The 72,089-nt window shown below is 39.2% G+C and overlaps 1 protein-coding gene, 2 non-coding genes and 1 pseudogene across 3 annotated transcripts; 1 reads left to right on the forward strand and 3 right to left on the reverse strand.

The window, feature by feature from the left end:
• Positions 1-8,657: 8,657 nt before the first annotated feature.
• On the reverse strand, positions 8,658-9,146 carry LOC148565297 (uncharacterized). The gene has a single exon (XM_088487145.1). The coding sequence runs from the start codon at positions 9,144-9,146 to the stop codon at positions 8,658-8,660; it is 489 nt and encodes a 162-aa protein (XP_088343271.1).
• Positions 9,147-24,561: 15,415 nt separating this feature from the next.
• LOC107641960 (uncharacterized) lies at positions 24,562-56,398 on the reverse strand (annotated as a pseudogene).
• LOC148565298 (small nucleolar RNA R71) lies at positions 28,123-28,226 on the reverse strand. Its single transcript, XR_015885328.1, has one exon. It is a non-coding gene; the product is annotated as a small nucleolar RNA R71 (small nucleolar RNA).
• Positions 52,545-52,651, forward strand: LOC148565299 (small nucleolar RNA R71). The gene has a single exon (XR_015884302.1). It is a non-coding gene; the product is annotated as a small nucleolar RNA R71 (small nucleolar RNA).
• Positions 56,399-72,089: the final 15,691 nt, after the last annotated feature.

Raw genomic sequence — 72,089 nt, forward strand, 5'->3', positions numbered from 1 at the left:
AGCGCTTCAGCAGTGCCTCTACTTTCCTGTTACAAAAGTGGGATCCTTGGTCGCTCACAATTGCTCGTGGCGACCCATAACGGCATACAATGTGATTTCTAATAAAAGAAATGATGGTATTGGCGTCGTCAAGGCAGGTAGGTATTGCTTCTACCCACTTTGACACGTAGTCCACCACTAACAGAATATACATATACCCACTTGAGTTGGGAAACAGTCCCATAAAGTCAATGCCCCATACATCAAATATCTCACAGAATAACATAGGTTGCTGAGGTATCTCATCCCTTTGGGACATGTTTCCCAACTTTTGACACTGATGGCAAGACACACAGAACCGGTTAGCATCCTTGAATAAGGCTGGCCACCAGAATCCACAATCCAACACCTTTTTAGCTGTCCTCTGTGGGCCAAAATAGCCACCACATTCGGATGAATGGCAAGCTTCAAGAATGGGTTAAATTTCAGATTCCGGGACACATCTACGAATTACTTGGTCCACTCCCCTCTTTCACAAGTGAGGGTCATCTCAAATGTAATATTTGGAATCACTCCTCAACTTGTTTCTTTGGTGTTTAGAAAAGTTAGGAGGGAAGATTTTTGTAACCAAGTAGTTCGCCATTGGAGCAAACCAAGGAAAGCTATCCGACACAGCATGCAAACTATCCAATGGAAATGAGTCATCGATCGGAAATGGGTCAAATTTTAAATTCTCAAGCCGGCTTAAATGATCCGCAACCAAGTTTTGAGACCCACTCCAGTCCCTAATCTCAATGTCAAATTCTTGCAAAAGCAAGATCCAACAGATGAGTCTAGGTTTTGACTCATTCTTTGCCAATAAGTACTTCAAAGCTGCATGATCTGTGTATACCACTATCTTGGACCCTAGCAAATAAGATCTGAATTTATCTAAAGCATGAACAATAGCTAGGAGTTCCTTTTCTGTAGTGGTATAGTTGGACTGTGCTGCATCCAATGTTTTAGAAGAGTAAGCAATGACATAAGGAAGTTTACCATCACGCTGTGGAAGCACGACACCTACAGCATGGTTTGACGCATCGCACATTATCTCGAAGGGCAGCGTCCAGTTGGGGCCTCGCACAATCGGTGTTGTGGTAAGAACTCTCCTTAACTCTTCAAATGCACTCACACATGTGCTGTCAAACTCAAAGTCCACATCTTTTTGGAGGAGGCGCGACAATGGCAAAGCAATCTTGCTGGAATCCTTAATAAAACGCCTGTAAAATTCTGCTTGTCCCAAAAAGGAGTGGACCTCCCTCACAGATGAGGGGTGAGGTAAAGTGGTAATAACATTGACCTTGGCCGGGTCTACAGAAATGCCTTCATGAGATACTATATGTCCTAACACTATGCCTTATCTTACCATAAAGTGGCATTTTTCAAAATTCAAGACAAGGTTAGTGTCAACACATCTAGCTAAGACCTTGACCAAGTTCTCTAAGCAACAATCAAATGAAGTTCCATAAATGCTGAAGTCATCCATAAAGACTTCCAGAAAATTCTCTATCAGATCGAAAAAGACACTGGTCATACACCGCTGAAAAGTAGCAAGTGCATTACATAGTCCAAATGGAATCCTTTTGTAAGCAAAGGTGCCAAAAGGACAAGTGAATGTGGTCTTTTCCTGATCTTCAGGGGTAATGTGAATCTGGAAGTAACCAGTGAATCCATCAAGAAAGCAATAATGGGATTTACCCGCCAAATGGTCCAACATCTGGTGGATAAAGGGCAAAAGGGTAGTGGTCCTTCCTTGTAGCGGCGTTCAATCTTCTATAATCGATGCACACTCGCTACGCATTTTGTACTCTCTTGGTGACCACTTCACCATCATCCTTTTCAACCACAGTGATGCCCGATTTCTTGGGAACAACCTAAACCGGGCTCACCCACTCACTGTCAGAAATTGGGTAAATGATACCTGCATCAAGTAGCCTAGTGACCTCCTTCTTTACCACATCAAGGATGGTTGGGTTGAGCCTCCTTTGCGGTTGCCTGACCGGCCGAGCTCCCTCTTGGAGAAATATATGATACATGCACTTGCAGGGGTCAATCCCCACAATATCGCCTAGGCTCCAACCAATTGCCTTCTTGTGCTCTCTTAGAAAATCTAGGAGCTTCCCTTCTTCTTCACTAGAAAGCTCACTAGCAATAATGACCGGAAACTTTTGGTTTTCCTCTAGGAAAGCATACTTCAAATGAGATGGAGGAGGCTTCAGTTCATTCTTTGCCTCAAGCTGAGGTTCCTTTTCGTCAAGCTCACGGAGTTCATTCTCAACAACTTTCTCTTGTTCATCCTCTTGATTACCCGTCTCCTCAACAATAGGGTAGCATAAATTGTTGTGGTCATCTTCTCGCACTTCCGCTACCACTTCATCAATTACGTCACATCGGAGAATAGAATGCTCTTTAGGAGGATGCTTCATGGCTTCTTCCAAATTGAACTTGATAGTCTTGTCTCCGACCTCAAAGGAATATGTGCCGGTGAAGGCATCTAACTTGAATTTAGAGGTCTTAAGGAAGGGTCTACCAAGTAGAATGGAGGATGAGCTTCTATTTTCTGTTGGAGGCATTTCAAGGATGTAAAAGTCAACTGAAAAGACCAAGTCCTTGATCGCCACAAGTACATCTTCTGCTATTCCCATCACAGTGATCACACTTTTATCGGCTAAGGCAAACTTCGCCGCCGACTTCTTCAATGGAGCTAAATTCAACCGCACAAAGATAGAAAGCGGCAAGATGCTTACGCAAGCTCCAGGGTCACTATATTTTTTTGGAATTAGCTCCATCAAAGAAAAAATTGAACTACCCAAGGATAATGTCTCCAACTCTCCTATCCTATCCTTGTGTGTACACAAATCTTTCAAAAATTTTGCATACTTCGGAATTTGTTGGATAGCATCAAGAAGTGGTATAGTTACCTCAACTTTCTTGAACACTTGAAGCATGTTTAAATCGAATTCCGGAGTCTTCTTTGCTTTCTTCACCATGGAAGGGAATGGGATAGGAATGGACTCATCCACTATAGCTTTCCTCTTGGGTTCCTTAAGGCTTACTCCTTCTTCCTCATGTCTTTTGTCTACCTCCTCTTCTTCATGCGGAGCTTCAATAACCACTTCTTCCTCATGAATGTCTTCTATGACCCTAGGAGGTATCTCCTCCAATGTAGTCCCCGACCGTAGAGTGATGGCGTTGAGACCGCCCTTGGGATTTGGAAAGGGTTGGGATGGAATGTTGGAAGAGCTTGAGGGTTGGTTAGTGTTGTTGTTGGAGGAGGACATGGACATCTTTGAAATCATGTTGGTGAGGTTGTCCAATTGAGTGCCCAAGTCATCGAATTGAGCCTTGTTGCTCTCGTCCCATTTCTCCATAGTGGCTCTAAGCTCATCAACTTGATTGGTGGAAGATGAAGAGGTTTGGTTGGATTGTTATCTATGGTGTAGTGCTTGGTATTTGGTGTAGTTGTTTTGGTTTTGGTTGTGGTGATTTTGGTTGGCTTGGTGGTTGTTGTTATGGTGGTATTGAGATGAAGAATGGTTGTTGTTGTAATGAGAAGAAGAGTTGTTCCATCTTTGGTTTTGATTGCTCCCTTGTACATTATCTCTCCACCCTTGATTTTGATTACTACCATGAGAGTAGTTGTTTTGGTTTTGAGCATGATAGGGCGTACGGTTGTTGTAATTCAAATTGGCCACGACAAGGGCATGCTCCTCTTGAATTTGATGACATTGATCAGTGTAATGTGTGGTGCTAGAGCACAAACCACAAATTCTAGGAGGGCCTTCAAGTTGAGCAACTTGAGGTGGGGCTTGGATGGAGTAGTATTCCTTTTGATCTTTTTGTATTTGTGTAAGGATAGTGGTCATATCCCCAAGTGCCTTGGTTAAGCTTGCTTCGGAGGGGGATGGCTCTACCACACCCTTGAGAGGATTACTTCTTACTCTTACGTGTTGCGTAGCCTCGGCAACATCATTTATGAATTTCCAAGCTTCTCCCTCCGTCTTGTTTTTTGAAAAGGAACCACCACTAAAAGCGGTGAGCAATCTTCTATCTTCCGCACAGACCTCTGGTGAAGTAACTAATGAGCAAGTGAGTGTTCAATCCATGGTATGGACAAGATTCCAATAGCCTCTTGAACCAAGTCCAATACTCATACAAACTCTCTTGGTCCTTTTGCATTATACCCGAGATCTCCTTTCGGATGTAGTCGGTCTTTTCCAGCGGAAAGAATTTGTCTAGAAGTTCTCTTCTCAAGAAATCCCAATTGGTCACAATCTCATCCGGTTACGAATAAAACCATGTCTTTGCTTGCTCTTTAAGAGAGAAAGGGAAGATAAAAACCATAATAGCCAACTCATCGGCTCCATGCCTGCGAGCCGTAGAACAAGCAACTTGAAAATCTCTCAGATGTCGGATGGGGTCTTGACCCGGCAACCCATGATACTTAGGAAGTAGATGTATCAAGCTACTCTTCAACTCAAAGTTTGGATCAAGGTTGGGATACCTTGCTTGCAAGGGTTGAAGTATGATATCCGGAGCCCCTTGCTCATGCAAAGTGATCCGTCGTGGCTCCGCCATGTATGGCTCACCTGTAGGATGCAAAGATGTATTAGTAGTACCAACAGAAGAATAGGAAGTAGCGGACTCCAAGTCACTCTCGGTACCATCTAGTGATTCAGTATGTTCCTCAAGAGAGGCCGAAGTACTAGCCATATAGTCCAACCGCCGTCTAGCTTGCCGAGTGTGTAACAAGGTCCTTTCAATCTCAAGGTCAAACTAAGGCTAAGCTAGAATTCGGTTGAGACCGAGTCATCAAACTTGGGAGTCATAGCACACATGCAAAAGAAATCTAAACTATAGCTAAGTATTGAAAGCAAGTAAACTATCTACAATATTCACATATTCACATAACCAATATCAAGGCATATGTTACAACCATTCCCTGGCAACGGCGCCAAAAATTTGATGGGCGCGTAATACCGTCGGTAAGGAATTTCACAAGATTTTCGCGTTGCAAGTATAGCCCTCAACCGACAAATAATCCGCGAATCAAATTTAGAAGGAATTGGTTGTCACAAGTTCAACCCCATTAAAAGTAACCAAAGTATTCAAACCTCAGGTTGTCTCACAAGGAATGGGCAAACATGTACTTCAATATTGGTTAGAATTCTGGGGTTGCAAGTTATGAGCAAGAAATTAAACTAAAAGACTCAATCAAACAAGAATTCTTAAAATGCAGGAAATTAACTCAAGTAGCTAAAGCAAGGTATGAGCAATTCAAACTAATAAGAGGACAAGTAATACAATTCTATTCTAAAACTAACAAGCAACTATGACTAGAATTAAACAATTGAAGTTTTGGTTTTCAAGTATGAATAATAAAAGGAACTCTTGGCTAAGCATGGGAATTGAGATCGCCATCCTTGTCTACATACCAAATATTGATAATTATGAGGTACCAACCCATTAAGTCTACTTTTTAAAAGCCTTAAGTACGTAGTGTCTACTTCTAGGCTTGAAGTATGTCAAATAAGTTTGATCACCCCATAAGTCCCAACCTATCTACTAATTAAATTAGTAGTGGATTAGTGTCAATAGGTATTAAATTGATCACCAAGGGTTCTCAAATCACCAATTCAATGAGACCCAATGACTCAAGGTCACTCAATTCCATTAGCTTAGGCCAAGAGTAAAGAGGACTACTCCATAATCAAAGGAAACATTTCATCAAACACATGGTAAGCATTACTAAAAGACATATCCAAAATGCAATTAAATTGAATTTAACAAGTACCCACTAACAATTATCAACATACAATCATTCAAACAACAAAATTAACCATGGAAATCGTTAATGTAGCATTAAAAACTAAAGATCCACAAGATTCATGAAATGGGTATAAAATGACAATTGACAAGAAAACATAAAACTAACACAAGTTCTAAACAAAATTATGCTAAGGAATTCAAATTAAGCAATCGAAACTAGTAATTCAATAAGATCTAATTCAGAATTCACAAGGGAAGATCAAATTAAACTAAGTCTAGAGAAGAACAAGGGTTTCTCTCTCTAAAAGAACAAGAACCAAAAACTAGCTAAAAAATTATGTCTAAGTGTGAATGAATGATCCCCCCCTTTCCCCTAGCATCCTTGGGTCTTTTCCATGCAGAACCAGCTTGAATTTGGGCCTCCTCAGCCTCAGAAATCGCCAGGCATGATTTCCTTTAATGAGGTCACGTACAGCTTGTCGCGTGTACGCGCCATGCGTGCGTACGCGCCGATTGATTTTTTTCGATCCACGCGTGCGTGCCATGTACGCATATGCGCCGGTGGGGATTTCTTCAATCTGTGTGGATGCGCCAATCTTTGCGCACCGCTTCCAGCTATCCACACCCACGCGTGAGCGCCCATGCTGAAATTTCCAAATTCTAAATCTTCATGTTCCTTCCTCTTGCGCATGCTTTCTTTCTCTCTTCTAGGCTATTATTGCCCTATAAATTCTGAAATTACTCAACAAACACGTCACGGCATCGAATGGAAATAAAAGAGGATCAAAATATAGCAATTCTAAGGCAAAAGAAGCATGTTTTTCATTATGGAGCAATATTAGGAAGAGAACACAAAACCATGCGATTCTTGTGAATAGGTGTGAAAAATATTGACAAAACCCCCCAAATTCTACACAATATAAACCACAAAATTGGGGTTTATCAAATCTCCCCACACTTAAACCAAGCATGTCCTCATGCTTAAAAAAAAGACTAAAGATCATGGTAAGAAAGGGTTTATGAAGTGCAAATTACCTAAATGAATGCATGCAACTAATGTAAAATCATCTATTTACTTGGTCAAGGGTAAATCTATCCTTCAAGAACACATATGAGCATACGGGGCGAAATGATATGTAGTTCATGAATCCTACCGATTTGAATATCACTATGAAGTGCATATAACTTGCTAGATGAACGCTTGTGAAAGCCGGGAACAAGGAGTTGAGCATCGAACCCTCACCGAAAGTGTATCAGCTCTATTCACTCGAGTGTATAGGGTTCGTCACTCAATCCACTCCTAATCATGCTTTCCAAGATTTGTCTTTCATCTAACAATCAACAATTACTTAATGCATGTATACAAGTTTCATGAGGTCTTATTCATGGGTTGTAGCGGGGCTAGGGTGAAGGTAAGGATGCATATGGTCAAGTGAGCTTGAAATTTGAATCCTTGATTAACCTAAGATCCCACTAGACACATAGAGCAACCTATACAACTATAATACAATACCTAGCTACCCATGGGTTTCACTTTTTTGCATACTCATGCATTTTTTTCAATTCACATCCCATATGCATTGTTATTATTACTTTGTCTTGGGGCATTTTTGTCCCCTTTCATTGCTTTTTTTTCATATTTTGTTTCCTCTATTTTTTTTCTATTTCTTTTTCTTACATTCTCATATATACACATAAAATTTTTCTTTTTGGTCCCCTTTTTCTTGGGGTTTCATGTACAAAAGTTTCAACGCATATGGTTCAATCATTCAATACATGAGTATGTTCCCAATTCCCAAAATTTCCGATTACAACTACAAATATACGCCTTTACATCTACCCAAGTTCCCAAGTACACCCTCCCATTTGAATGATACACACCCTCACCTTCCTAAGCTAATCAAGGATCCAAATCTAGGGACATTCATTGTTTTTCACTTAGGGTTGTTGATGCACGAAACCGGTGCGTGCGCACCATGCACGCGTGCGCGTGCATGGGCAAAAATTAGCAGGGGCGCGGACGGGCACAGTGCACATACGCATGAAGTGGGCGAAGTGCAGGGGTGCACGCGAGCGCCAGGTGCGCTTGCGCGTGCTTGTGGGTTGTGCCCTCAGCACAAGTTGGGCACAACATTGGCTCAACTCTTGGGAAGAAGTACCAGAAAATGAATTTTTATAATCGGCGTGGACGCGCACGGTGCGCTCGCGCATCGATGTGTATTTTCTCCGAGGTGCGCGTGCACGCCAGGTGCGTGTATGCGCGAGTGAAGTCAGGCGACTTGCATGATATTGGCCCAACATGGGCATAACTCTCGGGAATAATGGCTCATGATTGCATTTGGCGACATCGGCGCGGACGCGCCAAGTGCGCATACGCACCAAGTGCACGTACGCATGAGTGGCGTTATGCCTGGGGCTCAGAATTGGCACAACATTGGCACAACTCTCTGGAAAATGACCCAGGAGCTGCGAGTGCCTATGGACGCATACGCGCATAGTGCGCTCACGCGTCCCCCCCCCCCTTTTTTTTTCAGAAACATGAAGAATGCCTAATTATCATGAATTCAGTGGAAAAATAAGCCACAGGGGTCAAAAACACCCGAAACTCAGTGCAATACCCAAAGATGGGGTGTCTTTCTACCACACAATCAATCCATCCATTGAAAAATCAATGCAAATCTTCATGAACAAGTTATCTAAGGTATTCACAATCAAATCTAATCAAATAATATTATTGCTAAGCAATCACAAAACAGTAAAGAATTTAAGACTATATACAAAAGTGTAAAAAGGATAGATCTCACTATGGTGGGGTGTCTCCCACCTAGCACTTTTTTTTAATGTCCTTAAGTTGGACTTTCACTAGCTCATTACTCTTTGCCAAGAGCTGCATATTCCAAAAGGAATACCTCAATCTCCTTGTTGCTCTTCATTTGCTCACCATGATACAACTTGAGACGGTGCCCAATGACCTTGACGATATCCAGACTTGAGGGATGGCGCAAATGGTAAACCCCATAGGGTTCCGCTTTCTCAACTTGATATGGGCCTTCCCATTTTGACCTTAGTTTTACGGGCAACAATCTCAATCTAGAATTGTAAAGGAGGACTAGATCACCGGCTTTAAATTCTTTACCTCTTATGTTCTTATCATGAACGGCTTTCATTTTCTCCTTGTAAAGTCTAGAATTCTCATAAGCTTCAAGCCTCAGACATTCCAACTCCACTAGTTGTAGCTTCCTCTCAACTCCGGCTTCACCCAAACTTGGATTGCACTCCTTGACGGCCCAATATGCTTTGTGCTCTATCTCTACCGGTAAGTGGCAAGCTTTGCCATACATCAACCGAAAGGGGCTCATGCCAATTGGCGTTTTATATGCCGTTCGGTAGGCCCATAATGCATCGGTGAGCATAGCACTCCAATCTTTCCTATTGGGCTTCACAATTCTTTCTAAGATGCGTTTAATCTCCCGATTGGAAACTTCGGCTTGGCCGTTTGTTTGTGGGTGGTAGGCCGTAGCCACTTTATGCAAGATGCCATATTTCTTCATTAGCCCTTCCATTCTCTTATTGCAAAAATCTGAACCTTGGTCGCTCACGATTGCTCGTGGCGACCCAAATCTACAAATGATGTTATCTATCACAAAGGAAAGGACCACATTAGCATCGTCCGTCTGGGTGGGTATCGCTTCCACCCATTTGGACACATAATCAACGACAAGTAGAATGTAGAGAAAACCATTAGAATTTGGGAATGGCCCCATGAAGTCTATTCCCCATACATCAAAAATCTCACAAAATAGCATAGTTTGTTGGGGGATTTCATCCTTCTTGGAGATATTACCAAATCTAATACATTGAGAACAAGATTTAAAAAAATGAGAAGAGTCCTTGAAAAGAGTTGGCCACCAAAATCCACAATCTAGGATTTTCCTTGCCGTCCTTTGAGGTCCAAAATGTCCTCCTCCTTCGGAGGAGTGGCAAGCTTCCAAGATTGAGTGAGATTCGGTTTGTGGTATGCACCTCCGAATTACTTGATCTGCCCCACATCTCCAAAGGTATGGGTCATCCCACACATAGTATTTGGATTCGCTTTTTAGCTTATCCCTTTGATGCTTGGAGAGATTAGGAGGGAAGGAGCGAGATACTAAGTAATTGGAAATTGATGCATACCAAGGAATGTTTTCCGAGATTGCATGCAAGCCCTTAAAGGAAAAAGAATCATTAATAGGAGTGGTATCACCTTTGGTGTGGTCAAGGTGGCTTAGGTGATCCGCCACTAGGTTTTGTGTACCACTTCTATCCTTAATTTCCAAGTCAAATTCTTGCAACAATAAAACCCATCTAATCAATCTCGGTTTGGATTCCTTCTTAGCCAACAAATACTTTAACGCCGCATGATCTGAGTACACTACCACCTTTGAACCAAGTAGATATGCTCGGAACTTGTCGAAAGCGAAAACTATGGCCAATAGTTCTTTTTCGGTGGTAGTGTAGTTGGATTGGGCTCCATCTAGTGTTTTTGATGCATAGGCTATGACATATGGATTCTTACCCTCGCGTTGTGCTAACGCGGCTCCCACGGCAAAATTTGAAGCATCACACATTATTTCGAATGGCCGACTCCAATCCGGCCCTCGCACGATGGGAGCTTGGGTCAATGCTACCTTGAGCTTGTCAAAAGCCTCCATACATTCCTTGCTTAGATCAAACTCAATGTCTTTTTGCAACAATATTGATAGAGGCAACGCTACCATACTAAAGTCCTTTATAAACCTTTGATAAAATCTTGCATGTCCAAGAAAAGAACGGACTTCCCTCTCGGAAGAAGGGTAAGGCAAGCTAGATATAACATTAATCTTTGCCGGATCCACGAAAATACCATCTTTGGAAACAATATGTCCTAAAACAATGCCTTGCCTAACCATGAAATGGCACTTCTCAAAATTCAAGACAAGGTTAGTTTTAGTACATCTTTCCAAAACTTTTTCAAGGTTATCCAAGCAATGCTCAAAAGAATCACCATACACCATGAAGTCATCCATGAATACCTCCATACATTGCTCTAGAAAATCTGCAAATATGCTCATCATGCACCTTTGGAAAGTTACCGATGCATTGCATAAGCCGAATGGCATACGCTTATAGGCATAAGTTCCAAATGGGCAAATAAATGTTATTTTTTCTTGGTCCTCTAGAGCAATGTGTATTTGGAAGTACCCCGAATAACCATCTAGAAAGTAATAATAAGGTTTACCGGATAATCGATCGAGCATTTGATCAATAAACGGAAGTAGAAAATGATCTTTTCTAGTGGCCGAGTTCAACTTTCGGTAGTTTATGCATACTCGCCAAAAGTTTTACACCCGTGTTGCTATGAGCTTCCCGCTTTCATTCTTGATTGTGGTTACCCCGGACTTCTTTGGCACAACTTGAACGGGACTCACCCATTCACTATCCGAAATGGGGTAGATGATGTCCGCTTCGAGTAACCATGTTACCTCCTTCTTGACAACCTCCAAAATGGTAGGATTCAATCGTCTTTGAGGTTGTCTTATGAGTCTAGCTTCTTCTTCTAAAAATATCCGGGCTCACACACTTGGGGGTTTATCCCCACTAGATCCGCCAAGCTCCATCCTATTGCCCTTTTGTTCTTCCTCAAAACATGTAGCAACTTCTCTTCTTGTTGAGGATTTAGTTCCCTTGCTATAATAACCAGGAACTCGTGGGCTTTATCAAGGTATGAGTACTTTAGGTGGGGCGATAGTGGCTTCAATTCTAGCTTTTGCTCTTGGCATGTCACTTGAACTTCTTCACTTGGGTCTTCACTATTTTCTTCAATCATATGTTTCTCATCTAGCTTTGCATAATGTACTTCGGCCACAATGTTGTCAGTTAGGTCACACCGGAATATGGAATGGTTCTCCGGTGGTGCCTAATTGCTTCTTCTAAGCTAAAACTTACAACTCTCCCATCTATCTCAAATGAGTAAGTTCCCAAATGGGCATCCAACTTGAATCTAGAGGTCCTCAAAAATGGACTTTTGCAGAAATCGTAGAAAACGCTGGGGGTGATTTTTGGCCGAGTTTGGACCCAGTTTTCGGCCTAGAAACACAGACTAGAGCCAGGGGACAAGCAGAGACTCAACAGATATTCTCATTCGCATAGTTTTTAATTTTAGATTGGAATCTTAGAGAGAAATCACTCTTCCTCTAGGTTTTTTACACACTCATAGTTTTTATAGTTTATGCTTTTGCTTTGGATATTGAGAAGAGTCACTACCTCCGTTGAAGTTGCTATTATTCTAGTTTGCTTTCTTATTCCTTTACTCTTTTGAATACTTATTAACCCTGTTCAGATAAGAATGTTATATTTTGGGATTTATTAATGCAAAGAATTATTTTTACTTTTAATTAATTTTTAATTCCTATTTTATTTAATTTATCATGTCTTCTTCTTATATTTCTATGAAAGTTACATTCATGTCAATGGAGTAGACTCCCAACTTGACTTGGGGGTTGATTAAAAGGAGACCCTTAAGTTTGGAATGCTCAAGTGATTAGTTAAATTGGAAGTTGTTGGCTAACTCTCTAGGCACTAACGCTAATCCTTCCTAAGGGAGAAGATTAGGACTTGTGAATAAGAGTTAGCTCAATCACTTGACTTTCCTTTATTAAGTAATGGTTAACTATGTGAAAACAACAACCTCTTGATACTACACTTGAGAGAATTCCAACAAGGATAGAACTTCCAATTAATCATTCTCCTGGTCAAGGCTTTTTATTTAATTACATAAATCTCTTTAAATTTACATTGCTTTAATTCATAATCCTTTATTTTTCTATTCTCCAACTCTTAAAAATTTCTTGGAAAACTCCTGTTTAATAAAATAGCACCCTTTTGTCAACTCGTTGGGAGATAACCTGGATTTTTACACCCAATATTTTTCATTATAATTTTATGACAACCCTTCTAAATTGATAAGCGGATTTTCGTCGGTTAAGAACTGTATTTACAACGCTGTTCTTACTATAATTTCTTAATTGGCTGATTTCCGCCTCCATCAATTTTTCACGCCGTTGCCGGAGAGTTGCAATAGCGTGCTAAATTATTAGTTGGTGTAAATATTTTTAATTTTCTAATTTTTGCATATTTTATTCTATTTTATTACCATGATCTGTATGTTTCTTTCATTGAATGATGCGTTCGCTGCCTGATCCGAGCTTAGCCGCGTTTGATCCCGAAATTGAAAGAACTATTTCACGTATTAGGCGAGCTTGGCGTTGGTTAGCCTCTGAGGGTGGTGAAGTGGTTACTACCAATTCACCAGTCTCCTCTGAAGGCGAATCTGAAGCGCCATCCGATGAAGAAACAAGCTCCTTTTCTACTAATTCTGTTGATTTACGTACAGATAATATGGCGGAGCCCAGAAGGATTACTCTCCAAGAAGCAGGTGCTCCAGACTTTACACTGCAACCGTATCAAGCGCGTCACCCAAATCTAGCTCCAGATTTTGAATTGAAGACTGCGCTAATCAACCTAATAACCAAGTTTCATGGCTTACCTGCTCAGGAGCCTATCAAGCACCTCAGGGATTTTCAGACAGCCTGCTCAACTGTTAGGCGTTATGGTGCAGATGAAACTACTATTTTGCTATCTGCCTTCCCGTTTTCTCTCGAGGGAAAGGCAAGGGATTGATTCTACACTCAACCTGAATCTATCGTTACCAACTGGGATCTGCTCAAAAGGGAGTTCCTGGAAAAATACTTTCCAGTTGAAGTTACAGATAGACTGAGGAAGGAGATTTCCTGCATTTTCCAAGGCGAGTCAGAGACCCTTTACAAAAATTGAGAACGCTTTAGGAATCTTCTAGACTCATGCCCCACCACAAGATTGACCAGATAGTATTGATCAGCTACTTTACACAAGGCTTGAAGCCTCAGGATAAGACTACATTAGATGCTGCAAGTAATGGCTCTAGAAGAAGTACAAGACGGCGACAGAGGCGTGACAACTGATCACCGATCTAGAAGAATCTACTCGAAATGTCAGGCACAGGAACAACCATCCCAAGGCTGTTGTGGAGGTTTCCTCTAGCAGTGAGACTACTGCTCTCACTCAGACTCTGGGAGAGATGACCAACTTATTGAAGTAGCTACAGCTGAATTAACAATAACCTCAGCCTCCCCCATCGCAACACAGTCAACAGTTGGTTCCACAAAGAGTATGCGGAATATGTGCTGATTATACCCATTACACTGATGAGTGTCCGCAGCTCCAGCAAGAAGACAACACCTTGGTAGCTACTCATAACTTCTATGATCGCCCAAATCAAGGATATTATCAACAAGGCGGCAATTATAGCCAAGGTGGAAACCATAACCAAGGTTGGCAAGACAACTCCAACCAGGGGTGGAGGGATAACTCCAACCAAGGATGGAGGGACAACTATAATAGAGGAGGCAAAGACAACCAGAGAAATCAGAGGTGGAATAATAATAACAATCAACAAAACCAGTATCAGCAGAATCCTCCCTATCAACAGCAGAACTAGAACCAGCTTTACAGAGCACCTCACCAAAGGCAGTCCCAAGCGCCTCAGAACAACCAACAGCAGGCCCCTAAAATCACTTACCCCCCTTCTTCTTCTAATGATGAGATGCTTCGCACTATGACGCAAGGACACAAAGACATTCAGAATACACTTACCTCTACCATGAATGCTCTGAATGCTACTTTACAAGCTCTCGTCTCCAGGATAGATTCATTAATTGCCTCCAACAATCAACCTTCAAGCTCTGGTACAATTCCTTCTCAACCTTTACCCAACCCCAAAGGTGGCATCAATGCCATCACTTTGAGGTTCAGAACCACACTGCAAGAGAGGAATCATGAGGAGCCAAGCTTAAAGGAGAACATTCATGTTGAAGATGTTGTTGAGGTAGAAGATACTGAAGAGGAAGATGAAGTACAAGACATGACTGAAGAAGAAGCAGCTCAACCAGAGAATAGCGCACCAAAGGAAGCTGAAGCTGCAAGAGACACCATCCCTATCTTCTTTTCACACCTTGCTAGGAAGTCCAGAAAGCAGATGGAGCTCGACCCAAAGATGGTAGAGATCTTCAAAAAGGATGAGGTAACCATTCCACTTTTTGATGCCATTAGCCAGGTACCTAAATATGCGAAATTTTTAAAGGATTTATGCATGCATAAGAATAGAATCCAGGATTTAGAAACCATTCCTATAGGTAGCTCGATATCTGCTTTAATGGGTTATATACCTGAAAAATGTAGTGATCCAAGGCCATGTATGGTTACATGTACCATTGGGGGTGTAACATTTTCTGACTGCATGTGTGACTTAGGTGCATGTGTTAGCATTATGCCATTGTCTGTATATGATGCTTTGAGGCTCCCTCCCTTAAAAAGGTTGGCAGCTCATTTTGTTTTGGCAGATAAAAGCATAATCACAGTGGTTGGAATTGCTGAAGACGTGCTGGTGAGTATTAAGGGGCTCATATTTCCTATTGACTTCTATATTTTGGAGATGCCCCCTAATGACTCAGGAAGACCATCATCCATCCTGCTTGGAAGGCCATTCCTAAAGACTTCAAAGTTCAAATTAGATGCCTTCTCAGGAACTTACCCTTTTGAGATAAATGGCAAAGCAGTGAGCTTCAACCTGGATGAAGCTATGAAGCACCCTCCGGAAGATCATTCCATCTTCCAGTGCGACATCATTGATGAGGCTGTAGCTACAGTTCACCAAGAAGAAGTAGAAGAGCTACACATGGAGCAAGGTACAAGTGTGGAGAAACCCTCTGAACACAATGAGGACACTTTGCCATTATCACAAGCTCCAGATGATCAAGTGCCTAACCATGAGCAGAAAATAGAGTTAAAGTCCCTTCCACCCCACCTCAAGTATGCTTATCTTGAGGATAATCAGAAGCTCCCAGTTATCATTGCAAGGGAACTCACTTCCTAATAGGAGGAGCAGTTGCTTAGTGTGCTGAGAAGACACAAGAAAGCAATTGGGTGGAGCTTGGCGAATATAGTAGGCATCAGCCCTCAAGTTTGTGAGCACAGGATATTTTTAGAAGAGGGAGCAAGCCCTATCCGTCAACCTCAAAGAAGACTGAATCCCACCATCTTTGAAGTTGTCAAAAAAGAAGTGACATGGCTGCTTAAAGCTGATATTATCTACCCCATCTCAGATAGTGAATGGGTCAGCCCAGTACAAGTGGTGCCCAAGATGTCTGGAGTCACAACAGTGAAGAATGAGCATGGAGAGCTCATAGCAACTAGAGTGCAGAATTCATGGAGAGTTTGCATTGATTATAGGCGTCTCAACCAAGCTACTCGCACGGATCATTACCCCTTGCCATTTATTGATCAGATGCTTGATCGCTTGTCAGGTAAATCACATTACTACTTTTTAGATGGTTATACAGGCTATTTTCAAATTCATATAGCTCCTGGTGATCAGGAGAAGACTACTTTTACATGTCCCTTTGGAACGTATGCATACAAAAGGATGCCTTTTGGCTTGTGTAATGCACCGGCTACTTTCCAAAGGTGCATGATGAGTATTTTCTCAGATCTTATTGAGAGCTGTATGGAAGTTTTCAATGATGATTTTAGCATTTATGGTGATTCATTTGACCTTTTCTTGGATAGTTTAGCTAGAGTTTTAGACAGGTGTGTTAGTTCAAACTTTGTATTAAATTTTGAAAAATATCACTTTATGGTAAAACAAGGTATTGTTCTATGACACGTTGTTTCTAATACTGGTATTTCTGTAGATCCAGCAAAGGTAGATGTGATTTCTAGTTTGCCTTACCCTTCCTCCGTGAGGGAAGTCCGTTCATTCCTTGGTCATGCATGTTTCTACCGGAGATTTATCAAGGACTTCAGTAAGGTAGCATTGCCTTTATCCAGACTGCTGCAGAAGGATGTTGAGTTCGAGCTGAGTGAGGACTGCATGAATGCGTTTGATAAGCTGAAGATCGCCTTGACTCAAGCTCCGATTGTAAGAAGACCAGACTGGAGCCAGCCTTTTGAGATTATGTGTGATGCCTCCAACCATACAGTGGGAGCGGTACTGGCTCAGTGCGAAGGTAAGGATCCTTTCGTAATTGCTTATGCATCTAAGACCTTAGATGCTGCCCAGTCTAATTATACTACCACTAAAAAAGAGCTTCTGGCTATTGTTTTTGCTCTGCATAAATTCCGAGCCTATTTACTTAGTACTAAGGTGGTAGTGTACTCAGACCATGCAGCTCTAAAATAGTAATTAGCTAAAAAAGAGTCCAAACCGAGGTTAATACGTTGGATACTGTTGCTACAAGAATTTGATTTAGAAATTAAAGATAGGAGTGGTTCCCAGAATTTAGTGGCAGACCACTTGAGTCGCCTTGAGCACATCAAGGATGACTCCACTCCTATCAATGATGCTTTTCCATTTGATAGCTTGTACGCAGTATCTAAAGTAGTTCCTTGGTATGCACTTATAGCTAATTATATAGTTAGCCATACTTTCCCTCCTAATTTTACTAAGCATCAAAGGGACAAGCTAAAAAGTGAGTCCAAATATTATATATGGGATGACCCATATTTATGGAGGTATGGTGCTGACCAGATAATTAGGAGGTGTGTACCTCAATCAGAATTCCAGTCTATTTTAGAGGTCTACTACTCTTCTGAGAGTGGTGGACATTTTGGCCCTCAAAGAACGGCTAGAAAAATTTTAGACTGTGGATTCTAGTGGTCTACTCTTTTTAAAGATGCTACTACCTTCTGTAAATCTTGTTCCCCATGCCAAAGGTTTGGTAATATATCCAAGAAGGATGAGATGCCCCAACAGCTTATGCTATTTTGTGAAATTTTTTATGTCTGGGGCATTGACTTCATGGGTCCATTCCTAAACTCTAGTGGTTTCTTATATATATTGTTAGCTGTAGATTATGTTTCTAAATGGGTGGAAGTAATTCCTACCCATACTAATGATGCTAACACTGTTGTCTCCTTTGTTAGAAACCATATTATCTGTCACTTTGGATCACCACGAGCAATCGTGAGTGATCAAGGCACTCACTTTTGTAACAGGAGATTAGCAGGTCTACTGAAGAAGTATGGGATTGTTCACAAAGTAGCAACAGCCTACCATCCTCAGACCAATGGGCAAGCTGAGGTGTCTAACAGAGAGATCAAGCGCATTCTGGAGAAGATAGTCAAGCCTCATAGGAAGGATTGGAGCACCAGACTTGTTGATGCGCTTTGGGCTTATCGGACTGTGTACAAGACACCCATTGGGATGAGTCCCTTCCGCTTAGTATACAAAAAGGCTTGTCACCTCCCAGTGGAGGTGAAACACAAGGCTTTTTGGGCTGTAAGGGAATGTAACATGGGATTTGAGAAAGCTGGTGCTGAAAGGAAGCTGCAACTAGCAGAATTGGAGACCCTTCGACTCGAAGCTTATGACAACTCCAGATTATACAAAGAGAAGGTGAAGGCTGTGCATGACAAGCATATCAAGAGAAGAGAGTTCAGACCTGGGGAGCTAGTTCTCCTTTACAACTCCAGGCTGAGGCTCATGCCAGGAAAGCTGGGATCCAGATGGGAAGGCCCCTACAGAGTAGAGAAGGTAGAGCCTTAAGGAGTCTTCCACCTAAGTTATCCTTCAAGTTACAAATTCATCAAGGTCAATGGACATCACTTAAAGCTGTATCATGGTGAGAAGATGAAGGACAATAAAGAGCTAAAGGTCTTCCTCTTGGAAGATCTACCAACATAAGCAGATTGAGCTTGTGGACCATCCAACTTAAGGACGTAAAAGCAAAGTGTTGGGTGGGAGACAACCCACCATGGTATGATCGTTCCATTTTCATTCCCAGTTTTATTTTCTTTTGTTTTTCCATATTGTTCATTCATAATTTCTGCATATTCATCTACATTTTGCATTTTGCATTCTGCATAAAAATAAAAAAAAGAGCACACGACGCGCAAGCGTCGCTGACACATACGCGTCATATGTGTGTGCGTGAAAATTTAAATTTAACAGAGAGTTGGGCAGGAGTAGTGCTGATGCTGTGCCTGGCGCACATGCAAGTCCACGCGTATGCGTCCCTCACGCGTATGCATCACTTGCATTTTCACCAGTCCACGCGTACGCGTCCCTCACGCGTATGCGTGACCCTGTAAATCGGCGTAAATAGGTGTATGGCGAGAGAGTTATGATGGTGTGGGGCTGGAACTGTGCTGGGAGCACAAGCCCTATCACGCGTATGCGTCCCTGATGCGTACGCGTCGTTTTTCCACCAAGGCCATCCACGCATACGCGTCCCTAACGCGCACGCGTCGTATACAATTTTGGCACATGTGCGTATCAAACAGAGAGCTGTGCACGCGCGAGGCTGCCTTCGCACCAATCGCACAACCCATATCACGCGTACGCGTCCCTGACGCATACCCGTCGCCTAAAAATAGCGCGATCCACGCGTACGCGTGATGCACGCGTACGCGTTGCATGCGACGCACAATTTCTCCTCCTCAGCACCTGATTTCAAATCTCCTCTCCCCCAATCCTAATTCTTTTCAATCCTAATTATTCCTTCCCTCTTTCTTTCTTCTTCCTTATTCTTTCTTACTTTCTGCTACTTTTTTCTTTCCTTCTTCATCATCTTCATCAAGGTTCTTTTCCTCCTCCCATCTACTCTTTCGTTATTGCATTTATTTTTGTTTCTTTCTTCTCTATCTTTCTTTTAGTATAATTATCTATGTTTTCTTTTTTTTTCTTTTTCTTGCATCCTTATGTTGGTGTTAGATTTTAATTGGGTGTTACCTTATTATCCTGAAGCTTGTGGTTCTTATATGTAGTGATTTTACAATTGATACTTTAATTTAGATCTCATATACATTTGGATTATATTATTTTCATTCCTATTCTATCTTGCTCACCAAGTGTTTGTGAAAAAGCCCTTATGGCATCCTGAACTCTATTTTGTTTCACTCTTTTAGTTGAATGCCTCTTTTTCACAACCCTTGCACTCCACATGTATTCGGGATTATCATTCACAATTGTCATCATACAAATACTCTCTATATTGGCACATTTAATTTTTGATGCTTGAGTTATGCTTTTCATGCCTATTCCTTGCATGCTTTTACCTCTTGCATTTATTTAATTATGAATTACCTTCTTGCTCTTAATTGATGTCTTACATACATGTTGTAGCTACCATGTATTTGAGATTACATCTTTCCTTTGGCATTCATTATCACTGGGAATTTTCTCCCTTCCGTTTTTGGTTATCTATATTTCACATTCCTCTTTTTTCTTCTTCCTTAGGCATGGGTACCAAGAAAGGAAAAGAAAAGGCGACTAACAAGCCACTGGCTAGGAGAGAAACCAAGAGAACACTGGCAAAGACACTTCAATCTACCAGTGCTAAGCCGCCAATAAAGTGGGTGAAGAGGATCATTAAAGTTGATGAATCAGAGAAAGCCTTTCCCGCCCGCGACTCCACACGGTTTGCTAACCGTTATTGCGAACAGATGTTCCCCATCATGGCTGAGAGGAACTACAACAATGAGCATCTCCTTATTGTCCCAACACACTTTGTTGATTTTGTAGGAGCCCCGAATTGAGAAGATACAGTGGGGATTTTTGAGGAGGCAGCCGCGAGAGGCCAACTTATCATAGGTAGTTGAATTCTACTTAAACTTCTACTCGCCTACTCTGCAGACTGTCTTCGTCCATCAGCAGCAGGTCCCTGTCTCCGAGAGTTCTATATAAAGAGCATTGGACCTTCCACCTGGTCCTGAGGGATGGGATGCATATCAAGAAGCATATCGTAAGTGTCAGATGTATCAGCTCGACTGGGATAACGTACTTGGAGTTATAGCCCAACCTGGCAACAAGTGGATCTACGGGCAGCATCGGTCCAAACCCAAGAGCATCTCAGCCCAGTCAATCACCCTGGAGGCTCGCGTGTGGGCACAGATTACGTCCCACTATGTCTTTCCGAGCACTCATGAGTCGACCTTCACAACAGACATGGCTCTTCTCATCTGGTGCATCCCGACGGAGCAACCCCTCAACCTACCACGATACATCCGGCAAGCAATGGGATATGTACAGATTGCGGGTAACCTGCCTTTCCTCGCCTTGGTTTCAGACTTAGTCTCTGCAGCAGGAGTGTCCTATCGGGCAGGAGACACGAAGGTCATGATCCCTAGGGCCAACCAGTATGTCCTGAATTGGAAGTACATTAGGCCGCTAGTTCCCTCTGCAAGCCAGCCTGCAGGTCCATCCCTAGATACCCCTCCCTCTTCCACTCCACCACCATCCACACCACAAGAACCTTTCATCCATCAGATGTTCCTACAGATCCTTGAGAGGTTCGACCAGCAAGACAGGCGAATGGAGCAAATGGAGCGCTGTAACAAGCGCAGATACAACTATCTGAAGGAACTAATAGCTGGTACTCACCCACCTCCTGAACAGAAAGACACCCCAGACTCCCCTTCATCCAGTAGTACAGGCAGCCAAGGCAAACCAGACACTGGAGGCAACGCTTCCAGCTCTCCCTTGCTCCTTACTGACGGTATGGAGGACCGTGCCAAGCCTTAAGTGTGGGAGGTCAGTCCTTGACTTCCAGAGGTAACTTTTCTCTCTTAACACCAACATTTCACTTTCTCTTTTGTTAGATAGGATAGATTGCATGATAATAATTATTTGCATGTATGTTTTGCTTGGTTAAAGTAACGAGTTTCTTTTCGAGACCCTTTTCATACCATTTCGCTAATTTAAATTAAAACTTTTGTGTTAAACTTGTTTGAAGACTGTAATTTGGAACATGAATTATAGCTAAGAATACACAACCTGTGAGATTTGAGCTTAATTACATGGTTAAATTATTTAACCATGCTATTTTATTCTTGCATGTTTCCTTCCCTGTGATTGCAATCTATATTTTGTTTCATTCTATATGTCCATTGTTTAGTGTATTTACATGCTTGCATATGATTGAGGCCATCATTTGTTATTACCTCACTTATCCCAAATAGCATACCCTTCAATTACCTTTATTTGCCACTTTGAGTCTTTTAATCCCCTTTTGTTCTATATTTTACCACATCACTAGCCTTAAGAGGAAAAACAATTAATTACCCAAGTGAATCTTTGGTTAGTTTAAGTTAGAGATTGTGTATCAATTAAGTATGGAGAACTATGGGAACTTGGGTAGATAAAAGTGTACAGCGTTTCATTGACAAAATATCAAGAATTTGGGTACCTACTCATGTAAGACCAAAAAAATTAAAAATCCATGTGCATTGATATGTTATGTTTACTTTTATACTCTTAATAAAAAAAAATCAAACCAAAAAATATTCAAATAAATAAATAAATAAGTAATTGAATAAGGGGACAAAATTACCCCAATGCTAAGTTTAATAATCAATTCATATGTGGTGAAGTTAAGGAAATATTTGGTACATGAGTATGTGATGTAAAAGTGGGAATTATGGGTAGTTAGGCATGATTTTAGAATTACATAGAATGTGTGTGTGTTTTAAGTGAAAGCTTAGGTTAGTCAAAGATTCATATTATAGCTCACTTGGCCATACATATATCCTCAACCTTACCTTAGCCCCATTACAACCTTGAAAAGACCTCATGATGTTTGCATTGGTATACTAAATTTTTGTTGATTGGTTAGATGAAGAACAAAGCTTAGAAAGCATGACTAGAAAAGAGTAGAGTGATTAACCCTAGACACTTGAGAGATTGGAGTGATATACACTACCAGTAAGGGTTCAATGCTTGATTCTATGTTTCCTGCTTCCATGAGCTATCTTCTTACAAGTTTACTTGTCTTTTATTGTGTGATTTAAATTAGTGGAATCTGATTTATTTTTGTCTTGAAGAATTTATTTACTTTTAACCAAGTAGACAGAATCATCTCAGCATATAGTTGCATTCATAGGTTGCATCTCATGAGTCTTACTTTCCCCTATTCATCCTTTTGTCTCCTTGAGATTAGCATGAGGACATGCTAATGTTTAAGTGTGGGGAGATTGATAAGCCACTATTTTATGGTTTATCTTGTGCTCAATTGGGTGGTTTTTATCAAGCCTTTGCATACTTATTCATACAATTTGCATGATTTTACAATTCCTTTCCAATTTTGTTCTATAATTGAAAACTTACTTCCCAAGCCTTTAAATTGTATATTTTTAATTCCCCTTTATACCATTCGATGCCATGATCTGTGCGTTAAGTGTTTTCAAGCTTTATAGGGCAGGAATGGCTTAGAGGATGGAGAGGAAGCTTGCAAAAATGGAAGGAGCACAAGAAATAAAGGAGATAACCAGGGAGGAGCGACGCACACGCATGGATCATGCGTGCGCGTGAATCGGAGTTCACACGATGACGCGTGCGCATGCCTGACGTGTACGCATAACAAGGAAAATTGCCAAATGACGTGCACGCGCGACTAACACGTACGCATGGCAAGCACTACCTGCAGAAATCACAAAAAATGCTGGGGGCGATTTTGGGCCGAGTTTGAACCCAATTTTCGGCCCAGAAACACAGACTAGAGCCAGGGGACAAGCAAAGACTCAACAGACATTCTTATTTGCATAGTTTTTAGTTTTAGATTGGAATCTTAGAGAGAAATCACTCTTCCTCTAGGTTTTCTACAGACTCATAGATTTTATAGTTTATGCTTTTGCTTTGGATATTGAGAAGAGTCACTACCTCCGTTGAAGTCGCTATTATTCTAGTTTGCTTTCTTATTCCTGTACTCTTTTGATTACTTATTAACCCTGTTCAGATAAGAATGTTACATTTTGGGATTTATTAATGTAAAGAACTATTTTTATTTTTAATTAATTTTCAATTCCTATTTTATTTAATTTATCATGTCTTCTTCTTATATTTCTACGAAAGTTACATTCATGTCAATGGAGTAGACTCCCAACTTGACTTGGGGGTTGATTAAAAGGAGACCCTTGAGTTGGAATGCTCAAGTAATTAGTTAAATTGGAAGTTGTTGGCTAACTCTCTAGGCACTAACGCTAATCCTTCCCAAGGGAGAGGATTAGGACTTATGAATAAGAGTTAGCTCAATCACTTGACACTACAAGAAAATAAGCTTTCTGCCATGCTTTCAAAGCGTGTCAAAAAGTGCTAAAAAGGGTGCCGATAGCTTTTCACCATGCTTTTTGAGCTATCGGCACGCTTTTAAAAGGGTCACATCCGCCAGCGTGCCAATTGCTCTATCGACACACTTTTATGGATCTATCGCCACGCTTTCTTTTTTGCCACGCTTTCAACTCTTGCCACGCTTAAAAGCGTGGCCATATGTATTAACCTATCGGCACGCTTTAAAAGCGTACCGAAAAGTGAAAGATATTGGCACGCTTCGAAGAAACATGGATCTATTGCCACGCTTTTAAAGCGTGGTTATATCCCTATCATTAGAAAAAAAATTTGGCATGTTCTTTTACGCATTCTAATGCACTCCAAAAACAATGAAAAACATTGACAAAAATCATTGAATATCATTTAAAATAAAAGTCTCAGCAAGGATGCATAAATTGCATATAAATAAAACAAAACAATGCTTGATCTATTTATGCTCTTGAGAAAAACAAAGTTTCTCTTTGAAGTCAAATAATTGCCTAGCGTATAGCATTACAAGTTCCAAAATTTCATATAGATTAGATACTACAAATCACCTATAAACAATTTGTAAAACAAGATCAATTTATCATTCTAGGTGACAGAAACAAGATGAATGCCAATATTGAGCCAAAGAACATCTTGACCAAGTATCTAAGTGGGTCATGCTCTTCTTCAGAAGTGCTGGTAGATGCATACATTGCTTTTGCAAATGGAAGAGCTTCTATCACTGCATCTGCCAGGTCTGTAATGAAGGAAGGGTTGAGACCAAGAGCAGGAACACGTGCAGAGGAAAGAGATATGCACACCAGATTTGAATGAGAGGCTTGAGGATAGTCGGCCATAGCTTGAGATACCAAATACCTAGTTGTCATTGATGCCAAGGCATCATGGACTAGTTTCACTAGCAATTTTCTGTTAGTTTTAGTTGTTTTATGCATTTTCTTGAGCTTAAAGTAACCAAAAATGGTTAAATGAAGAACAAAGCAATAAATCATTCAACATGTAGATTTTTATGCAAATTCCATGAGTTTTTAGTTATATTATTTGAATGCTATGAATGGAAGATTTCTCATGAAACTTTGCAAGACTTTGATGCAATTGTTTGGATGATTTCAGGGAAGAAGAGGCTAAGCAAGGAAGCAAGAAAATCAATAAAGGAAGCTTGAATATCACATGTGGAGTTTAAGTTCCAGTTTAAGCTTAAACTGGAGCTTAAACGCCAAAATCATGAAGAATAAGAAATGCTGGGATTGAAGTTTAACCTCCAGTTTGACCTCAAACTGGAGGTTAAACGCCAGAATGATAGGCCTCACTTAAGGAGCATTCCACGTTTAACCTCCAGTTTGAGTCAAACTGGAGGTTAAACGCCAGAATGAGTATGACACCAGGGAGGAGTTCCACGTTTAACCTCCAGTTTGACCTCAAACTGGAGGTTAAACGCCAGAACCAGGAAGAGTACCAGGGGCCATTCCACGTTTAAGCTCCAGTTTGACTCAAACTGGAGCTTAAACGTGTTCGACGTTTTCTTTCACTCCAGGGTTGCTCTCTCCACCTCCACGTTTAACCTCCAGTTTGACCCCAAACTGGAGGTTAAACGTGTTCGACACCTCCAGGGCCACCATTCCAAGCTTCCACGTTTAACCTCCAGTTTGACCTCAAACTGGAGGTTAAACGTGTTCGACCTCCAGTAAGCTTCCACCCTTTTCCACGTTTAACCTCCAGTTTGACCTCAAACTGGAGGTTAAACGTGTTCGACCTCCAGGATGCCTCATTCCTTTTCCACGTTTAACCTCCAGTTTAACCTTAAACTGGAGGTTAAACGTGTTCGACTACATTACTCTCCAGGGCTACCATTCTTCCATTTCCACGTTTAAGCTTCAGTTTAACCTTAAACTGAAGCTTAAACGTGCTTCTACAAAAGGCCTCACTGGAAGTGTCTGGCGTTTAAGCTGCAGTTTAAGCTTAAACTGCAACTTAAACGCCACTCTTGGAAAAGGTTTCTGGGCCAAAAATATTGTGGTTTAAGTTAGTCTTTGAGCACAAATATTAACTTAAACTCACTTTGGTATGAAACCCAATTAAATATCATGGTTTATGGGATTGGGCCTGAAGGATTGATGAGTTTGAAATCTCAATTTATTGAGTCATGTGTCATTATTTGATTATCACTAAATTGGCTCAATGAAATGTACAGAATTTGGATCAACAACCTCATCAACATTATGGATCATAAACCCAAGGCAAAAGGAAAGCAAGGAGAGGCCTCAAAGCCCAAGAAGCACAACTGAAGCTCAATATAGAAAGTGTATAAATAGGATAGAATTGAAGTTAGAAAGGACTTTTACTTTCACTTTTAGCCAGTTTTCCTTTTCTTTGTAATTGAATTCAGAGCTATGATTCACTAAACCCCCTTTCATTGGGTTAGGGAGCTCTATTGTAATTCAATGAATCAATAATAGTTTATCTTCTTCTTCAATCTTTTCTCTTGAATTTTGTTAGAAAGCTTCTCGATCTAATTCCATTGAGTAGTTGTCTTGGGAAAGAAGCTACTCATACTTGGAATCCTTCGGAGCCTTGGGAAAGGAATGGAGGATTCATGCTAGAGAAGCTTTCTCACAGTGGATTGGATTGGGGTTTGGATGGATATTGTGACATGTAATCCTACCAAATTGTGGTTCATGAAATTGTGTGGTATAATCAGTGACCAAGCATCATCTCTTCTTATGAACATTTAAACCAAGGGATTGGGAATTTGTTTGTTTTTAGAGAGCATTGGTGAGCCAAGGAATTGGGATCCAATCATATAAGATTGCCAAGCAAAATTCAATGAATGCATTGGTTGAGGAAGAGATTTACATGTTTTGATTCGGAGATTTCAATATCTCCTAAACCCAATGAATTCCCCATTTCTGATTTCCACTTTCTCTTTACATTCTGCAATTCAATTCTTGCAATCATCCCCATTCCCTTTTAATTTCAGCAATTTACATTCTGCTCTTGAATTCATGCAATTTAAGATTCAGCCATTTAATTTTCTTGTCATTTACTTTTCCCGCCAATTTTACATTCCGCAATTCTCATCTCAAATATTGATTCCGCTCAACTAGAACACACTTCTAATCCGAATTGCTCACTCAACCAATCCTTGTGGGATTCGACCTCACTCTATTGTGAGTTTTTACTTGACGATGATAACCGGTGCACTTGCCGGAAGGAATTTTGCCGATCGTGCAATTTCCTAAATCGTAGCATAACACGTTTATGCGCATCAAGTTTATGGCGCCGTTGCCGGGGATTGGTTTTCGATTGACAATTCTCAAATTGGAAGCTAACTAGATTGAGCAATTTTCTCTTGCTTTGTTAATTCTGTTCTAGATACTTGTTGAATTTTAATTTCTGCACTTGGTTACATGCTTTCTTTCTTTACGCCTTTAGATTCATGCAACTAACTCACTGACTCACTAACTGTTTGATTTAATTCCTCAATTGATCTAACCATACTCTTTCATTAACCAAGAGTATTTCACTTGTTTGTGTTTGAGCTGTGTTCTTGTATGACAGGTAGGAGAGGAGAGACATCAACTCCTCCGTATACCGAACCAGAGAGGACCCTTCATAGACTTAGAAGGGAAGCAAGAGGGAAGAGAGTAGTGGGAGAAGAGGAATCTGAAGGAGAATCTGAGGACAATTTTGAGGAAGCTTTAGATCTCAACATGGATAGAGAAGTTCACAACCATGAGAGAGCTGATGGAAACAATGCCATCCCTGAGAGGAGGGTTTTGAGTTCATACATAAACCCAACCTCAGGGAATTGTGGTAGTAGCATCCAGAAACCACCCATTCAGGCCAACAATTTTGAGCTCAAGCCACAGCTAATATCATTGGTGGAAAATCATTGTTCCTTTGGAGGAAGTGCTAATGAAGACCCAAACCAACATCTCACAAAATTCTTGAGAATTTGTGACACTGTGAAGTCCAATGGAGTCCAGGAAGATGCCTATAAACTGCTCTTGTTCCCATTTTCACTTAGGGACAAAGCAGCTAAGTGGCTGGAATCATTCCCAAGGGGGAGTCTAACAACATGGGATGAGGTGGAAAGCAAGTTTCTGGCACGTTTCTACCCTCCACAAAAGGTCAATAGGCTTCGATCTGAGGTCCAGACTTTTAGACAACAAGATGGTGAAACTCTCTACGAGGCATGGGAGAGATTCAAGGACTTGACAAGGAAATGCCCACCAAACATGTTCCATGATTGGGTGCAACTGCACATCTTCTATGATGGGCTCTCTTATGAATCAAGGAAGGCTGTAGACCATTCATCAGGAGGTTCATTGAACAGGAAAAAGACTGTGGAAGAAGCCATTGAAGTGATTGAGACAGTGGCTGAGAATGAGTACTACTATGCATCAGAAAGGCACAACACTAAGGGAGTCATGGAACTGAACCAGGTTGATACAATTCTAGCCCAAAACAAGGTGTTTGCCAAGCAACTAGCAGAACTTACCAGGCAATTAGAAACAAAGCAAGTGGCTGCAATCCACACACAAGATCAAGAGGAAGTAGGCATTGAAGGAAGTGATTGGGAAGAGGCCAATTATGTGGGAAACCAACAAAGGCAATCATATGATCCACATTCCAATACTTACAACCCAGGCTGGAGAAACCACCCAAACTTTGGGTGGGGAAACCAACAAACCCAACCACAAAACCACAAACCTTACAACCACAACCAACATAACAATTCCACATACCAAAACTCCAACCAAAGATCATACCAAGCCACACAAAACACTTACCCCCAATCATCATACCATGACCAAAGTAATCAACCTACCCAACCCAATCCGAACCAACAATTTCAAGATCAATTAAACCGGATTGAAGGAATGATGGCAACCATGAGTCAAGACATAATTGAATTGAAGGCTTTTAAGGAAGAAGTAAATTCTAACTTGCAAAACCAAGGAGCTGCCATCCAGAAGCTAGAAAATCAAATTTTGTATTTGATTAAGCAAGACCCGGGGACAAGCAGTTCTCATACCGTTAAGGCTATTGCAAGGGAGGAATGTAAGGCCATAACCCTCAGAAGTGGAAAGAATCTAAAGGAGATTTCAAGGGAAACCACAGAGGATGAAGCAAAGGAAAATGTGAAAGATAAAGAACAAGGACAATCTGTTACACCGTTTGCAACAAAAGAAAAAGAAAAAGAGGTCTTGAAGCCTTACACACCTAAAGCACCTTATCCTCAACGTTTGATGAAAAGTGAAAAGGATGGCCAATTCTCCAGGTTCTTGGAGATTTTCAAGAAGCTTCAAATCAACATTCCCTTTGCTGAAGCAATAGAGCAAATGCCACTCTATGCAAAATTCTTAAAAGAATTGATGACCAAGAAGAGAAGCTGGAGAAATGAGGAAACTGTGTTGTTAACTGAAGAATGCAGTGCCATCATTCAGCACAAATTGCCTCAGAAATTGAAGGACCCAGGCAGTTTCCAAATCCCCTGTATTATAGGAGAAGTCATGGTGGAGAAGGCCTTGTGTGATTTAGGGGCCAGCATCAATTTGATGTCGCTAACAATGATGAAAAGAATGAAGATTGAAGAAGCCAAACCAACAAGAATGGCCCTCCAATTGGCAGATCGATCTTTTAAATTCCCTCATGGGATAGTTGAGGATTTGTTGGTGAAGGTGGGAGAATTTATATTTCCTGCTGATTTTGTGGTGTTAGATATGGAGGAAGAAGCCAAGGCTTCAATAATTCTGGGGAGACCCTTCCTAGCTACTGCTGGAGCCATCATAGATGTACAAAAGGGTGAACTCACTCTTAGACTCCATGATGAGAAATTGGTGTTTAATGTATTCAAGGCAATGAGCTATCCATCAGAATCACTAAGGGAATGCATGAGGGTTGATGTAGTGGACATTGCAGTACAAGAAACTTTTGAGGAAACAATAAAGGAAGTGGCAGAGGAGGAGTGCACCAAGGATATTGAAGTTAGTGATATCAAGGATGCTGACACAACTATGCTAAGCAGGCCAGAGAAAGTGAAAGAAGAAAAGGAAGCCCCAAAACCTGAGCTCAAAGCATTGCCCCCTAATCTCAAGTATGCATACTTGGGTAGTGATGAGAGTCACCCTGTTATCATTAGCTCGGCCTTGAGCCAAGAACAAGAAGAAGAATTGATCAAGGTGCTGCAAACTCATCAAGATGCCATTGGATGGACCCTAGCTGATTTGAAGGGGATAAGTTCATCCATATGCATGCATAAAATCTTGTTGGAAGAAGATGCTAGACCCTCCATTCAAGCTCAAAGAAGATTGAATCCCGTCATGAAAGAAGTAGTACAAAAGGAAGTGAGGAAGTTATGGCAGGCAGGGGTAATCTACCCCATCTCTGATAGCCCATGGGTTAGTCCCATCCATATAGTTCCCAAGAAAGGTGGCATAACGGTAGTGCCAAATGAGAAGAACGAACTCATACCCACAAGAACCGTTACTGGGTGGAGGATGTGCATAGACTACAGGAAGCTCAATGAAGCCACCAGAAAGGATCATTTCCCACTCCCATTCATGGATCAGATGCTTGAAAGGCTTGCCGGACATGCTTACTATTGTTTCTTGGATGGATATTCAGGATACAACCAAATAGTAGTTGATCCTAGTGATCAAGAGAAAACATCATTTGTTTGTCCATATGGAGTTTTTGCTTATAGACGCATGCCCTTTGGATTGTGCAATGCACCTGCCACTTTCCAAAGATGCATGCTGTCCATCTTTTCGGACATGATTGAAAAATTTATTGAGGTCTTCATGGACGATTTTTCTGTGTTTGGGGATTCTTTTCCCAGCTGCCTACACCACCTTGCCTTGGTGCTTAAGAGGTGCAAAGAGACTAACCTAGTATTAAACTGGGAAAAGTGTCATTTCATGGTCACAGAAGGAATAGTCCTTGGCCACAAAATCTCTAATAGAGGCATGGAGGTGGACAGAGCTAAGGTGGAGATCATTGAAAAACTACCTCCACCAAGTAATGTCAAGGCAGTTAGGAGCTTTTTGGGCCACGCTGGTTTTTACAGAAGGTTTATTAGAGACTTTTCTAAAATAGCCAAACCTTTGAGTAACTTGCTTGTCTCTGATACACCCTTTGTATTTGATGGAAATTGCATGCTAGCCTTTGAACTTTTGAAGCAAAAACTTTCCTCTGCACCTATCATTGCCCCACCTGATTGGAACTTACCGTTTGAACTGATGTGTGATGCATCAGACCTTGCTATTGGGGCAGTGTTAGGACAAAGGAAAGACAATTTGGTACATGTGATTTATTATGCCAGTAAAGTCTTGAATGCTAACCAAAGGAATTACACAACCACTGAAAAAGAACTCTTGGCAATAGTCTTTGCATTTGAAAAATTTAGATCTTATCTCATTGGATCTAAAGTCATTGTTTTCACTGATCATTCAGCTTTAAAATATTTACTTGCCAAACAAGAATCTAAACCGAGACTTATTAGATGGGTTCTTTTGTTGCAGGAATTTGACATTGAAATCAAAGACAAGAAGGGTGTAGAGAACAAGGTGGCAGATCATTTATCAAGGATACCATGTGAAGAAGGAAGCACACAAAGCACACATGTAAATGAGTGCTTCCCTGATGAGCAACTCATGCTGATTCACAAGGCACCCTGGTTTGCAGACATAGCAAACTTCAAGGCCACTGGGAGTTTACCTTTGGAATTTAACAAACATCAAAGGAAGAAATTGGTAAATGATGCCAAATACTTCATCTGGGACGAACCATACTTGTTCAAAAAATGTTCCGATGGCATACTCAGAAGATGCATATCCGAGGAAGAAGGAAGGGAAGTTTTATGGGACTGCCATGGCTCCACTTATGGAGGGCACTTTGCAGGGGAAAGAACTGCAGCTAAGGTGTTGCAGTGTGGTTTTTATTGGCCTACTATCTTCAAAGATGCAAAAGAATTAGTGAAACACTGCACTGAATGCCAGAAAGCTGGGAACCTGCCAAGAAGAAATGAAATGCCACAACAATTCATTCTGGAACTTGAATTGTTTGATGTATGGGGGATAGATTTCATGGGACCATTTCCCTCCTCATACTCAAATAATTACATTCTTGTGGCAGTAGATTATGTCTCCAAATGGGTTGAAGCAATAGCAACTCCAACTAATGATAATAAGGTAGTCATAAACTTCCTCAGAAAACACATTTTTTGCCGTTTTGGGGTTCCAAGAGCAATCATCAGTGATGGAGGAAGCCACTTTTGCAACAAACCATTAGAAGCATTGCTCCTAAAATATGGAGTCAAACACAGGGTAGCCACACCATACCATCCACAGACAAGTGGGCAAGCCGAAATATCTAACAGAGAACTCAAAAGAATCCTGGAAAAAACTGTGGGAAATTCAAGAAAGGACTGGTCGATTAAGCTAGATGATGCTCTTTGGGCATATAGAACAGCTTTCAAAACACCAATTGGAATGTCTCCTTACCAACTAGTATATGGAAAAGCTTGCCATCTGCCACTGGAGTTGGAGCACAAGGCATACTGGGCCTTGAAACTTCTGAACTTGGACAACAAAGCCGCTGGAGAAAGAAGGATGTTGCAAATTCAAGAATTGGAAGAATTCAGAGCGGAAGCTTATGAGAATGCCAAAATTTACAAAGAAAGAGCAAAGAAGAAGCATGACAGCAACATAACCCCAAGGAAATTTGAAGAAGGGCAAAAAGTATTGCTCTACAATTCTAGGCTGAAGCTATTTCCAGGGAAGCTAAAATCAAGGTGGTCTGGACCATTCCTTGTCACCAAGGTCTCCAACTATGGACAAGTAGAAATCATGGAAGAAAAGTCGCAACGAACCTTCATTGTTAACGGTCAAAGACTCAAACATTACTTGGGGGATGTGGAGGAGAAGGACAAAGTTAAATATCACCTCAACTGAAGAAGCTGACCGTCAAGCTAATGACGTTAAACAAGCGCTTGTTGGGAGGCAACCCAACCTGAGGTAATACCTTTTTGCTGTTTCTTTTATTTGTTTCAATAAAAGGGATAAAGTAGTTTCTGTGCATTGCAAAGAATTAAGTTTGGTGTTTCACACCAAACAATGAATTCATGGACCCATAAGTCAAAGGGGAATGTGTTACTCTAAGTTTGGTGTTCCACCATAAAGATCAACTGAACACAACAACCTTTGAATTATGAGAAAGGAACAATTATTCTAAGCAGTCACAGAAATGCTTAAAACCCTTAGTAGCAACCTCATTCCAAGATAACTCAAGGATTCAAAGAACACAGAGAAGTAAGTGGGAGACTAAGTTTGGTGTTCACACACCAACTTAAGAATCCGATACTTACCCACACATAGTTGAGCTAACCACTTAAGTGCTTGAGGAGCAAGCAACTTCATTACTCTTTGCAGGAAAGGAAACAAGAACCTTAAAGCATGAAGCAACATTTAGGAAGAAGAAGGAGAAATCAAAGTGTTTCCTGACAACAAAGAGAAAACAAGGAATTTCACAAGGTGGTATTATTCCTTGATAATTCTTTAAAAAGGGTAAACAAAAGGCATGCGTGTTCTGGTCTAAACTGTAAATGTTGAATCTTTCTGGAATGTGTATTTTTTTTAGTTAATTGCTTTGAATAAAGTGAGTGCCTAGATGTTTGGATATAACTTCACCTTCTTAAACAAGTGCGTGCCATGCTTGTTCTGTTTCCAAAAATAAAAGAAAAGTTTGAACAAAAGTAATTTGGCTAAATTAGTGACAAATCAAGTAGAATTAAGTGGTGGTATGCATGCTTGATTGTTAGTCACATCACTAAAATTAGAGTGTAGAATTATCATTTTTTATGTAGAAATTGAAAATTGTCTATGGATCTTGATGAATAAATGTCTTTGGCCATAAAAAAGAAAGAAAAAGAAGAAGAAAAAGCCACTGAAAAAGGGCAACCAAAAAGCAAAAAAAAAAAAAAAAATTGAGAAAATAAGCTAGGCACCAATGGTTTGAACTTCTGAGACAAATGCCTGTGGTGTTTATGTATTAAGGATATGCTTGGATGAATAGGTTCTGAGGAGTGTTTCAACACTTGGTAACTTGGGTTAACTAACCCGGGATTATCAACCAAAAGTCCATTATCAAGAGCAACCTAAATACAAAACATTTAGTCACACAAAGAGGTGCTGGGCACCAATGTCTCAAGAAGAAATGTGAACTAAAATGCCTAAAGTGGATATGTGTAGTGCACTGATAAGAAAAAGAAAATGCCAAAGGCTTGTGCAACACATGACACTAAGCAAACAAGGAGCAAAAGAAGCTCTAAGAAAAAGAAAAGAAAAACAAAAGAAAGGTACCAAAGACATAAGAATAACAAGAGGCCATAGCAATTTTTGATGGATGCAATGAAAAAGTGATAATCCTACCTGATAAGTATGAAAAAGTGATGCTGCAACTTTCTGCATAAAACCCTTCTGATGAACTTCAAATGCTTTCTAATATAGCCAATGTAATTGCTTTCTGTTTCATACTTTCTTCTCAAATAACTCAGGACTTGCTTAGGGACAAGCAAGTATTAAGTTTGGTGTTGTGATGCCAAGGCATCATGGACTAGTTTCACTAGCAATTTTCTGTTAGTTTTAGTTGTTTTATGCATTTTCTTGAGCTTAAAGTAACCAAAAATGGTTAAATGAAGAACAAAGCAATAAATCATTCAACATGTAGATTTTTATGCAAATTCCATGAGTTTTTAGTTATATTATTTGAATGCTATGAATGGAAGATTTCTCATGAAACTTTGCAAGACTTTGATGCAATTGTTTGGATGATTTCAGGGAAGAAGAGGCTAAGCAAGGAAGCAAGAAAATCAATAAAGGAAGCTTGAATATCACATGTGGAGTTTAAGTTCCAGTTTAAGCTTAAACTGGAGCTTAAACGCCAAAATCATGAAGAATAAGAAATGCTGGGATTGAAGTTTAACCTCCAGTTTGACCTCAAACTGGAGGTTAAACGCCAGAATGATAGGCCTCACTTAAGGAGCATTCCACGTTTAACCTCCAGTTTGAGTCAAACTGGAGGTTAAACGCCAGAATGAGTATGACACCAGGGAGGAGTTCCACGTTTAACCTCCAGTTTGACCTCAAACTGGAGGTTAAACGCCAGAACCAGGAAGAGTACCAGGGGCAATTCCACGTTTAAGCTCCAGTTTGACTCAAACTGGAGCTTAAACGTGTTCGACGTTTTCTTTCACTCCAGGGTTGCTCTCTCCACCTCCACGTTTAACCTCCAGTTTGACCCCAAACTGGAGGTTAAACGTGTTCGACACCTCCAGGGCCACCATTCCAAGCTTCCACGTTTAACCTCCAGTTTGACCTCAAACTGGAGGTTAAACGTGTTCGACCTCCAGTAAGCTTCCACCCTTTTCCACGTTTAACCTCCAGTTTGACCTCAAACTGGAGGTTAAACGTGTTCGACCTCCAGGATGCCTCATTCCTTTTCCACGTTTAACCTCCAGTTTAACCTTAAACTGGAGGTTAAACGTGTTCGACTACATTACTCTCCAGGGCTACCATTCTTCCATTTCCACGTTTAAGCTTCAGTTTAACCTTAAACTGAAGCTTAAACGTGCTTCTACAAAAGGCCTCACTGGAAGTGTCTGGCGTTTAAGCTGCAGTTTAAGCTTAAACTGCAACTTAAACGCCACTCTTGGAAAAGGTTTCTGGGCCAAAAATATTGTGGTTTAAGTTAGTCTTTGAGCACAAATATTAACTTAAACTCACTTTGGTATGAAACCCAATTGAATATCATGGTTTATGGGATTGGGCCTGAAGGATTGATGAGTTTGAAATCTCAATTTATTGAGTCATGTGTCATTATTTGATTATCACTAAATTGGCTCAATGAAATGTACAGAATTTGGATCAACAACCTCATCAACATTATGGATCATAAACCCAAGGCAAAAGGAAAGCAAGGAGAGGCCTCAAAGCCCAAGAAGCACAACTGAAGCTCAATATAGAAAGTGTATAAATAGGATAGAATTGAAGTTAGAAAGGACTTTTACTTTCACTTTTAGCCAGTTTTCCTTTTCTTTGTAATTGAATTCAGAGCTATGATTCACTAAACCCCCTTTCATTGGGTTAGGGAGCTCTATTGTAATTCAATGAATCAATAATAGTTTATCTTCTTCTTCAATCTTTTCTCTTGAATTTTGTTAGAAAGCTTCTCGATCTAATTCCATTGAGTAGTTGTCTTGGGAAAGAAGCTACTCATACTTGGAATCCTTCGGAGCCTTGGGAAAGGAATGGAGGATTCATGCTAGAGAAGCTTTCTCACAGTGGATTGGATTGGGGTTTGGATGGATATTGTGACATGTAATCCTACCAAATTGTGGTTCATGAAATTGTGTGGTATAATCAGTGACCAAGCATCATCTCTTCTTATGAACATTTAAACCAAGGGATTGGGAATTTGTTTGTTTTTAGAGAGCATTGGTGAGCCAAGGAATTGGGATCCAATCATATAAGATTGCCAAGCAAAATTCAATGAATGCATTGGTTGAGGAAGAGATTTACATGTTTTGATTCGGAGATTTCAATATCTCCTAAACCCAATGAATTCCCCATTTCTGATTTCCACTTTCTCTTTACATTCTGCAATTCAATTCTTGCAATCATCCCCATTCCCTTTTAATTTCAGCAATTTACATTCTGCTCTTGAATTCATGCAATTTAAGATTCAGCCATTTAATTTTCTTGTCATTTACTTTTCCCGCCAATTTTACATTCCGCAATTCTCATCTCAAATATTGATTCCGCTCAACTAGAACACACTTCTAATCCGAATTGCTCACTCAACCAATCCTTGTGGGATTCGACCTCACTCTATTGTGAGTTTTTACTTGACGATGATAACCGGTGCACTTGCCGGAAGGAATTTTGCCGATCGTGCAATTTCCTAAATCGTAGCATAACACGTTTATGCGCATCAGTCATCTGTGAGAGTGTCCCTTTAACAGAGTCAGCATGATCCAGAATCTCTTCTTCTAAATCCTCTGCATCTAGACCTGAAGGATCTAATAACTCAGGAAACCTGGCATTGTGTTGTTTGTTGATCCTCCTAGCTATGTCTACAGCTTCCAATAAATTTCCACCATTATGAACTGCAAGGCTAAATGTAGCAACCGCCGAGGCTTCCCTTGTTTGATCACTCAATGTTTTATGAAATGCTAGGATGCAAACCCTGAAAGCTTAGATTCCTAGTGAGACTTGCTTATTTTGTGAACCCTTGCATATATCACTAACGAATTAAACATGAAAGTAACAAATAGCATTATTCTCAGATTATTAGATAAGCTGTATCCAAATTGGAATGAATATTTGTTACCAAAAGCATATTAGTTCTTTTGTCCCATCTTCGAAATCCATGACGAACAAAGTAAGCAGCCTGTAACGTCAATATCAATTTGAGCTAACATTCGGCAACTAAAATTTAGAAATTAACATGCATAATCATCATGTACGGTGTACCTGAAAGGGGAGTAGTATATCTAAAAGGCCAAACTTCCATAATAATCTCAAAGAAGCTTCACCGGATCCATAAGCAAGCATATAATTCATTTCCATCAGGAGCCTACCCTAAAACAATTAAGGAAGGCAACTCACGTAGGATATTCTCATGGATGCCTAATAATCTTTTAGTATAATAGACAAAGGAGGAGGGGAGATTTTTAAAACCTTATCAAGCCGTAATACTGATGAAGAAAGATTTTTAAATACTACCCATTAATTGTAAAGTCGCATTTCAAACAATTCCTCCAACGAAGATAGTCCTCCTTATCACAGCTACTGGGTGCCTCGATGTCATGATGAAAGTGATTTGACTTCCTTGTAGCAATATTGAAACTCGAAACCTAATTGAAAATTATGACGATGTTATCTTTAAAAGTAGACATAAAGTGAAGGCATGCTTGATAGAGAAGAATTAAGCAATCACTACATTAAAGATAGTTATGCCAAACAAACCTCGACAATGGTACCATCCATACGAACATGACATATGGAAAACTTTTTACCAACTATCTCACACCATGGAAATGTTCTCAACACCTACAAATTAAACAATGATGAATACAAAAAGTTAAGATTCAAATATGCAAATACAAGCCCAAACTAAACAGAGGGCATTACAAGTTTTCTTCGTTTCCTATTTTCATTATATTTTGATATGGTTCATTTGATAATTACAAAGATGTTCAAAATTCTTCAATTTTTCTTTTCCTTTCTAAGTTTTATAAGGAAAGTTGTGATAACTACTAAGTCTTGTTTTCACAATTTCCTTTACAATATATTGATAACAGGAAATAAAATCAAAACCTGCGAAATAAAAGTGCAAGAGAAAGGTTATAACCTCTTTAAGATCAGCTGAAGTAATAATATCAAAGTCCTTACTTATTTGCTTTAGTATAAGATCCTGGACACAACCTCCAACAAGATATATATCATACCCTACATGGTGAAGAAAAGGGTCAACAACTATGCAATTCCCTATCTAAACTTGGAAAATAAACCTAGAAACCTCAGAATCTTGTGCCGATGTGATGTTCAAATAACCATAATTCTCTCACTTCTACTGCATTTGCTTTTGGAAGAAGCAAGTCCTTACCTGCTTTTTCAAAATAAATAAACAGAAAAAATAACTTATTTTTGTTTCTGTCTTTCTTTAAAAAAGCACAAGCAAAACAAATCCAATATTTTTATTTAGAGAAAGGGGGAAAGTACCTTGTTTGGTAATGAATTTAACTGCATATAAGTTTCTACTGTAATTAAGCATAGTCTGAAGAGAACTTACATGGAAACAACACGTGAGTTCTTGCATGTGATTCCTTGCCAAGAACCACTACAAGGATCTGAACCAACCCAACTGAGAATATTGATTTGCAAAAAATCCTTTAGAGAATTTAAGGCCTCAACTGCAATGAAAAGTTAAATTTGTTTCATTGATTCATTCATTGAAATAAATACCTTAGATGTTAATATATAAAAAGATAATCAAACTTAAGAATAGACTTGAATCATATATATATGGATCAAAAGAACTTACCATTATCATTGGAAGCTGTTTGTGAAAGTGCCACAAACAAGAAGCAATTGAGCAAAAAGCACCAATAATGGTAACTTCAATTTGTTATCCATCTTTCATTGCAATTTGCAATAATCCACTCACCACCTCAACCAGTTATATAGCAAAGTTGATGATAAATATCAAATAATAACTTGGACTAGTTTTTTTGGTCTTTTTATAATTTTTTCTAAACAAAGTCAACATGTAAATTTGGTAAAGAAACCCATTTCCCTTCTAGAAAAAAACTGATCTAAAACAGAAAATACAAGTGGATAAAATGGCAAAAAAAAAATTTACATTAAACATGAACTCAGATATGAAGTTCATAAGAGAATGAAAACCCCATTTCATCAATTATTTCAAATGACAGTGGCACAGATCATAGAGGGAAACAATAAAATATTTTTTAAAAGAAATGTATTCTTATTTACAAAATTGAATTGTGTCTATAAAAACTTTACTCAATTTAAGCATTGAAAAAAAAAAAGTTGGACTGTGATAACAAAACCACATCAAAATCAAAATCAAATATAATAGAGAAGTAGGTGTTATTAGTTATTACCATACACAAGTATATATCCAAATACAAAAATCAGCCTCTTCCATATATTTATATGTTTAACTTGTTTTTAACATATATTTTTTTATTCAAATTTTCTATGAATAATTGATCCAAATAACATTACTCAAGAATTTTCAAAAGAAAATGAAAAGAAAAAACAACCACCCTCATCAAGCATGGTTAAGAGCCTTGACTTGTTGGGACTCTGAACCGCAGCAGCAACATGCTGATCTGCAAGCAATAAAGGATTTTCATGATGAGAATGATTCAAGCACTCCAATGAGAAATCAATGCGTTCACAAAGAATAGCATCAAATATACCCTGTTCATTTTCTTCATACAAAATACAAGAATAACATGTGAGAAAGATTAGAAAGCATAACTAGTCTCCAATTAATACAAATTATAAAATATCTAATAATGAGCAAGAAAACAAGCTTCCAAAACCAAGCTCACATATCTGAAATGAAGTGAAGCTCAAGAATCAAACAAACTAGGGAACAGCGAAATAGATTTTTACAATAAAAATCAGATCTTAACATTTTCCAAAATTTAATGTGTCAATATTTAAACTTTCATTTTCACATCACTGCAACATAGGAACAGCGAAACAGCCAGGGAACCAAACTAATGGCCCTTATCACAGGGTCAGAGAAATAGAAGGAAGAAATACTTACCTTGTAGTGTTTACGGTGAGGGTTGAGCACCGATTGAGGGAGAGGAAGCGGCGATTGAGGGAGGAGCGAGAGAGAGGCAGCGTCTTTAGTGTTTAGGGTTTACGAGAGTGAGATCGCTGAGGGAGGGCACGCCGATGCAGACAGAGCAGTGCTGATAGAGGGTTGCGAGAGAGGGTGCGAGGGTTGCGAATCCAAGGAGTAGGATTGCATTGAGGGTTCGAGGGTTGCGAAAGAGCGGGTGCGAGAGAAGGTGCGATAGAGGGCTGCGAGAGAGGGCTCAGAGAGAAGGCTGGGTGTGAGGGTTCACAGCGGCGATGAAGATGAAGGGCTGGGGTAGAGGGCGTGCATGGGTTCTCATCAGCAGTGATGAAGATGAAGGGGGATGGCAGCGAGTGTTCGGAGGCTTGAGTAGTGAAAGGATTGTCACTTCTTTAGGGTTAAAGTGTTTAATTGGGAAAAAATTTTAGCGTGAAAAAAAATTGGTGAAAACTATGTCGCTACGCTTTTTCTAGAGTGCCTATAGGAAGATAAATCAGCCACGCTTCAAAAGCGTACTTATTTCTCTCTATGGCCACGCTTTTAAAGCGTGGTAAAAAAACGTAGCCTAATTAAAAATCAGTCGCCACCCTCATAAAAGCATGTTGATTTCCCTCTATGGCCACGCTTTTAAAGCGTGACAAAAAAAGCGTGGCCAAATCACAAATCAGTGGCCACCCTCACAAAAGCGTGGACATAGACCACTTTTGGGCACACTTTAAAAGCGTGGCAAAAAAAAGTGGCCGACAGGCCTTTTTTCTTGTAGTGTGACTTTCCTTTATTTAGTAAGGGTTAATGATGAGGTACGGAAGTTGGTGAATTAAAAAAATTAGAAATATGTCACAGAGAGTTTAAATTAAAAATTACTGGGAGTTTTAAGTCCTAGGTCATCTACCAACGAGTTGCAGAAAGTGTGCTATTTTATTAATCAGATGTTCCAAGAAGTTGAGTTATGTAAATTGGAAATTAAATTGAGGAAATTTAATTAATATGAATAAAAGCCTTGACTGGGAGTTTATTAGTTGGAATTTCTACTGTTGATGGAGTGATTTTAAGATTAATTTATAATTAATGGTTGTTCTGTTTGGTTATCCTTTACTAGGTAAAGAAAAGTCAAACAAGTTGGAATGCTAGATCTGTTCACAAGTTACAACCCACTTAGTTCAAAGGGATTGGTGTTAGTGATTAGATAACAATCCAATAGTTAACCCAATTACAATTTTTCTTTCAATCCTTCCAACCCAAGAGTTCCTTTCAATCAACTCCCCATCAAGTGAGGGAATTACTCACTCATTGTAAATAATAAATCTATAACACATGAAAGGGAATTAAAAGAAGACATGATTATTGGAATGGAAAATAAATTTAAATGGAAGAAATAACCCTTGTATTAAATAATCATGAAAGTATTCAAATGACAAAATTGAACAAAGCAAAGAACATGGAAGAATAAAACCAAGTTAAGAGAACGAACTAGAATGACGAGGTCTTGATGAGGAAATAACTCTTCTCAATGTTCCAATGCTAAGATCAATTGAAAATTAAATTTCTAAAAACCTAGAGAGAAAAACCTAGAGGAGGAAAAACTAGATCTAAAACCATAAACTGTCTAGAATGAATGTTGTTCTTTGTCTCTGCATATTCTCTGGCTCTAGTCTGCTGTTCGGGGCCAAAAACTGGGTCGAAATAAGGTCCAAAATCGCCCCAAGCGAAGTCTGCAGATTATGCAGATCGCACATGTCACGCGATCGCGTCATCCATGCGGACGCGTCATTCGCGCTTTTCTTTGCCACGCGTTCGCGTCGGCCACGCTACCGCGTCGCCTAAGCTTTTCCAATCCGCGTGGCCGCGTGAGCCATGCGGCCGCGTCATTGCGATTCGCTCTCCTTCGCGCGGTCGCGTGAGCCATGCGACCGCGTCACTTCTCGCTGGTTATCTCCTCAAATTCTTGTGTTCCTTCTATTTTTGCTAGCTTCCTTTCCAATCTCCAACTCATTCATGCCCTATGAAGTCTGAAACACTCAACACACAGATCACGACATCGAATGGAATAAAGGGGAATTAAAAATACATAATTAAAGTCTCTAGGAAGCAGTTTTCAAACATGTTATAAATTCAAGAAGGGATTATAATTTCATGCTAATTTAATGAATAAGTGGGTAAGGATCATGATAAAACCACACAATTAAACACAATATAAACCATAAAATAGTGGTTTATCAACCTCCCCACACTTAAACATTAGCATGTCCTCATGCTTAATTGAAGGAGATAGGGAAATAAGTATGAACATGTAGAAACTCATGAAATGCAATGCAAGCCTATATATAAATAAATGCAACTATATGATTCTTGCTCACTTGATCAAAAGTAAATAAGCTCTTCAAAATAATTACAAATCAAATTCCACTAATTCTATCATTATACAATAAAACAGATAAAAGTGCAAGAAGATAGCTCATGAAAGCAAGGAACATGGAAATTCAAGCATTGAACCCTCACTGATAATGTATGTACGCTCTAATCTCTAGTGTATAGGGTAATCACTCTATCCTTCTCTAATCATGCTTTCTAACTTTTGTTCTTCTCCTAACCAATCAACAACAGTCGATATACCAATGCAAACATCATGAGGTCTTTTCAAGGTTGTAATGGGGCTAAGGTACAGGTAGGGGTATACATTTGGTCAAGTGAACTAATAAATTGAATATTTAATTAACCCAAGCTCCAACCTAACTTGTATACTTTTAATGTAATCTTAAAGTTCATACCTAGCTACCCAGAATTTTCTTTTTCAATCCATACTCATGTATCAACTTTATATTTTATTCTATCATATGTGCATTGATCTTTGAATTCTGAATTTAACATTGGGGTAATTTTTGTCCCCTTTATTTATTTATATAAATTTTATTATTATTATTATTTTTTTTTTGACATTAAAATAAATATAGCTTATCAATGCATATAGATTTTTAATTCTTATAGTTTCACATGAGTAGGTATCCAAATTTCCATTAAATTCTCATGACACATTCCCTTAACAACTTTTGTTCCCACAATTTCCCATACTTAACTAGCATACACAATTCTATCTTAGGCTAACCAAAGATTCAATTTGGAATATACAATTGTTTTTCAGCTTAAGGTTAGTAATGTGGTAAAATATAGAACAAATGGGATTTAAAGGCTCAAAGTGGTTAACAAAGGAAATTGAAAAGGTTAGGCTTAATTTGGATAAGTGAGTTTAAACAAATAATGGCCTCAATCATGTGCAAGCATATAAATATAATAAATATTAGACATATAAGATAAAACAAAATATAGATCACAATCATAGAGAAGTAAACACACAGGAATGAAATAATTATGGTTAAATAATGTAACCATACATAAAGGCTCAAATCTTTCACAGGTTGTGTGTTCTTTAGCTCAAATATTATGTTCCAAATACAACTCAAGCAAATTTATCATAAAAATTTTGAAAAATTAGTGAAATTTTGTTCCAAAGACAGAGTCTTAAAAGAAACTTATTGTCTTTTCAATCAAGTAGAACATGCATACAACTATCCTAACCTATGCAATTTGTTCTATTCTATAAAGGAAAGAAAATCTAACTAAAATATACTAATTATTGGTGCCAGGGAAAAGAAATTACCTCCGGAAGTCAGGTACTGACCGACCTCCCCACACTTAAGGCTTTGCACCGTCCTCGGTGCCATCCGTTGATGCACGGAAAACTTGTCTCTCAACAAATCTCCCTTCGGCAAGTGTACCGAATTTGTCGTCAAGTAAAAACTCACAATAGAGTGAGGTCGAATCCCACAGGGATTGATTGATCAAGCAACTTTAATTAGAAGAATGTTCTAGTTGAGCGAATCCAAAATTTGGGTTGAGAGTTGCAGAAAATAAAATGGCGAGAATGTAAATAACAGAAAAGTAAATGCTAGAATTAAAGGACTGGAAGTAAATGACTAAAAATAAATTGCAGAATTGTAAATGGGAATGGGGGATTTGCTCATAAAAGTAAATGGCAGAAATTAAAGAGAATGGGTAAGATCAGAGATGGGGAGTTCATTGGGCTTAGGAGATGTTGCAATTCTCCGGATCAAGTTCATTTTCATCTCTTCCTCAATCAATGCACTCATTGATCTCCTTGGCAATCTTAATTGATTGAATTACAATTTTTTGCAATTCAATCTCTCAAATCTTGATCAATAGCTAATTCCTTGGTCAATTGCTCATGAGAAGAGATGAAGTATGGTCACTGATTATACCACATGCATTTCCCAAATCAAGTATTGAGAGGGTTATAGTCACATACCCATCCAAACCCAATTTGGTCCAGCATGAGAAAGCATTTCTAGCTTGATCTCTTCATTCCTCTTTCAAGGTTCAGAAGAGATCCAAGTTTGAATAGCTTCTTTTCCAAGATAACTACTCAATTGGATGAAGATCGAAAGCTTTCAAGTAAAATCAAGAGAAAAGATAGAAGAAGAATAATGAAAATTAGTATTGATCCATCAAATTACAACAGAGATCCCTAACCCAATGAAAGGGGTTTAGTTGTTCATAGCTCTAGAAAATAAAAACCAAGATGGAGAATACATCCTAGAACTAGAAATTTCAGAGAAAGTAAAATACAGAGAGTAGTTCCCTTTTTTCCCCTCTTTTAGAACTTTTTCAACAATTCAAAGCTACTCCTATATATACTACTTCTCTCAGCTTCTAGTTGGCTCTTCAAGTCTTGGGCCTTTGGATCTTGAGTTTGAAGCAGTTCTCTTCTTCATTTGGGCTTGGCTTTACTTGCAGAGAGAAAATGTAGAGTGGGCAGAGACTTTAGCTCAGGACGTTAGGGGTGTTAACGTTTAGTGAAAATATAAGTTCGAGAACGTTAGTGACAATCAACTTTCTCACTAACGTTACTAAGTAAAAGCCACGTTAACTTCAACGTTAGTGGCATAAACGTTGCCACTAACGTTGCCTCTAAGTCCTTCGCACAGGTTATTGAGACTTAACATTTCCAATAACTTTGAAAAGCCCCCTTTGTTCCCACGTTAGAGCCAACGTTAACTTAGTTAATGGTACGCGGAATCGTGATTACACTTTAATTATGTAAAGTTCATTGCTCTTTCTTTCCCTGGAAATGGCGCCAAAAACATGATGCCAAAACCACGGTTCACAACCCCGTGTAACTGACCAGCAAGTGCACTGGGTCATCCAAGTAATACCTTACATGAGTAAGGGTCGAATCCCACGGAGATTGTTGGTATGAAGCAAGCTATGGTCACCTTGCAAATCTCAGTTAGGCAGATATAAATTGATAATGGTGTTTTCGAATAATAATTAATAGAAGAGGGATAGAAATACTTATGTAATTCATTGGGTGAGAATTTCAGATAAGCGAATGGAGATGCTTTCGTTCCTCTGAACCTCTGCTTTCCTGCTATCTTCATCCAATCAGTCTTACTCCTTTCCATGGCTGGCTTTATGTGATACATCACCACTGTCAATGGCTACTTTCGGTCATCTCTCGGGAAAATAATCCAATGCCCTGTCACGGCACGGCTAATCGTCTGGAGGCATCACCCTTGTCAATGGCTTCATCTTATCCTCTCAGTGAAAATGGTCAACGCACCCTGTCACGGCACGGCTATTCATCTGTCGGTTCTCGATCATGCTTGAATAGGATTTACTATCCTTTTGCGTCTGTCACTAACGCCCCGCAATCGCGAGTTTGGAGCTCATCACAGTCATTCATTCATTGAATCCTACTCGGAATACCACAGAAAAGGTTTAGACTTTCCGGATTCTCTTGAATGCCGCCATCATTCTAGCTTACGCCACGAAGATTCTAATTAAGAGATCTAAGAGATACTCATTCAGTCGAAGGTAGAACGGAAGTGGTTGTCAGGCACGCGTTCATAGGGAATGATGATGATTGTCACGTTCATCACATTCAGATTGAAGTACGAATGAATATCTTAAAAGCGAAATAAGATGAATTGAATAGAAAACAGTAGTACTTTGCATTAATCGTTGAGGAACAGTAGAGCTCCACACCTTAATCTATGGAGTGTAGAAACTCTACCGTTGAAAATACATAAGTGAAAGGTCCAGGCATGGCCGAGATGGCCAGCCTCCAAAACGTGATCAATAGATCAAAAGATAATCCAAAGATCCAGGATGGTCAAAAAGACGTCTAATACAATAGTGAAAGGTCCTATTTATAATAAACTAGCTACTAGGGTTTACAGAAGTAAGTAATTGATGCATAAATCCACTTCCGGGGCCCACTTGGTGTGTGCTTGGACTGAGCTTGAGTGTTGCACGTGTAGAGGCCATTTGTGGAGTTGAACGCCAGGTTTTGATCCATTTTCTGGCGTTCAACTCTGGTTTTGGATCCTTTTCTGGCGCTGGACGCTAGAATTGGGCAGAGAGCTGGCGTTGAACGCCAGTTTGCATCGTCTATTCTTGGCCAAAGTATGGACTATTATATATTTCTGGAAAGCCCTAGATGTCTACTTTCCAATGCAATTGGAAGTGCGCTATTTCGAGTTCTGTAGCTCCAGAAAATTCACTTTGAGTGCAGGGAGGTCAGAATCCAACAGCATCAGCAGTCCTTCTTCAACCTCTGAATCTGATTTCTGCTCAAGTCCCTCAATTTCAGCCAGAAAATACCTAAAATAACAGAAAAACACACAAACTCATAGTAAAGTCCAGAAATGTGAATTTAACATAAAAACTAATGAAAACATCCCTAAAAGTAACTAGATCCTACTAAAAACATACTAAAAACAATGTCAAAAAGCGTATAAATTATCCGCTCATCACAACACCAAACTTAAATTGTTGCTTGTCCCCAAGCAACTGAAAATCAAATAGGATAAAAATAAGAGAATATACTATAAATTCCAAACTATCAATGAAACATAGCTCCAATCAAATGAGCGGAACTTGTAGCTTTTTGCCTCTTGAATAGTTTTGGCATCTCACTTTATCCATTGAAGTTCAGAATGATTGGCTTCTATAGGAACTCAGAGTTCAGATAGTGTTATTGACTCTCCTAGTTCAGTATGATGATTCTTGAACACAACTTCTTTATGAGTCTTAGCCGTGGCCCTAAGCACTTTGTTTTCCAGTATTACCATCAGATACATAAATGCCACAGACACATAATTGGGTGAACCTTTTCAGATTATGACTCAGCTTTGCTAAAGTCCCCAATTAGAGGTGTCCAGGGTTCTTAAGCACACTCTTTTTTTTTTTTGCTTTGGACCTTGACTTTAACCGCTCAGTCTCAAGTTTTCACTTGACACCTACACGCCACAAGCACATGGTTAGGCACAACTTGGTTTAGCCGCTTAGACCAGGATTTTATTCCTTTAGGCCCTCCTATCCACTGATGCTCAAAGCCTTGGGATCCTTTTTATTTCCCTTGCCTTTTGGTTTTAAGGGTTATTGGCTTTTTGCTCTTGCCTCTTGGTTTTAAGAGCTTTTGGTTTTTTCTGCTTGCTTTTTCTCTTTTTTTTCTATTTTTTTCGCCTATTTTTTTATTTTTTTATTTTTTTCTGCAAGCTTTGTTCTTTGCTGCTTTTTCTTGCTTCAAGAATCATTTTTATGATTTTTCAGATTATCAAATAACATGTCTCCTTGTCATCATTCTTTCAAGAGCCAACATATTTAACATTCTTAAACAACAACTTCAAAAGACATATGCACTGTTCAAGCATACATTCAGAAAACAAGAAGCATTGTCACCACATCAATATAATTAAGCTAAGTTCAAGGATAAATTTGAAACTCATGTACTTCTTATTCTTTTAAATTAAAACATTTTTCAATTAAGAGAGGTGATGGATTCATAGGACATTTATAACTTTAAGACACAGTTACTAACTACTAATGATCATGTAATGAAGACACAAACACAGATAGGCACATAACATAGAAACGAAAAACAGAAGAAACAAGAACAAGGAATGAATCCACCTTAGTGATGGTGGCGTTTCCTTCTTGAGGAACCAATGATGTCCTTGAGCTCTTCTATGTCTCTTCCTTGTCTTTGTTGCTCCTCCCTTATTGCTTTTTGATCTTCTCTTATTTCATGAAGCATGATGGAGTGCTCTTGATGTTCCACCCTTAGTTGTCCCATATTGGAACTCAATTCTCCTAGGGAGGTGTTGATTTGCTCCCAATAGTTTTATGGAGGAAAGTGCATTTGAGGCATCTCCGGTATCTCATGGTGATGAGCTTCATACGCCTCTTGAGCTCCATGAATGGGCTCTCTTGCTTGCTCCATCTTCTTCTTAGTGATGGGCTTGTCCTCTTTAATGAAGATATCTCCCTCTATGTCAATCCCAGCTGAATTGCATAGGTGGCAGATGAGGTGAGGAAAGACTAACCTTGCCATAGTAGAGGACTGGTCAGCCACCTTGTAGAGTTCTTGAGGTATAATCTCATGAACTTCCACCTCTTCTCCAATCATGATGCTATGGATCATGATGGCCCGGTCTATAGTAACTTCAGACCGGTTGCTAGTGGGAATGATTGAGCATTGAATGAACTCCAACCATCCTCTAGCTACAGGCTTGAGGTCCACTCTTCTTAGTTGAACCGGCTTGCCTTTGGAGTCAATCTTCCATTGAGCTCCTTCTACACATATGTCCATAAGGACTTGGTCCAACCTTTGATTAAAGTTGACCCTTCTAGTGTAGGGGCGTTCATCTCCTTGCATCATGGTCAAGTTAAACGCCAACCTCACATTTTCCGGACTAAAATCCAAGTATTTCCCCCAAACTATTGTAACATAGTTCTTTGGATCCGGGTTCTTACTTTGATCATGGTTCTTGGTGATCCATACATTGGCATAGAACTCTTGAACCATTAGGATGCCGACTTGTTGGATGGGATTTGTTAGAACTTCCCAACCTCTTCTTTGAATTTCATGTCGGATCTCCGGATACTCATTTCTTTTGAGTTTGAAAGGGACCTCAGGGATCACCTTCTTCTTGGCCACAACATCATAGAAGTGGTCTTGATGGGCTTTGGAGATGAACCTTTCCATCTCCCATGACTCGGAGGTGGAAGCTTTTGTCTTCCCCTTCCCCTTTCTAGAGGATTCTCCGGTCTTAGGTGCCATCAATGGTAATGGAAAAACAAAAAGCTTATGCTTTTACCACACCAAACTTAGAATATTGCTCGTCCTCGAGCAAGAAAAGAAGAATAGAAGAAGAAGAAGAAGAACTGGAGGAGAGGGAGAGTGGGAAGTGTTTCGTCCAAGAGGGGTGTGTTGTGTGAATTTGATGAAGAATGGAGGGCTTTATATAGGGAAGGGAGGGGGGGTTAAGGTTCGGCCATATGGGTGGGAAATTGGTTTTGAATTTTGAAGGTAGGTGGAGTTTATGAGGTAGGTTTATGGGGAAGAGTGGATGGATGTGAGCGGTGAAGAGGTGATGGGAAAGAGAGTTTGAGGTGATTGGTGAAGGATTTTTGGGGAAGAGTGTTTATGGGGTTGTGTGAAAGAGAGTGGTGAGAAGAAGTGAGTGAAAATAAAGGAATGGAAGTAAATAACAGAAAAGTAAATGCTAGAATTAAAGGACTGGAAGTAAATGACTGAAAATAAATTGCAGAATTGTAAATGGGAATGGGGGATTTGTTCATAAAGGTAAATGGCAGAAATTAAAGAGAATGGGTAAGATCAGAGATGGGGAGTTCATTGGGCTTAGGAGATGTTGCAATTCTCTGGATCAAGTTCATTTTCATCTCTTCCTCAATCAATGCACTCATTGATCTCCTTGGCAATCTTAAGTGATTGAATTACAATTTCTTGCAATTCAATCTCTCAAATCTTGATCAATAGCCAATTCCTTGGTCAATTGCTCATGAGAAGAGATGAAGTATGGTCATTGATTATACCACATGCATTTCCCAAATCAAGTACTGAGAGGGTTATAGTCACATACCCATCCAAACCCAATTTGGTCCAGCATGAGAAAGCATTTCTAGCTTGATCTCTTCATTCCTCTTTCAAGGTTCAAAAGAGATCCAAGTTTGAATAGCTTTTCTTCCAAGATAACTACTCATTTGGATGAAGATCGAAAGCTTTCAAGTAAAATCAAGAGGAAAGATAGAGGAAGAATAATGAAAATTAGTATTGATCCATCAAATTACAACAGAGCTCCCTAACCCAATGAAAGGGGTTTAGTTGTTCATAGCTCTTGAAAATGAAAACAAAGATGGATAATACATCATAAAACTAGAATTTGCAAAGAAAGTAAAATATAGAGAGTAGTTCTCTTTTTCCCAGCCTCCAGAGCTTCTTCTCAATTCAAAGCTACTCCTATATATACTACTCTTCTCAGCTTCTAGTTTACTCTTCAAGTCTTGCGCCTTTGGATCTTGAGTTTGAAGCAGTTCTTTTCTTCATTTGGGCTTGGCCTTTCTTGCAGAGAGAAAGTGCTAAGTAGGCAGAGACTTCAGCTCAGGACGTTAGGGGTGTTAATATTTAGTGAGAATATAAGTTCAAGAACATTAACATTGTCACTAACGTTCCAATGCACCCCTTTGCCTTACGTTAAAACCCATGTTAACTAGGTTAACATGGCTTTTAACGTTGCCTTGTTAATCCTTCGAGAACGTTAGTGACACTCAACATTGTCACTAACGTTCCAGTGTGCCCCTTCTTGTTTCACGTTAAAGCCTACGTTAACTAAGTTAACGTGGCTTCTAACATGGTCCTTGCCAACCTTCGAGAACGTTAGTGACACTCAACATTGTCACTAACGTTCCAATGTGCCCCTGGGTCTCACGTTAGAGTCCACGTTAACTAAGTTAACGTGGCCTCTAACGTAGCCATCTTTAGCCATCCCAACGTTAGTGACAATGTTGAGTGTCACTAACGTTGGCTCATCCTTCATTCCTCATCGTTAGCTTCCACGTTAACTAAGTTAACGTGGAGGTTAACGTGACTCTTGGGGGTTGTGTGGTTGCTTCAACGTTAGTGACAATGTTGAGTGTCACTAACGTTGTCGACAACTCTTCATCCCTTACGTTAGTTCCCACGTTAACCAACTTAACGTGGGAGTTAACGTGGTACTTTGCACCATAGGCCAACGTTAGTGACAATGTTGAGTGTCACTAACGTTGGCTTCTCTTCCCCCCTTAACGTTAGAGGCCACGTTAACTAGGTTAACGTGGTTTCTAACGTGGCCACTTATGAGTAATTGCCAACGTTAGTGACAATGTTAAGTGTCACTAACATTGGCTCAACTTCTCTTCTCCACGTTAGAGTTCACGTTAACTTAGTTAACGTGACTCTCTAACGTGGGCATTGATGGCTTTTTGAGAATGTTATTGGCAATCACTTTTCTCATTAATCTTGCAAGTTACCTCCCCTTTTCTTGCTTCCTTTTTGGTCCTGAAATCAAGCAATAAAGTGTATCAAAGCTCTAGTCCAAGTCATGAGTAATGCAACATAATATTTGTCACTAAACTTATGCAAAATCCTTATGAAATTATGTAAAATGCACAATGTATGCTTGAATCAAGGCATAAGTGAATATTTACCCAAAACTTGCTTATTTCCTAAAGAAATGTATGAAACTATCCTAAAAACAGTAAAGAAAAGGTCAGTGAAATTGGCCAAGATGCCCTGGCATCATCCTGCCATCCGTGGTTATTATTTCCACTTTGATTGTACCCTTGGTTGGGGCGGTCATAGAAGTTATGAGTGGATGCCACCATGTTGTCTTCTTGTTGGAGCTGCGGGCATTCATCAGTGTAATGGCTGTAATCAGCACAGATTCCGCAAATTCTTTGCAGGACTAATTGTTGGTTTTGCTGTGGTGAAGGAGGTTGAGCTTGCTGAGCTTGTTGTTGATTCAATTGCATCTGCTTCAGCAAGTTAGTCATCTCACATATGCTTTGAGTTAGAGCAGCAGTCTCTCTGTTAGAGGATACTTCTGCAACGGCTTTTGAACGGCCTTACCTTTGTCTGTGGTTCCTAGTAGATTCAGCTAAATCACTGATCAATTGCCAAGTCTTATCAGTGGTCTTGTACTTCTTCATAGACCCATTGCTAGCACTTTCCAATGTGGTCTTATCTTGGGGCCTCATGCCCTGTGTGATATAGCTAAGTAACACTATCTTGTCAATCCTGTGGTGGGGGCATGCTTCCAGAAGATTATTGAAGCCCTCCCAGTATTCAAAGAGAGTCTCATTGTCATCCTGAACAATTGTAGAAATATCCTTCCTCAGTTTATCAGTAACTTCATATGGAAAGAATTTCTCCAAAAACTCCTTTCTGAGTGTATCCCAGTTGGATACATTTGCTAGAGGTTGAGTGTAGTACCACTTTCTTGCTTTTCCCTCAAGAGAAAACGGGAAAGCTTTCAGCAAAATTGAAGTTTCATTAGTACCATCACGCCTGACAGTAGAACAGGCTGCCTGGAAATCTCTCAAGTTCTTGATAGGCTCTTGAGCAGGTAGGCCATGAAACTTGGGCATCAAATTTAGCAGTGCAGTCTTTATTTCAAAATCTGTAGCTACCGCTGGATGATGCGCTTGAAACGGTTGCATTGTAAAATCAGGGGCTCCTTCCTCCTGGATGGTAACTCTCCTAGCTACCATGCCTTCTGCACGTAAAACAACCGAATCAGTAGAACGGGGGCTGGTTTCTTCCTCAAGTTCACTTTCAGATCCGCCCTCAGCGTGGACTAACCGACGCTGTTCTCGCCTTATTCGTGAAATAGTCCTTTCAATTTCAGGATCGAATATTAGCAAGCGCGGATCAGGAAGTGAACGCGTCATTTGACGGAAGAAACATGCAGCTCATAGTAGCAAAACAAAATAAAATTCAAATAAATAAATTCTAATTAATAACATTAGCACTCTATTGCAACTCCCCGGCAACGGCGCCAAAAATTGATGAGGTACGGAAGTTGGTGAATTAAAAATTATTAAAATGGTTACGTTACAAGTATAGTTCTTAACTCACCGAAAATCTGCCTATCAATTTAGAAATATGTCACAGAGAGTTTAAATTAAAAATTACTGGGAGTTTTAAGTCCCAAGCCGTCTCCCAACGAGTTGCAGAAAGTGTGCTATTTTATTAATCAGATGTTCCAAGAAGTTGAGTTAAGTAAATTGGAAATTAAATTGAGGAAATTTAATTAATATGAATAAAAGCCTTGACTAGGAGTTGATTAGTTAGAATTTCTACTGTTGATGGAGTGATTTTAAGATTAATTTATAATTAATGGTTGTTCTGTTTGGTTATCCTTTACTAGGTAAAGGAAAGTCAAACAAGTTGGAATGCTAGATCTGTTCACAAGTTGCAACCCACTTAGTTCAAAGGGATTGGTGTTAGTGATTAGATAACAATCCAATAGTTAACCCAATTACAATTTTTCTTTCAATCCTTCCAACCCAAGAGTTCCTTTCAATCAACTCCCCATCAAGTGAGGGAACTACTCACTCATTGTAAATAATAAATCCATAACACATGAAAGGGAATTAAAAGAAGACATGATTATTGGAATGGAAAATAAATTTAAATGGAAGAAATAACCCTTGTATTAAATAGTCATGAAAGTATTCAAATGAAAAAATTGAACAAAGCAAAGAACATGGAAGAATAAAACCAAGTTAAGAGAACAAACTAGAATGACGAGGTCTTGATGAGGAAATAACTCTTCTCAATGTTCCAATGCTAAGATCAATTAAAAATTAAATTTCTAAAAACCTAGAGAGAAAAACCTAGAGAGAAAAAACCTAGAGGAGGAAAAACTAGATCTAAAACTGTAAACTGTCTAGAATGAATGTTGTTCTTTGTCTCTGCATATTCTCTGGCTCTAGTCTGCTGTTCCGGGCCGAAAACTGGGTCGAAATAAGGTCCAAAATCGCCCCCAGCGAAGTCTGCAGATTATGCAGATCGCACATGTCACGCGATCGCGTCATCCATGCGGACGCGTCATTCGCGGTTTTCCTTGCCACGCGTTCGAGTCGCCCACGCTACCGCGTCGCCTGAGCTTTTCCAATCCGCGTGGCCGCGTGAGCCATGCGGCCGCGTCATTGCGATTCGCTCTCCTTCGCGCGGTTGCGTGAGCCATGTGACCGCGTCACTTCTCGCTGGTTATCTCCTCAAATTCTTGTGTTCCTTCCATTTTGCTAGCTTCCTTTCCAATCTCTAACTCATCCATGCCCTATGAAGTATGAAACACTCAACACACAGATCATGGCATCAAATGGAATAAAGGGAAACTAAAAATACATAATTAAAGTCTCTAGGAAGCATTTTTCAAACATGTTATAAATTCAGGAAGGGATTATAATTTCATGCTAATTTAATGAATAAATGGGTAAGGATCATGATAAAATCACACAATTAAACACAATATAAATCATAAAATAGTGGTTTATCAGTTAACTAAGTGAAAACAACAACCACTTGATACTACACTTGAGAGAATTCCAACAAGAATAGAACTTCCAATTAATCATTCCCCCGGTCAAGGCTTTTTATTTGATTACATAAATCTCTTTTAATTTACGTTGTTTTAATTCATAATCCTTTATTTTTCTGTTCTTCAACTCTTAAAAATTTCTCAAAGAACTCCTGATTAATAAAATAGTACCCTTTTGTCAACTCGTTGGGAGACGACCTGGGATTTCTACTCCCAGTATTTTCATTCTAATTTTGTGACAACCCTTCTAAATTGACAAGCGAATTTTTGTCGGTTAAGAACTGTACTTACAATGCTGTTCTTACTATAATTTCTTAATTGGCTGATTTCTGCCTCCATCAGTAATGAACGGAGTGCTCTTTGGTAAAGAACATAGCTTAGACAGACAGAGTGCTCTTTGAGAAAAACGGAGTGCCAAGAATCCTAGATTTAATCATGGGCCACGCTTTTAAAAGCGTGGTCTAAGGCTCCAAGGTGTGCTCAAACTTCAAAGTGTGTCTAAAATTCTTCTTTATTCTTTTGAGCTTGTTTTGTGCTTTTTGCTTCTTTCTCTACTTATATCCTGCAGAATATGTCAAATCAAATGATCAAAGCAATATACTATTTAAGCACTAAACACTTAATAATTAAGCATGATTAATAAAAATTAAAGGTGAAAAAGCATAGAAAAACATAACATGATGCGTAGTCATCACTTATATTAATTAAGCAAAAGGGTAAGTACTTTCATTATTAGTATATAGTTTATTATAATATTCCAGATTTCATTGACGTTGATTGTTTCCTTCTAGTCCCCTTGGTTAAACTCTAACTGCTTGCTTTTGTACCTTAATTTGTTTCTTTAATTTGTCACTGCCTTTCTGCCCAGGACAATTGGAATTATTTGACTCATATATAATATTATTATTTGATTTCTTTGTTTTTACATGTGTAAAAATGTTGTTTGACTCGTTGCATTGAAATAACTAATTCGGTTAGTAAAAACATATTAGAGATATATTCGTCCCCTCACTAGAATATATACACACAATATCATGTTATGTAAATATTTTAGAATGCTATAGAGTTGTGTGTTTCTATAAACTCTGCAGATCTTCTATTGTTGTGCTATCTAGTTTGTTATATGCATTTTTTTTGCTGCCTTTGTTTTATGATGTTAGGACTTGGGATGGCGGTTTTGTCTTTTTGAGCTTATGGATGAATGGATTGTTATATATATTATTGTTTTAATTCATAAAACTATGTGCTGCATGTGTCTACTGCTGCACTTGGTGTCATACTAGGTACTAACATTGCTAATCTGTAATATACTGTTGCACAAGAGTTTCCAGCCTTTATTGTTGATTTCTATGTTGATCTTCCTATGCTCATCTCTCCCTAGTTGGAAGCCAACTTCAGGGATTATTTGCCTCTCACTCACCCACCCATAGAACTGGTTTTGGTGGAAGAATGAGAGGAACTTGAATTCATTGTAACTTGAGGAGCCAGAGCCAGCTTCCTTAGTCTTTCTTTTCTTTAATCCGATGGCCTTTGGTGGTGCCATTTGAATGTAATGAGAAGAGTTAAAAGGGTGATGAAGAGGGTTGAAAGAAGGGAAAGAAAGAAAACAAATCAAGGATTTGCTTCAACACCACACTTAGGACTTGATTGTCCCAATCAAGAAAGCAAGAAAGAAAGAAAGAAAGAAAGCAAAAGATGAAGAAGAAGGGTTTCGACTGTGAGTAGTGAAGTTTGTAGTGTGGAGAAGAGGGAAGGGTGAGTGCAATATATAGAGGTGAGAGGAGAGATCTGGAAGGTGGGAATTGATAGCAAAAATTGAATGTTTTCCCACTTGGGAGTAGCGCCCAGCGTGGAGAGAGGCGTCAACCCCCAACTGTTCAGCTTTCTTTTGATTTTTAAGTTCCAAAGTGTGAAGTACACTTTGACTCCTTAACTTTATGATTAATCAATGTCATGTGGGCCCCATCTCTTCCTGAAAATTCAGTTACAAATCCTCATTAGTGAACAAAAATTGCTTCAGATTCCTCCAGTTAAATGGCATTTAATGTGTGTTTCTTGGACACCAAACTTAAGTTCATTGCCAGTAATTGGTCTAATGATTGAACTTTATTGTGTACATTATGAGTGAAATAAATTTAATTCTTTCATACTCTTCCACTTCCATTTCATATGTACACAATTAATTATCAATTTTATTCACCCCACCAATATACTATATGCATTAGGATATTAATTAATTGCGCTGAACCTTGAATGTACGCATGAATCTCTCTTGATGGTGGCCACACCAGACTTAGTTTTGGGCTTACTTCCTAAGATTAATTTGGTTGTGTGTTATGTAAGCTCAAAATAAGTGGGTTGGTGGCCACACCAAACTTAGCTCTTTAGCTAGTTCCTCAGCCCAATTAACAACATCATGTATTGTAGCAAGCAATGTTGCACTTTCAGCAAACTAGAGAAAATTTTAAAGTGCAAATTAAAGAAACTAGAAACTAAACAACTAACAACTAAAACTGAAAAACACACAACCTAAGTGACTAAACATAAACTAATCTAACAACTTGAAATTGAAAGGATATGAATGTTGGGGTGCCTCCCAACTAGTGCTTCTTTAACGTCACTAGCTTGACGATCCTTCCTCTTTAGCTGAGGTTATAGTTCACTATTTGCTCATCCAATGAGTCCCCCAAGTAGTGCTTAAGTCTGTGGCCATTAACAATGAAAGTCCTCTGTGTCTTGTCATCTATAAGCTTCACATGACCATAAGGAGAAGCCTTGATGATTATAAATGGTCCAGACCATCTTGACTTCAGCTTCCCTGGGAAAAATTTTAGCCTTGAGTTGTATAATAGCACCTTTTGACCCTCTACAAACTCTCTTCTTGCCAGCCTTTGATCATTCCATTTCTTTGTTTTCTCCTTGTAAATCTTGGCATTTTCATAAGCTTGAGATTTGAATTCATCTAACTTATTGAGCTACAGCAATCTTCTTTCCCCAGCAGCTTGATTATCAAAGTTTAACTTCTTTAGAGCCCAAAATGCTCTATGTTCAAGCTCCACTAGTAGATGACAAGCTTTTCCAAACACCAATTGGTATGGGAACATGCCAATAGGTGTCTTAAAAGCTGTTCTATAAGCCCACAATGCATCATCTAGCTTCTTGGACTAATCTTTTCTTGAGTTCTCAACAGTCTTCTCAAGGATTCTCTTGAGCTCTCTATTTGAAATTTCAGCTTGACCATTGGTTTGTGGATGGTACGGGATTTCTACCTTGTGCTTAACACCATATTTGAGAAGGAGTTTTTCAAGTTGCTTATTGCAAAAATGAGTTCCCCCATCACTTATAAGAGCTCTTGGAACCCCAAATCGGCTAAATATGTTCTTCCTCAAGAAAATAATCACCACTTTATTGTTATTTGTTGATGTTGCTATAGCCTCTACCCATTTGGACACATAGTCCACAGCCACCAATATGTAGTTATTTGAGTATGAAGGTGGGAATGGTCCCATGAAATCAATCCCCCAAATATCAAACAACTCCAACTCTATGATGAATATTTGTGGCATTTCATTCTTTTTGGGTATGTTGCCATCTCTTTGACACTCATTGTACCTTGTCACAAACTCCTTTGCATCTTTGAATATTGTAGACCAAAAGAATCCACATTGCAACACCTTGTTTGCAGTCCTTTCTCCACTAAAATGTCCTCCATAGATAGATCCATGGCAATGCCAAAGAACCTCTTATCCTTCCTCATGAGAGATGCATCATCTTAGAATTCCATCAGCACACCTTTTGAAGAGGTAAGGTTCATCCAAAATATAATGCTTGGCATCATTGATGAGGTTCCTTTTCAAGTGCTTCTTGATGTTGGAAGGTAGCTCCCCAATGGCCTTGAAGTTGGCTATGTCTGCGAACCATGGGGCCTCTTAAATCATTATCAATTGCTCATCCGGGAAGCTTTCATTTACCCCAGGACTGTATATTTCATTCATGTCGGATCCTTGATAAGTGGTCAGCCACCTTATTTTCTGCTCCACTTCTGTCCTTGGTTTCAATGTTGAACTCTTGAAGTAATAGGATCCATCTTATCAATCTAGGCTTGGATTCTTGCTTTGTTAACAAGTATTTAAGTGCTGCATGGTCAGTAAACACAATGACTTTAGAACCGATGATGTAAGATCTAAATTTATCAAATGTAAAAAGTATAGCAAGAAGTTCTTTTTCTGTGGTGGTGTAATTCCTTTGGGCTTCATTGAGAACCTTGCTAGCATAGTAGATGACATGCACTAGCTTGTCTCTCCTTTGTCCTAAGACAGCACTAATAGCAGAATCTGATGCATCACATATCAATTCAAAAGGTAAGTCCTAGCTAGGTGGTGCTATAATAGGTGCAGAGGAGAGCTTGCTTTTAAGCTCATAAAAAGCTTGCACGCATTCTCTATCAAAGATAAATGGTACATTAGAGACAAGCAAGTTACTTAAAGGTTTGGCAATCTTTGAAAAGTCTCTAATGAACCTTCTATAAAACCCAGCATGTCCCAAGAAACTCCTAATTGCTTTGACAATGCAAGGTGGAGGTAATTTTTCAATCATTTCTACCTTGGCTCTATCTACCTCTATGCCTTTCTTAGAGATTTTGTGGCCAAGGACTACCCCTTCTGTGACCATAAAATGGCACTTTTCCATGTTCAAAACTAGGTTAGTCTCTTGGCATCTCTTGAGCACCAAGGCAAGATGGTGTAAGCAATTAGGAAAAGAGTCACCAAACACTGAAAAATCATCCATGAAAACCTCGATAAACCTCTCAATTATGTCAGAAAATATGGATAGCATGCACCTTTGGAATGTGGCAGGTGCATTGCACAAACCAAAGGGCATGCGTCTATATGCAAAAACACCATAAGGGCAAGTGAAAGAAGTCTTCTCTTGGTCTTTAGGATCCACTACAATCTGATTGTAGCCTGAGTATCCATTCAATAAACAGTAGTATTTATGTCTAACAAGTCTCTCCAATATTTGGTCCATGAATGGTAGAGGGAAATGGTCCTTTCTTGTGGCTTCATTGAGCTTTCTGTAGTCTATACACATGCACCATCCAGTCACTGTTCTTGTTGGTAAAAATTTATTTCTTTCATTTGGCACCACTGTGATTCCTCCCTTCTTGGGGACTACTTGAATAGGGCTCACCCAGGGGCTGTCTGAGATGGGGTAAATCACCTCTGCTTGCCATAATTTCAGCACTTCTTTTTGTACCACTTCTTTCATTGTTGGATTCAATCTTCGTTGGGCTTGTATTGAGGGCTTGGCATCCTCCTCAAGAAGGATTTTATGTACGCACATTGAAGGGCTAATCCTCGTTAAATCTAAAAGTGTCCATCTTATGGCATCCTTGTTTTTCCTCAACACATTGATGAGCTTCTCTTCTTGTTCTTCACTCAAGCTTGAGTTGATGATTACTGAATATGTGTTATTGCTCCCCAAGTAAGCATACTTCAAGCTTGGGGGTAAGGTTTTCAACTCCAGCTTTGGTGCTTTCATCTTCTCCTTGTTTTTCTTGTCTAGCATGATTGAGCCTTCTATGATTTCTTGTGGTAGTTCACCACATGATGTTTGATGATCTTGCTCCATTGCTTCTTCACATTTCTTCTTCTAGGACTCCTTGAACCAGCTTCACCATTGTGTCCACCATCATACATTCTTCAATGGATTCCGTGGGGTAGCTCATTGCAGTGAAAACACTGAACACCATCTTTTTCTCATGCAGTCTTAGAAATAATTCTCCTTTTTGCACATCAATTAGAGCTCCAGCTATTGCCAAGAATGGTCTTCCTAGTATGATTGATGCATTAGACTCTTCCTCCATGTCAAGCACAACAAAATCAGCTGGGAAGATGAACTCTGCCACTTTAACCAACAAGTCTTCTACCGATCCATGGGAAAACTTGAATGTCCTATCAGCTAGTTGAAGTGCCATCCTTGTTGGTTTGTCTTCTTCAATTCTCGTTCTCTTCATCATGGCCAAGGATATAAGGTTGATGCTAGCTCCCAGATCACATAGTGCTTTTTCAATGCTAATATCTGGTGCGGAATTTCTAACCACAAACTAACTGGCAAGTGCACCGGGTCGTACCAAGTAATACCTCAGGTGAGTGAGGGTCGATCCCACGAGGTTTAATGGACTAAGCAACAATGGTTGATTAATTTACTTAGTTAGACAAGCAGAAAATGGTGTTTAAGAGTTCAAAAGCATTAAACAGTAAATTCAGTAAATCAGAAAGCAAGCAGTAAACAGGTTGTAAAATATATGGAGAAACAGTTAAGACTTCAGAGTTATCTATTTTCCGGATTGACTTTTCTTACTAACTATTTTAATCATGAAAGATTCAATTCATGGCAAACTACATATGACTAAGCCCTAATTCCTTAGACCTTCTTAGTCTACTCTAACTTTTATCAACCGCCAATTCCTTGGTCATTTAATTCCAATTAGAGGATGAAGTTCAATTCTAGTTTATATGCCACAAAAATCCTAATTACCCAAATATAAAAGGATTATATGTCACGTATCCCGTTAAGTCCAGATAATTAGAAATTTAAGAGAATGTGTTTTCAAGCTGTTGTTCAAGTAAAGAGCTTTTCCAAGTTATACAAGAACTCAATTAGAACAAGGGTCATACTTCCGTTCCACCCAACTTCATAAGATAAAGAACGAAAACAATTCTTGAATTATAAATCAGTACATGAATTAAAATAGAAAAACAATAGTATCAATCCATACAATAGACAGAGCTCCTAACCTTAACAATGGAGGTTTAGTTGCTCATGGAGTATGTGTCTCTTCTTCCTTCTTGATTTCTGAGTCATTTGCAACCTCTTCTTCTTGCAAATTATGGCTTGAGGATGTCTCCTTCACCACCTTCCCACTTCTTAGTGTGATGGCCTTGCATTCCCTCTAGGATTGGTCATGGTGTCCCTAGAAAATATGTTTGTAGGCATTAGTATTTGCTCGGATAGATATCCTAATTGTGACTCTAGTTTTGAGATTGCTGCCCCTTGGTTCTTTATGTTGGATCTAGCCTCGTCTTGGATTGAATCTATCTTTTTTTCAGCTTGCAATTGTCTCTCTGCAACAGTGGCAATATTCCCTGCCATTTGTGCCATCATGGCCTTCAATCTTGCAAAGTTTTTGTTGTCATCACATGGTTGTGGGGCTGAGGATGATACATTTGGGAATAGTTGCTATGTGGTTGTTGGTTGGAGTGATAAGGGGCATTGTGTAGGTTGTGGTAGGGCCTATGATTGTTAGATTGATGACTGGGGTTGTTGTATTAGTTAGAGTGATATGGTTTATGGTCTTGGTTATGATTTTGTTGGTTTTTCCACCCAAAGTTTGGGTGGTTCTTCCAACCTGGATTGTATGTTTCAGCATTGGAATCATATGGTTGTCTTGATGAGTTGTTCACATAGTTGGCTTGCTCCCATTCACATTCAACTTCTGGACTATCTCCTTCTTGCATAGGTGCTTGAGTGTTAATTGCTGAGACTTGATTCTTCTTCATTTGCTTGGTTAGAGCAGCTAGTTGAGCTGTGATCACCTTGTTTTGAACCAGTAGAGCACCCATATGGTTCAACTCCATTACTCCCCTCCTTGGGTTCCTATCGGAGGCATAGAAATACTCATTGTTAGCCACAATTTCTATTATGTCTATGGCCTCTTCAATTGTCTTCTTGTTATTGAGAGAACCTCCTGAAGAGTGTCTAGGGCCTTTTTTGACTCTTGAGACAATCCTTCATAGAATATGTGCAGCTGGACCCACTCATTGAACATATCCAGAGGACATTTTCTTGTCAACTTTTTGTATCTCTCCCAAGCTTCATAGAGAGTCTCCCCATCTTGTTGTCTAAATGTTTGTACCTCAGCTCTCAATTTGTTGACTCTTTGGGGAAGTTAAAATTTTGCCAAGAACTTGTTCACAACATCATCCCATGTTGTCAAACTCTCCTTTGGAAATAATTCCAACCACTTAGATGCTTTATCCCTGAGAGAAAAGGGGAACAAAAATAGTTTGTAGGTGTCAGGGTGAACACCATTAGCCTTCACTGTATCACAGATTCTCAAGAATGTGGTTAGATGTTGATTTGGATCTTCTTGAGCATTTTTTTCGAATGAACAGTTATTCTGAACAAGAGTGATTAGCTGTGGTTTGAGCTTAAAATTGTTGGCATGTATGGTGGATTTCAAGATGCTACTCCCACAATTTCCAAGATTGGGATTAATGTAAGAGCCTAGCACTCTTCTTTCTTGTGGGGGATCATGGTTGCCCACTCCTTTATCTTGATGATTGTGTACTTCACCTTCCATATTTTGAGTTGGATTCTCTTCTTCTTCATCATCACCAACTACCCTTTTGCCTTTTACCACTGCTTCTCTTTTCAATCTAGAAATGTGTTCTCAGGTTCAGAATCGTAGAAGATTGTAGCTCCTCTCTTCCCTGTCATATACAACACAAAACCAAATCTAAAACAAGGATTATCACCCTCTTTGGAAGAAGGGTGAGTAAGTCAATTTAGGTTGATGCAAAGCATCAAGAAATTAGTGTGCTTCTTATTAGAATGGATATATATACAATGAACAACTAGAAATTCAAGTGCTAAAAGAAGGAAAGAAAATAAGAACTGAAATTAAAGTAAGTAACAAAGTAAATAAAAATGCTTAATCTAAATACCCATCAACTTAATCATTGTCAATTCAAAATCAATCTCCGGCAACGGCGCCATAAACTTGATGAACCAAAAATTCACTATATCAAAATATAATGAATATAATGAATTCGTCTTTGGCAAGTATACCAAATTGTCCTCAGGTAATAACTCACAGTAGAGTGAGGTCGAATCCCATAGAGATTGATTGATTGAGCAACTTTAGTTAATGAGTGATTTAGTCAAGCTAATTAAGAAGAATTGTTAGGTGCAGAATTCTAAATGACAGAATTGTAAATGACTTAAAGATAAAGGAAAGCAATAAAGTGGAGAATTATAAAGAACATGAAAGTAAATTACTGAAACATAAATGACTGAATTGTAAATGGGAATGGGTTGATAGCAGAATTTAAAGGAAGCTATAAAGAATAGGGAAGATAAGAATAGGGGAAATTCATTAGGATTAGGAGATGTTGCTCTCTTTGGATCAAATCTAGATCATCTCATCTTTAATCATACAACTCATTGACCTATTGGCAATCATGATTGATTGAACCCCAATTCCTTGGTGATTCAATCTCTCAAATCTTGATAATCAGCCAATTTCTTGGTCTAATTGCTCCTGAAGAGAGATAAGCTTGGTCCCTAATTATACCACACATCCTCATAGATCCAAATAGTGGGTGAATTTCATATCACCATATCCAATCCCAAAGCCCAGATCTACTCAAGTGTGAGAAGGGATTTCAAGCATGGTTCCATGTTTCCTTTTTCCAAGGTTTCCATAAAATCCAAATTGCATTCAACCTCTTTTCCAATATGATTGAACACTAGACTTGAGAAACGAAATTCCTTCTAGCAAATCAAAGAAAAGATGAAAAGAAGAAGAAATTCACTATCATTAATCCATCAAGTACAACAGAGCTCCCTCTCCTAATGAGAGGGAGTTTAGCTACTCATAGCTCAGAGAAAAGTACAAGAGATGGAAGAAAATGAAGTGAAGTCTAAAGGTAAACTAAACAAATTCCCTTTTTTTGCAAACTAACCAATCCAACCCCTTTTTCACTACTCTCAAAGGGGTATTTATACTACTCCTACCACTAGAAAAAAAATTACGAAAAGGAAAAGAAAATTACAATCGAAACTTAAAGGAAAAACTAATTAAATTGAGACATGTGCCTGGCATGTGAGCGGCGTGCCACGCCTAGCTCCTCAGCTTGGCTTGGCATGCCACGCCTGGCTTCCAAGTGTCACGCTCCTCATGTTCAGCTAGCCTGGCGTGCTACGCCTTCGAACTCAAGTGGCACGCCCATCATGTTCAGCTAGCCTGGCGTGCCATGCCTTCGAACTCAAGTGGCATGCCCACTGTGCTTCTCCCTTCTTCCTCTCTGAAAATATGAACTAGCGTAGCACGCCTAGAACTGGCATGCCATGCCCCTAGCAAGCCTTCCTTCTTCTATTCTGGACAGCATAACTGGCGTGCCACGCCCAGCAGTGGCGTGCCACACCCTTGTTGAATTCTTCATCTTTCTTTTCTGGCCAAATAAACTGGCGTGCCATGCCCTGGGCTGGCATGCTATGCCTTCAATGGGATCCTTAATCTCTTTTCTAGAAGGTTGAACTGGCGTGCCACGCGAAGGCTGCTGTGCCACGCCCTTGATAAAGCATGAGTATTGCCCTTTGGCCTAGTGAGTTGGCGTGCCACGCCCAGGATTCAAGTGGCACGCCCCTGGTGCGAGCAAAGCTGGCGTGCCATGCCTTAAGTTTCAAGTGGCACGCCTTCACTAAGGCCTTTGATGCACCGCTATTTAGTGGTGCATCCTATGCGGAATTTAGGGGATCCTATTAATGAGTGGGTTCTTGTGTGGCCTAGAATTCACAATAAATTCTCGTTGCAATATAGTTTCTAAAGAAACATTAATCCTTTCATACAAAAGATTGTTTGTCACAAGTAAGAAACATCTAAATTTATAAACCGATGTATTGAACCTCGGGACGTTCTCCCTAGGAATTGCAATAAAGTGTTCTTGTTATTGGTTATAAGTTATGTTTTGGGATTTTTGAGATAGGAAACAAGAAATGTAAAATGCAATGAAAATAAACTAACAACTACAAAAAGGTCTTGGCAAGGTTTGGTGGTCAAGAATCTCTATCCCTATAACTAACCACAACATGAGAATTGGCAAGGATCAACCTCATTAAGTCATCCTCTAACTAATAAAGGAAAGTCAAATAAGCTATGTCAATCCAAGTCCATAAGTCCTAGTTCTACACCAAATCAATTAGTGAGATCTAGCGTTAATGGCTCCCAATCGTCAATCATTTGGACATTATTAACTCAAAAGTTCCTAAGTTACCTTCCCAAGCCAAGAGAAACAAAATTCTACTCTAAAATCTAACCAAGCATTTTATCAAACACTTGGAAGGCATAAAAGGAAAGCATAGTAAATCAACAACAAGAGCAAAATCTAACAACAACTAATTACAAAGAATTAACAACAATAATTAAAGAGAACAAGATCTACATGAATTACCTCAAATTGCATTAAAAGAAAATAGAAGAACAAAGAGAGCATCAACAACAAAGTAAGCAATTACAAGAATGAAATAAAAAATTAGAGAGAGGAAGAGTAGAGGAACAAAAAATTTGTAAAGGAAAAGTAAATCAAAGTATGAATTAAACCTAGATCTAAGAATTTCTAATCTAGATCTAAAACCTAATCCTAATCCTAGAGAGAAGTGAGAGCTTCTCTCTAAAAACTAACTCTAACTACTTCTAAAACTTAAACTATGACTAATGATCCAAAGTATGTTAATTCCCCTTCAATCCTTGGCTAAAATAGCATCAGAAATGAGTTGGATTGGGCTCACAAGGCTTCTAAAATCGCTGGCCACAAGTTGCATTAAGTGAATCATGTGCAACCATCGGCGTGTACATGTACCATGCATGTGCGCACCCCTATCCGCGATACAACTATGGCAAATCTTATATCATTTTGAAGCCCCGGATGTTAGCTTTCTAACACAACTAGAACTGCATCATTTGAACCTCTGTAGCTCAAGTTATGATCGATTAAGTGCGAAGAGGTCGGCTTGACAGCTTTTTCGATTCCTTCATTTCTTCATGAGTTCTCCATTTTTACATGCTTTTCCTTCATTCCCTTGATCCAATCTTTGCCTCCTAAATCTGAAATCACTTAACAAACATATCAAGGCATCTAATGGAATGAAAGGTAAATCAAGATTAAACAATTAAGGGCCTAAAAAGCATGTTTTCACACTTGAGCACAAATTAGGAGACAATCATGAAACCATGCTATTTCATTGAATAAATGTGGGTAAAAGGTCATAAAATCCCCTAAATTAAGCATAATATAAACCCTACAAATGGAGTTTATCAACCTCCCCACACTTAAACCAAGCATGTCCTCATGCTTAAACCAAGAAAGAACAAAGGGTATCAACATCTATTCAATGTGAACTAGTCTAAATGCAAACTACCTATATGCAACTATCTACATGAATGCAATTGCTTAGTCAAAATAAATCAATTCTCGAAAATACATATATGCACAAGGGCTAAGGGTATTAACAACCATGCCAAACCATAATTGACTTGAGCTATTAAATATTTTTACAAACTTGCAAGAAAAGTGATGATCATAGGTGGAAAACATGTAATTGAGCAATCGAACCCTCACCAGATGTGTTTGCACTCTATTCGCTCAAGTGTTTAGGGTTAATTCACTCAATTCTCCCCTAATCATGCTTTCCAAGATTTGCTTTTCGTCTAACAATCAATAATTGTTTCATGCATGCATACAAGTATCATGAGGTCTTTTCATTGGTTATAATGGGGCTAGGGTCAAGGTAGGATGCATATATGGTTAAGTAAGCTTGAAATTTGAATCTTTGATGAGCAGACTTTTGACGGTTTAGAATTCACAATTGAAGTCTCATTGTAAAGTATAGCTTCTAAACCAACAATAATCCTTTCATACAAAATTTGGTTGTCACAAATAACAAACCCCTAAATTTATAAACCGAAGTATTGAACCTTGGATGGTTCTCCCTAGGAATTGCAAGCAAGTGTTCTTGTTATTGGTTATGGAGTATGTTTGGGGTTTTGAGATTTTAGACAAGAAATATAAATGGCAAAGAAAATAAACTAACAACTAATCAAAGCTCTTGGCTAGATATGAGAACTAGAAGTCCTATCCTAGTTATCCTCCTCAATTGTGACCACAAATTGTCCATTGCTACCACTTAGTTAACCTCTAACCATGGAGGAAAGTCAAGTGGATGAATCAACTTGATTCCACAAGTCCTAGCCAACTTCCAAGGAAAAGACTAGCTTTAGTGGTATCCAAGTCAATTAGCAACTTCTAATTGTCAATCAACAAAGGAATTAGATAACTCAAGCGTCACTAATTACTCCACCTAAGCCAAGAGGATAAAATCTATACTAAAATCCAACCAAGCATTTCATCAAACACTTGGAAAGCACAAAAGAAAAGCATAGTAAATTGCAAGAATTAAAGGAATCTACAACTACAAAAGTAAGAGATTAACAATAGAAAAGGAAAACAATTATGAAACAACAAAGAACTTACCAATTGCATTGAAGAAGAAATGTAGATCTACAAAAGAAAGTGCATAAACTACAACTAACAATACAAATGAATTACAAGAGAAGAAGAATTCTATAACTACAAGAGAACAATTAAGGAAGGAAAAGGAAAATTAGAAGAGAGAAGAAGAATTAGATCTAGATCTAAAACCTAATCCTAATTCTAGAGAGAAGTGAGAGCTTCTCTCTCTAAAACTAACCTAAACTAAACTAATGATCAAAAGTAAGTTAATTTCCCTTCAATCCTTGGCTTAAATAGCATCATAAATTAGTTGGATTGGGCCCACAAGGCTTCTAAATAGGTGAAAACATGTAATTGAGCAATCGAACCCTAACTAAAAGTGTTTGCACTCTAGTCGCTCAAGTGTTTAGGGGTTGATTCACTCAATTCCCCCCTAATCATGCTTTCCAAGATTTGTTCTTCATCTAACAATCAACAATTATTCAATGCATGCATACAATTATCATGAGGTCTTTTCATAGGTTGTAATGGGGCTAGGGTCAAGGTAGGATGCATATTAGTCAAGTGGATTTGCAATTTGAATCTTTGATAAGCTTAAACTTCCCACCTAACCTATATAACAACCTATACAATTTCAAAGCTAACTTAACTACCCATTTTTCACTTTTTCACATACTCATGCATTTCCTTTTCATTTCACAACACATATGCATTGATCTTTATTGAACTTTACTTTGGGATATTTTGTCCCCTTTTTATTTCTTTCTTTTTTTTCTTTTTCTTTCTTTTTCTATTTTTCGCTTTAAGGCTTGTAATGTGCTAATTTAAGAACAAGTGGATTAAGCGTGGCTCAAAGTTGGCTAACAATGGAAGATAAAAGGTAAGGCTATTTGGGCAAGTGAGCTAAATGAAATGATGGCCTCAATCATATAAGTGCATGAATACAAGGAATAATGGACATATAGAATCAAACAAATCAAAGATTACAATCATAGAAAGAGAACAATTACACATAAGAAGGAAAGTAAGTGGTTATAAGATGTAACCACGCTATTAGGCTCAAGACTCACAAGCTTGTGTGATCTTAGCTCAAAACATGATCCACAATATATATATAATTCAAGCAAGTTCAATTAAAGATTTTCACTCAAATCAATTAGAATGTCAATGCTCTATAGATAATTTTCTCGAAAAATTTCATTATTTTGACTAAGCTTATTATGTATACATATGCAAAAATAAGAAAACACGAGTAAAAATCCTAAAAACCAAGTGTTGGAATTAGAAATTTATCACCCAAAAACGCCGACTAGTCGGACGACCTCCCCACACTTAAAAGTTTGTACCATCCTCGGTGCATTCTGAGATGAGCAAGGGGGTACAGCGACTTGCCGATTTGCTATCTTCAGCTGGTAGGTCAATCGGTTACTGCATGTTCTTTCCTCTGCTTCCGTTTTTGCTTGTGGTGCAGGAATCATGAAAAACAGAAATAACACCATAAGATAAGAAAATACAAAAGCAAAGAAGCATAACTTGTTGGAATGAGGTAAATCACTAGAATGAAGTGGGTGAATTAGTGTGACATTAATGAAAAATAGGTGTGTGACTTCTAAATTGCGCGCGGTTTAGAACACACATGAGCAAGAAAGGTGATGTCACAAAAGAAGCATGCACATCACTCATCCTAGCGTGCTTGAGATGCTTTAAACTTATAGGTTAAGACAACCAAACAAGCAATAAAGAAGCATGAAAGCATTCAAGCCAAAAACATATGGATGCATATGATCATGAAATACAATGCATTAAAATAAATGCACAACATCCATCAAGAGATTGCCTAATCAAAGAAAAGAGTTCAAATCACATGGTGGCCAAATCATGCAATTCAAAAGGTTTAAGAAGCTTGAAGGCAATATCATTCACTTGGTATTCACAAAGGTTGCACATGAAAAATTCCAAACTAAGTAATAAATTGTAACCTCAACAAAGAATCCAACAATTACAATTAACACAATGCTGTTAAACTAACATCTCATCGATAATCAGTAGCAATAAACAGTAAACAAAATTAATAATCCAACACTTATTAAAAATAGAAAATTAAATGAGAATTTAACTAACTAAACAACCAACTAACTAAAAAGAATGGTTATAAATGGTGTTTGGTAGTGTTGGATGAGGGGTAGGAGAAGGGAAGAAGAAAGAAGAAGGAAAGAAATGGAAGGAGGAGAAGAAAAGAAGTGTAGTGAAGGAAGGGTATCTACGCGTATGGGTAGGTGACGCGTGCGCATAAGTGGTGGCAAAATGGAGGCGACGCGTATGCGTGGGTCACGCATACGCATGCACGGCAAACCAGAGAGGCGACGCGTACGCGTGAGGCACGCGTACGCATGGGTTGATTGTGCCTTAGGCACAATGTTGGCGCAGTGTAGACATAACTCTTTGGAATTTGGATTGGGGGTGGAATTTTTGAATCCACGCGTACGCGTGGGTAATGCGTGCGCATGGATGGTCAAGAATGATTGAATCATGCGTACGCGTAAGGCACGCGTACGCGTGGGTTGATGCTCTGTTTTTCAAAATTTTTCATGTTTTCGCACCAAACCAAGCGTTCCAAACCTCCAAACAGCTACCAAAATACCATAAAACCTTATTTAACATACCAAAGTACCAAATAAACTCAACAAACTAACCAAACATAAAATTAAACTAATTTTACCAATATTTACAAAAGGGAGAACGAAAAGATTTTACCATGGTGAGGTGTCTCCCACCTAGCACTTTTGTTTATTGTCCTTAAGTTGGACTTATGGGGAGCTCCTCATCAAGGTGGCTTGTGCTTAAATTCATCTTGGAACATCCACCAAAGCTTGAATCTCCAAGAAGCTCCATTCTTCAAAATCAATAGCTCCAAGCTTTAACGGAGTTCTTCACAAACCATGAGCTCCCGAAATAGATCTCCCTTGTGCGATCCGGGATCCCACACTTTGTTTTGACACCCGTCTTCAAGTTGATCATCATTATCCCATCCGGGTGGTTTAGCCTTGGAATTCTCAAAGAAGCCTCCAAACAACTTCCTTGACCCATGCAATTCGGTTCTACACCAACTGTTACTATTCAACTTTGAGCATGCAACCATTACTCCCTTGTGCTCTTCTTTGACTACCTCCACCTCTTGGAAAGCTTTTTCAATGTCAATTCCTTGTTCACCAACTTCTTCTATACATTCCTCAATGCCTAAGTCATGTGTTAGAGAACTAATCTCCTTAACATCACAACACAATGAGGAGGGTTCAAAAATCTCACATAGCACAGTAGTTGGTGTGGAATTAACTTCAACAATAGGACTTATCGCTTGCTCAACTTCCTCCAATTTTTCATCTTCAATAATATGTGTAGGAGGTTGCATATTACCCTCCTCAACATCAAATTCAAGCTCAATGGAAGAATGGTCAACAACTTCCACAAAATCATCAACAACATTACTTGGTGCAGAAGTGTTTTCAAACTTGAAACCCACCTCTTGTTCAACTTCACCTAGGTCTTGAACCACTTCTTCTTCTTCAACAATCATGGCTTCCTCTGATTGTTCTATCACTAAGCAACGTTCCTCATTTTCTACCAGAGTTTCCAATCTCACCTTCATGCTAGGCTCTTGAGGGTTGTTCAAGCATTGGGAGGCTAATCGGTTTGCTACCTCATCTAAGGCGGCTGTGAATTTTAACACCTCCCTTTGCATTTCTTCTTGCCCTTGACATAGCAAAGTGATATAATCATCCATTGGGGCTTGGGGTGGATAGGAGGGTTCATCATTTTGGAGAAAGGGTTCATAATAGGAAAGTGGTTCTTCTTGGTAGGGTTGTGGTGGTTCAACACTCTCCAATTTTTCCACTTGTTGCACAACACACTCCATGGTTACTTGAAGTCGATCCATTTCTT

This window comes from Arachis ipaensis, chromosome B5, assembly GCF_059453495.1.
Source record: "Arachis ipaensis isolate K30076 ecotype BB chromosome B5, ASM5945349v1, whole genome shotgun sequence".
NCBI classification, from domain to species: Eukaryota; Viridiplantae; Streptophyta; class Magnoliopsida; order Fabales; family Fabaceae; genus Arachis; species Arachis ipaensis.

Coding starts and splice junctions, on each gene's coding strand:
- LOC148565297 (XM_088487145.1), bottom strand. CDS start 9,146: ATGAGCCCCTTTCGGTTGATGTATGGCAAAGCTTGCCACTTACCGGTA.